General features: G+C 45.1%; 9 protein-coding genes and 1 pseudogene across 14 annotated transcripts in view; 4 read left to right on the top strand and 6 right to left on the bottom strand.

Annotated features, from left to right (window-relative positions):
- Nucleotides 1-2,281: 2,281 nt before the first annotated feature.
- On the bottom strand, nucleotides 2,282-6,871 carry LOC100825757. Its single transcript, XM_003558341.4, has 5 exons — nucleotides 6,572-6,871; nucleotides 6,390-6,472; nucleotides 3,820-3,875; nucleotides 3,635-3,730; nucleotides 2,282-2,555 (listed from the first exon to the last, which is right to left on the bottom strand). Exons 1-4 carry the CDS (start codon nucleotides 6,741-6,743, stop codon nucleotides 3,652-3,654), a joined length of 390 nt encoding a protein of 129 aa, XP_003558389.1. The 5' UTR covers nucleotides 6,744-6,871; the 3' UTR covers nucleotides 2,282-2,555; nucleotides 3,635-3,651.
- Nucleotides 6,872-6,955: 84 nt separating this feature from the next.
- LOC100825448 lies at nucleotides 6,956-10,700 on the top strand (annotated as a pseudogene).
- Nucleotides 10,701-12,051: 1,351 nt separating this feature from the next.
- On the top strand, nucleotides 12,052-17,563 carry LOC100825142 (TSL-kinase interacting protein 1). The gene is made up of 14 exons (XM_010230591.3): nucleotides 12,052-12,213; nucleotides 12,308-12,439; nucleotides 12,522-12,604; nucleotides 12,710-12,757; nucleotides 13,575-13,684; nucleotides 14,312-14,396; nucleotides 14,503-14,773; nucleotides 14,932-15,105; nucleotides 15,229-15,332; nucleotides 15,670-15,908; nucleotides 15,999-16,311; nucleotides 16,399-16,800; nucleotides 16,881-17,015; nucleotides 17,105-17,563. Exons 2-14 carry the CDS (start codon nucleotides 12,340-12,342, stop codon nucleotides 17,282-17,284), a joined length of 2,244 nt encoding a protein of 747 aa, XP_010228893.1. The 5' UTR covers nucleotides 12,052-12,213; nucleotides 12,308-12,339; the 3' UTR covers nucleotides 17,285-17,563.
- Nucleotides 17,564-19,216: 1,653 nt separating this feature from the next.
- On the top strand, nucleotides 19,217-21,237 carry LOC100824839 (NHP2-like protein 1). The gene is made up of 5 exons (XM_003558338.4): nucleotides 19,217-19,378; nucleotides 19,508-19,628; nucleotides 19,715-19,818; nucleotides 20,671-20,802; nucleotides 20,919-21,237. The coding sequence occupies exons 1-5, from the start codon at nucleotides 19,376-19,378 to the stop codon at nucleotides 20,943-20,945; spliced, it is 387 nt and encodes a 128-aa protein (XP_003558386.1). The 5' UTR covers nucleotides 19,217-19,375; the 3' UTR covers nucleotides 20,946-21,237.
- Nucleotides 21,238-22,369: 1,132 nt separating this feature from the next.
- Nucleotides 22,370-25,860, top strand: LOC100824226. The gene is made up of 3 exons (XM_003558336.4): nucleotides 22,370-22,693; nucleotides 24,166-24,487; nucleotides 24,568-25,860. The coding sequence occupies exons 1-3, from the start codon at nucleotides 22,601-22,603 to the stop codon at nucleotides 25,521-25,523; spliced, it is 1,371 nt and encodes a 456-aa protein (XP_003558384.1). The 5' UTR covers nucleotides 22,370-22,600; the 3' UTR covers nucleotides 25,524-25,860.
- Nucleotides 25,861-25,888: 28 nt separating this feature from the next.
- Nucleotides 25,889-30,150, bottom strand: LOC100823917 (receptor-like cytosolic serine/threonine-protein kinase RBK1). Of its 2 annotated transcripts, none has more exons than XM_010230590.3 (11): nucleotides 29,016-30,150; nucleotides 28,819-28,907; nucleotides 28,563-28,681; nucleotides 28,329-28,444; nucleotides 27,770-28,222; nucleotides 27,425-27,673; nucleotides 27,187-27,347; nucleotides 26,997-27,076; nucleotides 26,703-26,850; nucleotides 26,452-26,601; nucleotides 25,889-26,353 (listed from the first exon to the last, which is right to left on the bottom strand). In XM_010230590.3, the coding sequence occupies exons 1-11, from the start codon at nucleotides 29,164-29,166 to the stop codon at nucleotides 26,117-26,119; spliced, it is 1,953 nt and encodes a 650-aa protein (XP_010228892.1). In that variant the 5' UTR covers nucleotides 29,167-30,150; the 3' UTR covers nucleotides 25,889-26,116. The 2 variants fall into 2 exon arrangements, with proteins under 2 accessions (XP_010228892.1, XP_003558383.1); XM_003558335.4 differs by having other exon boundaries at nucleotides 27,770-28,228; nucleotides 29,016-30,148.
- Nucleotides 30,151-38,634: 8,484 nt separating this feature from the next.
- Nucleotides 38,635-41,294, bottom strand: LOC104582383 (putative pentatricopeptide repeat-containing protein At3g49142). Its single transcript, XM_014896492.2, has one exon. It carries the CDS (start codon nucleotides 41,256-41,258, stop codon nucleotides 39,258-39,260), a length of 2,001 nt encoding a protein of 666 aa, XP_014751978.1. The 5' UTR covers nucleotides 41,259-41,294; the 3' UTR covers nucleotides 38,635-39,257.
- A 5,297-nt stretch (nucleotides 41,295-46,591) lies between these two features.
- LOC100824768 lies at nucleotides 46,592-52,153 on the bottom strand. The gene is made up of 9 exons (XM_014896334.2): nucleotides 52,121-52,153; nucleotides 51,907-52,035; nucleotides 51,587-51,796; nucleotides 50,747-50,876; nucleotides 50,547-50,638; nucleotides 50,248-50,474; nucleotides 49,341-50,160; nucleotides 49,093-49,248; nucleotides 46,592-46,883 (listed from the first exon to the last, which is right to left on the bottom strand). Exons 1-8 carry the CDS (start codon nucleotides 52,151-52,153, stop codon nucleotides 49,195-49,197), a joined length of 1,695 nt encoding a protein of 564 aa, XP_014751820.1. The 3' UTR covers nucleotides 46,592-46,883; nucleotides 49,093-49,194.
- Nucleotides 51,920-54,659, bottom strand: LOC104581828. Of its 5 annotated transcripts, none has more exons than XM_010230588.3 (3): nucleotides 53,156-54,657; nucleotides 52,476-52,667; nucleotides 51,920-52,035 (listed from the first exon to the last, which is right to left on the bottom strand). In XM_010230588.3, exons 1-2 carry the CDS (start codon nucleotides 54,407-54,409, stop codon nucleotides 52,479-52,481), a joined length of 1,443 nt encoding a protein of 480 aa, XP_010228890.1. In that variant the 5' UTR covers nucleotides 54,410-54,657; the 3' UTR covers nucleotides 51,920-52,035; nucleotides 52,476-52,478. The 5 variants fall into 5 exon arrangements, 2 of the variants coding, with proteins under 2 accessions (XP_010228890.1, XP_010228891.1); XM_010230589.3 differs by lacking the exon at nucleotides 51,920-52,035 and adding an exon at nucleotides 52,977-53,035 and having other exon boundaries at nucleotides 52,509-52,667; nucleotides 53,156-54,659; XR_001405257.2 differs by lacking the exon at nucleotides 51,920-52,035 and adding an exon at nucleotides 52,922-53,035 and having other exon boundaries at nucleotides 52,526-52,667; nucleotides 53,156-54,658.
- A 3,351-nt stretch (nucleotides 54,660-58,010) lies between these two features.
- The window catches only part of LOC112272047, a 4,187-nt gene continuing 1,249 nt past the window's right edge, over nucleotides 58,011-60,948 (bottom strand). The window contains exons 2-3 of the mRNA XM_024462593.1: nucleotides 59,443-59,486; nucleotides 58,011-58,632 (exon numbers count right to left, since the gene is read on the bottom strand). Coding sequence (XP_024318361.1) covers nucleotides 58,552-58,632; nucleotides 59,443-59,486 — 125 coding nt within the window. The 3' untranslated portion in view covers nucleotides 58,011-58,551. The remainder of the gene's footprint in view (nucleotides 58,633-59,442; nucleotides 59,487-60,948) is intronic.

Genomic DNA, 60,948 nt, shown 5'->3' with positions numbered 1-60,948 from the left:
TTATGTTCAAAGTATTATTTGAGATTTACACTATATAAATTTAACCTCACTTAAATTTCATACATTTTTGCAATTTATTTACACAATTGCCCCAACAATTTTGTTTTACCCACTAGTAATTGACAAAATTCATGATTTATTTTTTGAAGCGAACTACGGCGGGCAACAGCCAGCCTGCACAACATTTTCATTAAATAAAAGAATTGGATACAACGAGTACAACGGCAACATTGCCAACAGAAACACAGAAAACAAAAACCTAGGGTCTCAAAACATGCCAACGGCGATAGGCATGCACAACAAAGCACATCGATGATGAAGTCGAAAGGCGTCGAGCTGTCGAGGCCCCCCAAACACTGCGTCGTCGATGAAGTCGAAGGGTAGCGTGCAGCCGAGGACGCCACGACCCCTACGTAGCCAGCATATTCGAAGGGCCGTGCGCCACCGAGACCCACCGCGACGAAGAATGCCAACCGATGAAATCGAAGGATGACCCACCACCGAGAACATACCACTACCTCCTCGAGTTGCCAACAGGCCGAAAGGACACACACCACCGAGAAATACAACACGACACCTATGTGCCAATGGTGCGAAAGGCAACACACGCCGAAACCACACCAAAGGAAAACAAACGCACACCCTCGCCGGACATAAACCAAGAACCTAGGCGACACAAGGAACCACCCAACCTTCAACAAACCTTAGGCGAAGCACTCGGAGTGACTAAGCACTGATTGGAAGCAACGAAGAGTCGGGGTCTCCAAGGCAGCGCCTCCAAGGAGGGAAACGACATTTGCACGTCGTCGTTGCCCGATCCGACAACTACCAGATCTTAGGTTTTCACCCGGAGAGCACCAAACAACAATGCACGAAAAATTAGCTCGTCGATGAAGCCTCCAACGAGGGGAACGACACCGAAAGTCGCCGTCATCATCGGCAGAGACCGAGGGCCCTGCAAGTTTTCACCCGAAGCAACATCTTTGCGCACAACTAAGGCAATAGACAAAGCACGCAGCAGCAACAACGAAAGCACAGAATGCAGAAGAAGTTGCAGATGCCCGATTCCGGACCTGCGCGGCCGCATGCCAAAGTCGCCAAGAAGCGCCGGATCCGGTTGTCTCCACGCAGCGAAGCACCAAATCCAAGCGCCCTGCTCCCAATCCCAGCACCCAGCCCCACACTGACCCCTGTGACGCGTACCTTGCGGCAAATCTGAGCCGTCGTTTGCCAAAGCCGCAGATCGGGCCTGCCCCGCCACAGACCGGCCGGTCAAGCCGAGCAGCCAAACCGAGGGCCGTCTGGCTGGGACAGAGAAGCCATGCCCCACCAAGAAGCAGCCGCGCCGCCCACAACGCCGCTGCCACGCGCTGGATCCCGCGGAGGCCGTGGCAGATCCAGGCGGCCCAAGCGGCCGCGCGCTGCCCGCCAAACGCCGGAGACGCAAACGAGGGCGCCTTTCATCACCGGGAAGCACCGCCTAAACCACCTCCGACCACCGTCCCTACAGAAAGCAAGAGCGCCCACGAGGTCGCAACCTGGCGATGAAGCCTCGCCGCCGCCGTCGGCCACGCGGTCCTTGTCCGGTGGCGTCCTCCGGTGGCGACGAGGGAGGGAGGGGAATGGAGATCTGCTGTGGCGGCTAGGGTTTGAGTCGCCGCCCGTGTCGCCCAGGAGCGAGCAACGCAGGGGGCCCTTCACGCCTTCTGCTCCCCCAAGATTCATGATTTACAACTTCATGTAGGACAAAATGACCGAGAAAGAATTTGAGGAACTTGCCCTCGACGGTCGTAACTATCCAACCTAGTCCTTGCGACCCACGGTCTTTTGGCCATCCAATCGGAGGAGCGCCCATACAAACAACTTACATAAGTATGTAATCCTCCCAAAGTTTCTACAAACAGACTGTCTACCAACCAACCAGGTCCACTGAGTTGTTCTGCGGCGACGAGGGTAACCGAAGGTTTATTAAAAGTCAGATACGGGATTACGTCAGAGTGCAGGACTATCGATGATCGAGACTCAAGACGAACCTTGAAAAAAAAAAGATGGTCGAGACAAAGATGTTAGCCAAGGTCAAACAATTAGAATGGGCGTTCACCGAGTCGAAGGCCATCAAATACCAGCAGCTGATCGTTGCCCCGTACGACACGGGCACCCCAACTTTTCAGTTCTAACACAACACTACTTATTAATGACCGGGTCTTCTATTTGAACCGCTGGCAACTTCGACATGGAACCAACAAACCTACGAGCGCATGCATTTTACGATTCTTCGGAGTAACAAATACCAGACTATTTCAGCAAGACCACGGAAAGGCCAGTCCAGACAACATCCTAGCAAATGTTCAAACGATTCAAGGATGACCAACATGTCCATATCGATGTCTTCGTAGTGACCATCGTCAGCAGATCAACAACAGGCTCTTAAAAAAAGAAGATGTACAAACAAGTTGATATTTTCTTTGCTCCGAGGAGAACAGTAATATACATTGCAAGTCCTAAGTAACTGTCTGGATACATCTGCAGCAGGCCAGGAATACCACAACGTCCACCTGCGGCAGCAGAAGACAAGTTAAATATGTAACTCAAACCTCACTGCAGACAAGTTAAATATGTAACTCAAAACCTCTCTCTCTCTCTCTGATTAGCAAATTACTAACTGAGTAAATGTAAATAAAGTAGAATGAACGAGTAAGGGCACATCAACCTCAATTGTAAAATAACCAAACTATTAGAATAACATCTCCAACGTCAGCCAAAGGCAGGCCAGGATAGCAACATTTCCTTCTTGCATCGTAACCAATAACTAGCTATAAACAATCCACTCTTTTCCCCTCGAAACATCACTTGATATGGGCAGGGGCGGACCCAGCCGGGTGTTCGGGTGGGGCTTCGGGTGGGGCCCGCCCCACCCAATAATTTTTGAATCCTTTTTACTAGTAGAAATAATTGGGAAAAATAGAGAAAAAATAGAGCTGCAGTGTATTAGCCCCACCCAATATTAAAAATAGAGTATTTACCCCACCCAATATTACAAAGTTGGGTCCACCACTGGATATGGAAGCTCACTAGATTACCAAAAATAATGAAACTAGAAAGGCATATATTAATATGACATGTCAGACGTATGCTGTGCTCAAGCTGTTTTACTACAACAAATCTTTAAGCAGTATAAAGTATCCATACAAGAAACAACAAAGAACATACACTTGTTGGTAAATGAATCATTTGAGGAAAGAAGCTTGCCAGTGAACAATGGTTTGCATATTAGCATGTTTAGACATCCAACAATGAAGTCTTGTTCAATTTTGATAACCCATACCAGAATCAATGAACTTCATTGTTTCGATAAATGAATCTACTGAACATCATCTAAGTCACAATTTAGGAAGAGCTAAAGATTCGTTACGATTTAAGAACATCATTCAGCAATAATTTACTCCTTTAAGCATGTCAACGCAAATTACAAAAAAAATGATACTCAGATTTGAGCAATGATTCAAGATCATAGGTAAAGCTCTCCTTAGTTGGTTAAAATATTGAACTCATCAAAATATCATTTGCTAGCAAATGCACTGTCTAAGTTAAATGGACAAATCTATAGTGCTTATAGTCATGTTCAATCACTCACATGAAACTAAGATGAATTTACTCTTCCTTGATACGCTTTTCAATCTCCTCCAGTGCCTTAATATCCTTGTTGATCTTGCAAATACGATAAATGGACCTATCCCAAGCAAAATAACAAATGAAGGATAAGAAACAAAATCTGAATCGGGATTATGTTCATCAGACTATGTAGGGGTGTTTCTTTACCAATAGAGGAGGAATACTGAAACGCAAAGAATGACATTCCTCTGGGCTTTGAAAATCTGCACAAGGAAACATTTAAACTTTGAGAACAGAGATAAATAAAGAAACTAGAGGATACAATGTCCTTTTGTACACAGTTTAAAATGACCAAACAGTTAGTTGGTGCATAAGCTTATTGATGATCGGTTGATCCTTGCTTTTTTCTGACAGAAAAGGAATATCCAGTTAAGAACTACAATTGGCTCTTTTAACTCTTCCTGAATAGGATGACAAACGTATATGCCGAACAGAAACCGCTAACTATGAAGGTAAACTGATTACGAACATGCTATGCATAAAGCCATACAAGCAACACGCCACACATCAAGCATCCTACTGCTCTCTAATACAAATTAAGCAGTCATTACAAACAAAATTACGTCTTCTGCGAGATAAATGGGCCACTGCTTGCATCCCTAAATGCATATAACAGATTTTATGTAATGCTGATAAAGTGATAAGTCCACATTACCCCCTAAACTTGTAGCAAAGTTTAGATTACAAACCTGAACTCCACAATGGTTTAAGTTACCCCCACCCCCTAAAACTATGAAAACCGTTTAGATTACACCCTTAATCCAGATTAAAGCCCCAGCACCATGCAGGACGCAAGTTTAAAGACAGTTATATTTTGATTAGAACATTGAACGGATATTTCCTTTTTTACTTTTCAGCATACAAGAAGTGGATTGAATACTACTCCCTCCGACCGGTATTACTTGTCTCAAATTTGCCCAAATATGGATGTATCTATGTGTAAAAAATGTCTAGATACATGTAATATTTCGACAAGTAATTCCGGCCGGAGGGAGTATAAATGTTCAAAGAGATAAAAAATTCAACTGCAGTTATTGTAGCAAGATCAAAGCCTTATACCAGCCTAGAACAGACTGTTGCTGTTTGGCCCTCCCCAAATAGCCCAAGCCCTATACATGCCCTTGACTGAGGAACTACCATGCTCAATCTCGATATCAACCCAACTCGAGAAGTGTTCAAGATGGTATTATGCTATTATCTGTAACAGATAGATGGATATCACCTAGTAATCAATTGTTTGTCATTTCTCTGATGACATGGCCCAAGGCAGAACATAGGTTTGCATTCAATTTTAGGTAAGGGGTGCTTGGCATGGCAGCACCATGTGATTCGCTGCAACGGTCATACTCAACAAGGTCTTTTTGCTCATCATTTCTACATGGTGAACAAGATCGTGCATCTACAATTCCTGCAAAAAGAAGCACAAGAGTTCTTTTCCAGTACCAAGTTCCCTGGGTCTAGGCTATTCCAGATTCACAGAAATGTATCTCAAAACAATCCCCCTGCCAACAGTAATTTCATGCAACCCAGCTGCAAATTATGCAGGCAGAGGAATTCTATATATATTTTAACTTGGAACACCAGGATTCCTCCAACCTCAAGAGAACATAGTTGGGAGTAATGTTAATTTCGACGAGTAAATTCTTTACTCTTATATAGATGTGAATCGGTGGCTGGGGTCCGTCACTTTGTTGCCACAACACATTGGATTTGACATAAATGTTTGAGATGAGAGCGACTTAAAGGTGATTTAATTTGACACAAACGGTGGTATAACTATATCCAAAACTTGCAGTCATCTTTTAATTAGTTACAGCGTATGGGAATTGTTCAAGTATTTCTACCAAGATGGTTGCAGCAATAGACAGAACCAGTAGGTCCAGAGCCCTCTTTGACAAATAATGGCTGAAGCTTCTGCTAATCTAGAAAGTCGGACAATCACACTATCATTTTCTCCTTGACCTAGTCACTAACATGGACGCAAAGACATGATGCATTGAGCACAAATATGTTTACTCCTTATACTCCAATTCCAAATTGTGCTATTATATGTCTTCTGAGTCTCAAGCCCTTGTTTATATCAACAGTGAAAATTTCAGCTTCTGCTAAAGCCTTCACAATATGAAGGAAGGAATAATCTAACTGAAGGGGTGGCGACACAGTCACACAGCTTATCAAAATGAAGGTCAGATTACCAATAAATTCCATGGAAACATGTGAAACAACTATGATCTGGCCTTCAAACTACATCATTTGCCCAATTTAGTCATCTTCACACTTGCAACTAAAAGACAAGGTAGATTCTCGCAAAAAAAAGAGAGCCAAAAGAATTAGGCAGAAAGCAAATACTCCCTCTGTTAGTAAATACTCCGTATAAAATATTCTAGCATTGTCCCAAGTCAAAGAAGTTTGACTAAGTTTATAGAAAAATCTCTCAACATTTACAACTCTAAATTAGTTTTAATCCATCATCATACATAATTTCATAGTATACTTATTTGATATCGTAGATGTTAGTACACTGATACTATAAACTTGGTCAAAATTTAAGAAGTTTGACTTAGGAGTTAGGACAAAGCTAGAACATCTTATATTTAGGAACTATGCTAGTAGCGTTTAGTCCCCTATGAATCTGTACTCAACTGAACGGCAACAAACCCTAGAAATACACTACCAAATTCGAACAGGGGCAGGGTATAAAGTCTCGATGCACTTACGGCTTTCTCGAAGTGGACACGCTCCTCAGCGGTGCAAACCTCTGTTGTGCACATCAGCCTGTGTTCCTTCTTCCAGTATATATCTGCAAATCAGAAAAGGCAAAACCTATCATCAGAGCCTGAAACAAGGCGAGCTTTGCGCGCGTCGGTTTCAGCAGCAAGGCCGCGGCCCCGGCACGAACCGAGCAGCTGGAAGCCGGCGAAAGGTAGCACGCCCGCGAAGGGCTGCAGAAACATCGACGTGAGCCCCACGATCTGTCCCCGCACGGCCCGCGGCGCCGGGAGCGTGAGCAGCGCGGCCACCGCCGCCTCCGCCGCCACCACGCACGCGAGGATCATCCACTGCAGCGCCATCTCAACCTCTGTCTCTAGAACTTTCTCGCGCGACTTGGGAGTTGGGTCCTCGGTTCCTCCGATCTGTGTAGGCGTGTGAAATGAATGCGCGTCTAGTCGCTGCGAGGTGGGTGAACAGGTGGATAAAAGTGTCGTCGGTTTCCTTCCGCCTCCGCTATTTTGCTTCGTCGCAAAGTGATTCGATGCGGTCGTTTTCTGGGCTTTGCGGCAGCTCCTTCTGCCGGCCCGAAAGCCCGCTGAACAACTGGGCTGCAATTTAGTAAAAGCCCACATAGTCCCAACAGCATTGTTTTTTCTTCAGTCTTTGCTTCGTGTCCAGCCGCCTCCCGGTGCGAACCTGGGGTTTTAGCGGCGAGGGAGAGGAGAGGAGAGAGAGGAGGGGGAAGATGAGCCGGAGCCTGGGGATCCCCGTGAAGCTGCTGCACGAGGCGGCGGGGCACGTGGTGACGGTGGAGCTCAAGACCGGCGAGGTGTACCGCGCTCCATGCTCGAGTGCGAGGACAACTGGAACTGCCAGCTCGAGAATATCTCCTTCACCGCCAAGGTATGCCCGCCCTACGCCTGCCTGCCTTCAGATCGGGGGCCATATCCCCGCTGATTTCGTGAGCAAGAGTGTCCTGCCTGTGCCTGTGCTGGCTCGGTAATTTGTCACTTGGTTTTTTGTTAATTTGTAGGATGGAAAGGTATCTCAGCTCGAGCACGTCTTCATCAGAGGGAGCAGAGTGAGGTAATTCAAGAATCCAGTAGGCGTGGGGGTTGCTGTTGAGTTGTGGCGGCCTCATTTTTCTTCATACTACCTGATGGCGGGTGTGTAATTTCAGGTTTATGATTATACCAGATATGCTCAAGAACGCTCCAATGTTCAAGCGCTTGGAAGCAAGGATTAGGGTTGGTGCTTCCTTTATCCGTTTATTGTTTTTTCATGATGATTTTTTTGTAAAGGCTTTTTCATGATGCAAAGATGGTGGCCGGACGGTGCATGATTGTGGTGATATTTTGTTTTTCTTGTTTAGGGCAAAGGATCAGCTATTGGAGTTGGTCGTGGGCATGCGGTTGCAATGCATGCTCGGGTAATTGCCTCTTCCTATGAACCTTATTGTTTATTTCATTAAGATAGCTTTGCCTCTTTTTCTTGCATTTATTACATGATGACCATATCGGGTGTGTGCCAAAAGGTGTAAAAGAAAATGCAATTACTATATTCTCTTGAACAAATGGAAATTATGTAGTGAGCACTGTGCGTTCATCTTTCCGAAGGCAACATGGCAAATACTTTTTAAACGAGGTATTGCTTATAATTTTCTATATAATCAGTGTGAATTTGCTTGCATGATTTTGACGATGCACTATTGAATGTGTCAAAGATGAATAAAATAGGACAAACCTGTCTTGCTGGTGAACAGCTAGAGTGCCGGTACTATTTTGGTTAGTCACATTTAATGTTTCTGGAGTTTACTTTTTGGTGATGGCTTCGAGCATAACTAGATTTAACTAAAATCTATGGATTGATCAGTATTGTCTTGTGTTGTCCTTAGACAATTCAATATTGTTTTCGATGTGAAGAGTAAGGGAGATCTCTGATGAGTACTTAGAATATTGTTGCATGGCTATCATGGTTGTGTGGCCATAATGCTTTGTGTTTATGTTATGATTGTCAAACATCTTATGTTCTGTATTTTGTTGTGGCCTGCTATGAACCATTAGAAGCTCTCCTCATGGATATATTTTCATGGGATAAAATGCATCCTTTCTCCTATAGTTCTATATGAAGATGCTTTACGAAAGCATCTTTATTATGATCTGAGCATGCAGCTGCATTAGAGTGAACATGCTGTTGCGTACTGTCATGTGATAGTGGGTTGGATGGAATGCAATAGAGTTTTGCCGATGGAAGGTTAATCTGGGAGTATGCCATGTTCAGATGGTGTTTACTCTAGAATTTCAGGATTTAGGGGGTAAACATTCTGTAGATTGTTGTTTCTTGGCCTTGATCCTCTGAGGCTGCACTACAGAACTCTGTCAGCTGATCAAGTATTTCAGTCGACATCAGTTTGGTGATACAGACTTCTCATGTTAGGAAGTGAGTTAAATTGATAATGCATGTGTTCAACCTTACTAGAATTATTCGGTTACTGAATCATGGTTTAAGGTTTTTAGTCTATTGGTATTGTGACATATTAATATACTATATAAATGTCTTGGGATTGGTAGAAGAGCAAAGCTTGATATCTGTAACAAAAAAAAGAGAGAGGAGGGTTTGCGGTGAGGATGAGATGCAATCTTCTGGCCGAAATCCGAACCCTCGTAACAAACAAAGTTAGGAGATAATATATTTGAGAACATAGGCTATCTTCTATTTTTTTTAAATTCCTTCCCATATTTACCACAAGGAGAACGGTGATTATTGGCCATTTTGTTTCATTATTTTTTTTAATAAGGAGAATTTGTACAAATAGGACATGCTCTCAAATATACAGAACTTGTGGAGCCCTTAATACCATATGAACAAACATGCATCCCTTACATGAATTTGGGACTGAGTTGTTCCCAGCAGGGGCTTATGTCAGTAAGGTAGTTGAACCTTTCCTGGATACCTTTGTACTCTCTGTTCTGTCACTGCGGCAATTCTTTGGCTTTTTATCTCGAGCACGCCTGGGAACTTGCCACTTCCATTAAGAAGAAAGCTCTAAGATAGCGCAAACGAGCATATGCAAAGATTTACAATATGAGCTCTGCAACCACCAGTGGTTGTGCAAGGAAAAGAAAAGGAATGACTGACCTCACCGAACGACCTATGACTGAGCCCTAGCTAACCTGGACCTAGAACAGCATGGGAAACAATGGATCCAAGCCTCCAAGGCCTGAAGCACCACGAGTGCCCATGGGCAGCCACACCAAAAAAAGGGAGCTCACGACCAAGCAACAGCTGCAGGAGGAACACTGGGACCAGGACCTCTAGGAACTAGGAAGAACGCACCGCTTGAGCAAGCAATTCTTTAGCTTGACCTTTTGGTTTACTTCCAGGTCATTCATTCATATTGATAAAACAGTATTCTCTTGTTGTTGTCGGCTTAGTGTGAACAAGTTCTAAGGTTCTCTTGTCCCATTTCTGGAGCAGTTATTAACCCGGCGTTCTGGATTTAAAATGCTAGGCCATTTATTCACAGTGATAACGTAGATTTCCTTCTAGGAATGGAGGGAGGTGTGTTTATTTAATCTGAATATTACTGTACTATTGTTCCTTTGCCCTCCCTTTGTTTGGTCAAATCTCCCTTTGAGAGTTGAAGCTTGCTTGCTGTGTAATAATAAAATTTGAAGATCCCGACCTGAATAGAATTATCATCCTAAATTCGTAGATCCCTAATTACCAAATTCTTGCAGTGGTGGAACTTATACTAATCACTAATTGAGCAGAGGACTAAAACACATGGAGTTAAGATGATACTGAAAACCAAAGTAACTTTTTAGAGAAATTAAAGAATATTCCAAGAATTTGTGTATATGTGTTTATTTAGGACCTTGATGGCTCAGGTGCTTGCTCATTCTGATCTAAACTCTGTTTAGCGCTGTAGTTCATTCATCACATATCACTTGCAGTTCCTAACGCTTTACCTACCAATTCATGTAGGCTGCTGGCGGTCGTGGCGGCGGTCCAGTCGGACGGGGCGGTGCACCTCCGGTCAGGAGGTAGATTTATTCCGGCATTCTGGGCGCTACTTTCTGACGGGGCATTTTGCTGTCTTCATTGTCACGACAATGTTTGGTAGTTCAGTACCAATCTGCTTTGTGTTCCGTTAGTCTGGCACGAGGAATGAATTGTGCATCCATGTAATGTTGGATATGGTAGCTTGAGTTTTAGATCTCCAAGGTGTAATACTTTCTTCATGAATCTGATTTGAATGATTAGAAGTTTGTATTTCTTCTTCTCATGTCAATTTTATTTCCCATAGTTGTTTATCAAACGAGTAGAAAATCCAAAGTCCCATTCGCGCAGCAACGGCGATCACGATGCTGGCTATGAACTCGTCAAAGCATATGACGTGACGTAAATCGTTTTTGAAGAAGCAAGTATGGGAGAGACCGTTGAGGAGAATCATGAAGCTTAATACTGATGTTGGGTTCAACGAGCACGACGTGACCAGCTCCACGGGCGTGGTTCTGAGAGATACGCGAGGACAATTCGTTGCAGCATCCAGCCACGCTTTACTCTATGCTCCAGATGTGCTATGTGCCGAGTCATATGATCTCCTGCAAGAACTGCAGTTGGCAGTCGAGATGGGCCGTACCCGTCTGGTGGTAAAAACCTGTAGTACGGAACTGACGGAGATCATGAATACGGGAGGTGTTTCTTACAGACCAGCGGCAGCTGTGGTTGGTGAGTGTCGCAATATGGCTAAGAGCTCTTTTGAGTTTTCTCCAAGGGAAACAAACGTTGTGGCAAATGAAATAGCTCATAGGGCTAGATTGTCTCCATCAGATGTATGGAAAGAAGACACCCTGATTTCATTCGACACCCCATTGTCGATGTAACTATCTTTACCATTAAAAAAGATGTCATCTAAATTGTCGATAAAACAACATTGCCTTGTTCTGTTTCCTCCTCTTTCTTCCACCTCATGAAAAAAAATATTATGTGTCTCTTACCATTTAACTCTTGTCACACTATTGGGGTGCTTTAATGCGATCTTCTTTTCTCAGCTTCTATAAAACTTTTGAGTTTATTCTCTCCTTAGAATCGCAGTGTTACTACACAAATTGTCCTCGGTAGTTTATGGTTTATATCAGGCTGGTAAGAATACACAGAAAAAGGTGACAATATCATTTGTCAAAGAGTAATGCGGTTATGAGCCAGATACTTAGATTAAATCATCATTATTTTGTTTAATGGGATGCACCGCACTTGCCCGAGGTTCGAACATGTATATGTGACATGTGATTGTCACGCTACGACCATCGTGACGGCATCCTTCCTCATTTCCAATTTACGGTTCCTTTTACAATATTTTGCTCGGTAGGGACTAAACTCCCACATAGGGGCTCATTCAGGTGTCAACTGATTTGAATAAAACTTCCCTAGATCAATTTCAACCATTGCATAATGCATATTCGTGGAAGACAATCCATTACAGGAGTCTCCAAAGACCTTTTTGTCTCGAAGCTGCTAGGGACTCGATGCCGCTCTCTCTGTCTCCTGACGCTAATCTGAGTAATCTCTGTTCCGCCTTGCTAATACCACGTCATGACGTAGGTTTGTTTGGATAGTGTGCACGGAAGAAGAATAGCCGTGCGATCAAAAAGAAGGGACAGGTGGCGACCGATCCCTCTTTCACCGACTGCACTCATCATTTCATTGCCTAATTTTCCCCAATTCCTCCAAATCCCTAACTCCCCAATCTCAAATTTCCTCAAACTGTAGAATATTTTCTGCCAAATCGAAATCCACTGACGGCTCTCTCCGATCGGCACCACGGTTAGTCTCTTCCTCTTCCTCAGCCCATTTAATTCTTCGATTCGTTCTTCTGTTTCCTAAATATTCGATTTTTTTCCGCGTCAAATCAAATCAGAGAATTACGAGATATTTGTGGCTGCGAATGCCATGGAGAAGGAGGCGTCCGAAGAGATGAGTCCGCCCCCTCAGCCTGTTGATTTTCCATTAGCCACTCTGCTACGGGCATCCGATCCCGATCAGAAGCCTGGTTCGTCTCTTCCCCAAAACTATTTTGGAGATTTTCTCTTAAACTCCTCGTTTATCTTTTTGTGCGATGTCCGTTCTCATAGCGAAAAAGCCAACTCGCCAATGGGCCGCATGGACACACCAGGAGGAAGAGAGTTTCTTCAATGCTCTTCGCCAAGTAGGAAAAGTAAGAAGCATAAGTTCTGGATGCAATGTTACGCTGTGTTCTGCAAACTACTTAGTGCGCGTGCTAAATGATAGATGGATAACACAGTGTCCTTGTTTTTGGTAGAATTTTGAGAAGATTACACTCCGTGTCCAGAGCAAAAATAAGGATCAGGTACACCACCTTCCACCAAGATATTCCTGTGATTTTTAACAGGCTGTATTGAACTGAATTAGGATTTTCTAAGGAGATTAACATACATGTGATACTGTAAATTTAATTGTGTATGAGCCTCTCATTTTGGTGACCAAATAGAATTGAGTAATGGCACTTTATGTTGAAAATCTGGATGCAACTGGCATCTTGGAAATCTTATTTATTACCAACGGCTTTGTTGTTTGATGACATAGCACCAGTATCCCCATAGTTTGAAGCCATTATTCATTATGTAGTTATGTTTCTCCTGCGGTAGCTGGGGAAGGGTTGCAGCGAGCGAGGATCACAATCTTCATCTTAATCCAATGAGGATGAGCATTTCACTTGTAGCTGATCTCCCTCTTTACTTGCAGCCATTCACCCTCCCCGCCTGTGGCTGATTTCGCTTTGTTTTATTACTTCCTTTCAAGTTTTGTGGTGATGGACAACTCAAACCCAGATCATGAGATGCAGAAACACACCACCATGTCTCGAAATCTTATTCAGTCTTTTGTTTCTATTTTGCTGGAACCATGTTTGTCTGCAAGGCACATGCCTCAATATCTTAGCACCCTATGTGGTCAGCAGCTTGAGGCATTTTGCCATGATGCATGTTGTCCTGGCAATTGCCAAGAATACAAATTTGGTTTTCTAACTTTGTGTGGTAACATGTACTTTATTGTCTCATTGATTTACACCATCACATGGCCAGCATAATTGTGAAAGATGTATGAACTAGAAAATGTGTGGTACTTTGCCATTAGCCTCAAGGTTCCACACTTCTGCTGCAATACAGGTCAGACATTATTACTATCGCCTTGTTAGACGCATGAAGAAAATTCTGGGTCCTGAATTCTCACTTGATGCAAGAAACTCCAAGGACACCATTGCTGCTATGCTCCGCTGGTAACTGAATGAGCCCTTATGATATGCAATTGATGTGATAAGATGTTGTTTAAGCTACTGTTAGTTTAATTTATATAGCATGGTACAAGAAAACTGGTAGTTGGTCTCACAGTGTTTCCGAGCTACATTTCTGTCATATTATTTTCCCCAGACTCTTGGACTTTAGGTTGTCTTTTTAACTTACAAATCATGTGATATATTTTGCCCCACCTTTTCATATTTATTTTAATGTTAGGAGCTGTAACTGTGAGGCCTCTATAGTGCTGTTGTGAACACCTATTCATATTTACTTATGTTGTTTTATGTTCCGCTGTATGTGTTTATGTTATTACTGAATCATGATTAATTTGATGAGATTTTTATAGGTTTCTCTTAGTCATGCATTACATAATACATCTGCTTGAACAAAGAAAGAATTCTTATTGAGAACAATATTTAGCCACCAAGTATGGGCTTGTTTTATAGATAGGGTAATTGCTTATTCACAGGCAAAATTCCCTCTTGTCTATGTGTAAGAAGGGAGAGGCATTATCTGTTGCTAATAAGCATTCCTTTTCATTTGACGCCGTGTTGTTTCTTTTACATTGCATGGAAATAATGAGATATTAATAAGTGGGTTTTATGCAGGTGGTCTCTGCTCGAAAAATTTAGCTGCAGTGCTTCAAAGCTGCATCTGAGGCCTCGGAGAATGAAAACATTTGTAGAAACATTGGTCAGTTAGACAGCTATTCTGCTTGTTCCTCTTCATATTTTTACCACAATATAAAGTTGGTTATTATATAGTTCTTCTATTCTCATGCAATATATCCACTTTATAGGGAAATCAACTGCTAAAGGACAGAAAGAGAACCAGAAGAAAGTGTCCACAAGGGGATATGTACCTAGCTTCATCTCCGATTCTCAGCAAGACTCCAGGAAATCAATCTTCCTCAGTAGAACTGTTGCCCATGGATGCACAAGATGGTAGCATTGTAGCCTATTCTAAAGGAGCATTTTCCAAACGGGTTGTAGAAACAAATTCTAACAGGTCAGGAGCAATCAAAGGGGACCTCTCTGCCACAAGAACTGTGAAACAGAAAAGGAGAGCAGGTGATCACTTCTTTCATCTGTTTTGATATGATGTAGCCTCAGTTGCCTTTAATCATATGTAATCTGCACGCGTGATGGTCTAATTTATCATATGAGGAACTCTATAGTGTCGAACATCCTTTACGTTAGCGTTTGATAGCAGATGACTTGTGTTGTAGGTGGCGTTGGTGCAACTGCTGCATACAAAAAATGGGAGAGAGCTGCCATGGCTGGTGTTTCTTTGGTTGCTGATGCAGCTGAAGAGATCGAACGCAGCATAGTGACCCAAAACTTGTGTAATGTTGATGCAAGACCACTAGCTTCATCATCAAACAATGTAGCTACTGTTGAAGGTAATGTTCTAGTGTTTTATTTGTAGTTAATGTAATTACCGGACTATGTTTCATATGCTCTCTGGACTTAGCTTGGCTAGCGCAGGTTCCTACTGTCCTGATGTTTTTATTCTCCATTGGCAGCTATTGGCACAAATCAGATCAAGGAAGCAGATCCGCAAGCACCTTCAAAGCTGAAACTACAGTTATTTCCAATAAATGAAGCTACACGGAAGGCATTGGAGAAGGTAAATTTCCTTTTGCAAACTAGCTAAAAATTAATCTCGTGTTTTCAGCAAACAATGCATTTGATGCAGCAATTATTACTGGTTATTTGGTTAACTGTTGGCCCGAATTCATAGATCCTGGTAGTCAACAAAATGTTCATGATATATGGAACATGAAGCACAAATAACTTTATTATCCCTTTTTTTGCTTTATGGATAAACTTTTTCCGTTCTGTGGTGGTTGTGGAACTGATTGTTACCTAATACTATGGCTGTGCACAAGCTGAGATATTCTGTTCTTTTCTCAAATTAGCGAACACCTTGAGCATGGTTTGACAGCCCTATCTCTTCTTAACAGGATGAACATAATCCACATCTGGAGCTCACATTAAGTGCTAGGAAAAAAATGTCGTCTGTTTTAGAACATCTGAACCGCAAGTGGGGCAACTCAAATATTGCATGTGGAGAGCTTGTGCTTTTTCCATATTGTGCTCATCAAGAGGATTTAGCTACATATCAGAGGTGGACAACAAGAGATACTGTTGCAGTAGCTGACGTTTTTCTTTCAGTGAATAGTCCCTCTGTATTCCGATTAAGGTATGTAGCTTCTAAATGAAATAGTAATCATCTGGATCTATAGTTACAACTACGTGATCATAAATGTTGCATGAACTTTTTGTTCATAAGGTATGGGTGGTTTTCCCTTGCTGAGCTTGAAGCAGGAGTAAGTGAAATATCTTTGACCCACTTTGAGAATTGCATGATACCTGAAGACGTCCAGGTGAAATCTTCCTCAGAGGCTTGCGCACAAAAGGATTCTACTTCTCTCGGTGGCTTTACTTCAGAGCATCCATCTTGTAATTCAAATGACCAATCATCATTGTTGCTTGGTACACCATCTAGTACAGACAAGAATGCTGAAGAAGAGCAGTCCACCAATGTATCCCCCTCACAGTCTGGCAGTCAACATCAAGAACAAGTTCCTGACCAAGCCACTGAGGTCCTACTTTCTGTTTCCTGCATACTTTTGTTAAATGAACATTGCTGTGGTTGATCCTTTAGCTCTAACTGTTATATTATACTTTAGGTTTATCAGGGAATGAAGTGTGTTGCAATGTCTGAAGTTGAGTGGGCAGATACACTTACTGATATCAGTGTTGGATACTTACTGACAGAAGCATCCAAGGGTGCTAAATTGGATTGTCCAGGGACCTCTAGTGTCAAAAATGCTCTTCTTGATAATTCTTGCAGCTACGACTCGTTCGATGCTGCTGTTGCCCTTCATACTTCTCGTTACCAAGTCGCAGAGCAGTCTGCCCATACATCCCATTCCAATATCTGGGGTGCAGAAGAAACATGCGACGAGTTCAGTTTTAAATCGGCAGCAGGTAGGAAGCAAGAAGGTTCAAACACTCTAGCTGGCAGCCCTCCCGATAGTGACAATGAAGTTCACTCTCCAAATTCAGAAGGGTTTCGAGGTTTTCTTGAGGTTGGTTGTCGTTCAATTTTGGATTCTCAACAAGTTTTTACACATTGGCATGTCAATTTATAAGTTATTTCATGTTGTAGGACTTGGCTGGAGGAGAGGTTGCTGATAATCCTTGCATCTATGATGTTAAAGATATAGAACTTTGTGCCATATCACTACCTCAAAATGACAAAGATTCTGGATTGAAAGATCAGTCTCTAGCTGACATATACTGGGTATTAGACATATGTCCTAGTAGCCAGTACTTGTTTTCTCTTTGCTGTATTTAGCCACAACTAAGCTTACATTTCCTCCTTTTTGACAGCCTGATTCACTTGGACCACTGGACTTGGAGATACCATCAACGAGATACCAACCTGAAGACTTCTTCTTGGGAGATAGTCAAAATAGTTGGGGTCGCATGATGGCTAGTAGCCTGGATGCATTTCGAAACTTGTCATTCTTCACGTCGGACAAGAATGACTCGATTCCACCCATCATGTAAAGTTGGATGCTGGAGTTCATCTTGCTACGTTGGCTAGAAATGATACTGCCAATGACGCATCGAGCCGAGGAGGAGGCTTTATATTGTCCAAGCGAACTGCTTGTTGCTAATCCAACATATGCGGACTTGCTGTGCGTTGCAGTCAAGAGGGATGCATGTTGTTGTAAAACAGTTGCATAAACGGTGCACTAACATGTATGTCATGTAAACGTATTCCTGTAAAAAAGAAAACATACAAGGCTTGGTTACAATAAAGCTTCTTCTTCCGTGTACAAGTTACGAGATAAGTTGAGCAATGGTTAACAAGATCGATCAATGTTTGGAGCTTATATGCTTAGTTTGCCCATCATGACCTTGAGCATAGCCAATCCGAAAGAAACTAGTGATATATAGCTACTCCGGTAGGGATGTAAGTGGGGTTCCACTTATCCTGCTTAATTGACCTACTAGGTCAAAAGAATAGAAGATTTGGTGGTTGGCCTAGAAGCGGGCATATGTGGGATCCACCAGCGAAAAGAGTAGACCCCGGCAACCATGACATAGTGGCTAAGGCAACAGGGTAGAGCTCTTGATGACGCTGGCGAAAATCTTGCAGGGTAGGGTAACAGGTGTAAGAGGGAAAAAAGTCATGCCTGCCTGGTCTGGAGGAATGGGCGGTGCCTATGGTGGTGATTGGGGCCATACAATGTGGCGTGGTGGCTAATCGAGTTGGCGAGCCAATAGAGGTTAGGGTGGTTCGGTGGGTGGACGAGCTAGCGGGTACAGATCTCGGGCGAGACATTGAACACATGAGATGACCATGGGTTAGGGATCGGAAAAGAGAGATAGAGGAGGAATCCTTGATGCGTTTCCAACACTCTTTTTCTATATACACTATTTATTTTTACTGGCCACGCACCTTGGGTACATGCAGAGGACAAGTGGGCTTTTCCTCGTATGAGTTGTTGGAGGCAAAGGCTAATATCCAAGGTTCCTCTAGCGAATTTCTCTCGTAGTTCAACGATTTACGGAGTAATAAAGCTTTTGGTTTTCTCCTGGACAAAATGTTTAGTTGTATGTAGAGATGTTGTTAGGGGTGTTCAAAGTTTACTATGCTCCTAGGCATAGATAGATGAACTAGGAGACATATCTAAACAATGGATGAAAATTATTGACGGTAGCGTGTGACAGACCAGAATTGCCATGGGAGGTGGAGGAGAGCCGTTCCAAAGGTCAAGACGATAATGGACAATGAAACACGATATAATAATTGTATTTTACAGGCAGCTTCTAAGGTCACTGCGAGTGCACCACGTATTAATGTCGTTTCTCTGTTCATCTTATCACCCGTTATATGTCAGTATCGAGATTGGACTTCTTGAACTGAAATGCCGAATTTTGTTGCTTGAATGCACACTTGAAATCGAATTGAACTTGATAGTCCAATTCCACAAAAATAGAACACAACTAAAAGGAGTGTTCTCTGTTACCGAGCTTTCATACCTTTGTAATGGGGAGAATGGTGTTTCTTATCTACTTGACTCAATCATCTGGCCTCTCGTGTTCTTCCTGTCCAAGGAGACGTTGTCCATTACTTCGGTCGGTGGTTACTCCGGCAATATCTCATCCACGGTGCACCTTTTCTCACCGACATACTTTGACGCCAATCATCGTGCACCAACCACCACGATCATCGGTGACAACTTCTTCTCCCTTTTTCTCCAGCGTATTTTGTGATCGTTGAATTTACATTGAACTTTTATTTGTGACGAATTCAAACCTTATTTATTGTGATTGAAAGACCAGTTTGTTAGTTAAACTGTCCAAACACCTCAAAAAAGTTTTGCAAGGAACTCTTGTCGATGCTACTTGAGAGCCAAGGAAATAAAAAAGAGACAACTGACAAATAGGAGCCGAAGAATCGCGAAGACAATCCTAGCCGTCGAAACCGTCCGCCCGACGCGCTATATGTTGCCACCACGGGCCTCGCGATAAACCCTAGCTCCATTCGCCCCGACCCCGAAAGCCCTAGCCCCGAGCTCCGCAGCCGCGGCCGCCGCCTCTCCTCCTCCCTCGAGAGCAGCCTCATTCCGACCAACCCACCAAGGGAAAATGGTAACGAGCCCCCTCCCCCTCGTCCTCCCGATTTCCCCTCCTTGTTTCCACCCGGTACGCCGTCGCGGATCGAATCGAGGCCCGTCGGGCGTGAGCTCATCGCTGGGTTGTTTTTTTGGTTGTTTACAGAGCCAGGAGACGGTGAACCCCAAGGCGTACCCGCTGGCGGACGCGCAGCTGACGATGACCATCCTCGACCTCATCCAGCAGGCTGCCAATTACAAGCAGCTCAAGAAGGGAGCCAACGAAGGTGACCAATCCTAGCAGCGCACTTCTTTTGTTCCTTTTTGTAAATTCCGTTTCATCTGATTTGAATTTGTATGTCTCTGTGCTCAGCGACCAAGACCCTTAACAGGGGAATATCGGAGTTTGTGGTGATGGCAGCTGATACGGAGCCGCTGGAGATCCTCCTCCACCTCCCCTTGCTTGCTGAGGACAAGGTATAATAAATTGTGTATACGCTGCATAGGTGGCGAATTATTGCTGCCGTTCGTATGACTTGTATTATGTAACTTACGTGGTTCAGTTGATAAGATATTACTTTTTATACTAAATATATCACCACTTATGAACTGTTGAAGCTCATAGCTATATATGATGTGTTTCTGAATATGTGATTTGTCGTGTGTGGTCACTCCCAATATATGTATTGGAAGTGGGAATTAGGTGTATATTGTGATGTTTGGTATTGTCAACGGGTGCAGTGCTCTATTGTTGAAGTGCTGGCATGAGCACCTAGCTACTTCAGGAACTCTGAAAATTTTGCTCTTGAATTTGAAAAGGCTAGGTCATAAATCTTTCAAAATTTTGTTTTAGTGAAATTTTGCATCCTATGTCCTTAAAACATTGAGGCACTGAAAGACCAAGGCATGATGCGTTTACAGTTGAGATAAGTACAGCTGATTTTATATTCACATCTGCCATTCAGTGCTGTACCTATAGATAGTTAGATACTCACCTCTGTAAATCATATGATGGTGAAGCTAGTGAGCTATTGAGTTGAATTGACATTTGTTCAGCTGTGGGTGGTGATAAGTTTGGCTGATTTGATATTCAAATTGGTCATTCAGTGCTGTACTTCACCCTTGAAGTCACATGACAGTGGATCTAGTGAGCTCCTGAGTAGTTGAATAGGCATTTAATCAGTGGTGCATACTTCTGCTAGGGCTACTTGCATTATTGCTCAAATTTTATCCTTTGCTTCAATGTCTGGTTACTTAACCGTCTGAAGCTTTTGTTGTTGTTGACCGTGCACCAATAAAATACCGAGCTATTTTTGTTCTGTGATGCAGAATGTGCCATATGTTTTTGTTCCTTCAAAGCAAGCCCTTGGTCGTGCTTGTGGAGTGACCAGGCCTGTCATTGCTTGTTCAGTGACCAGCAACGAGGGCAGCCAGCTGAAACAGCCGATACAGAATCTCAAGGTGATCCAATCCCTGCCACATTTTTTGATACCCTACTGTTTTGCTTTAGAACTATTGGTGTTCACTACCAAGTTTCTACATCTCCTAGTGGACTAATTCGACGCAATGAATTGCAGGATGCTATCGAGAAGCTGCTCATATGATCTATCAAGACCTTTCAGTGTGATGGGCCTCAGTGCGACACGGTTTTTCAGAGGCTTGGACTGGTGATAGTGTCTTGTCGACTAGGTCTTTGTGCTTTTCCAGCTATGTTTGCAAGACTGTTATGGTAATCATACTGCCATTTTGTGGTCATCTTATATTTGTGACTTGTGTAATTCATAAGACACATGTATCGTGGCGGTTCAATTTTCTCCCAAACTCCAACAATGTTGTAATGGCTAATGATTTATGGGTTTGGAATTGGGAGTTTGCTGCGTGTGTGCAATTGTTATCCTTTTGCTCGTTTCGGTATCTACTGCTAGTCGTTTGTGTGAAATGTAGTGCAGACTTGTAGAGGCAGGAAACGGTTTCACTTTTGTTTTGGCGCTTCTATAGACATGCTCATTTTCCCTGGAAAGGTAAAACAATGTTTCGGGCAGAAAATTCGGATCTCATATGAGCAGTTTTTTCTTAGATAAAGTATAAGCAGTTGATGGAGAAAAATTCGGACCTCATATGGACTTCTGTATGACTTTCATTGAGTTTTATCAGAATTCTGAGCTGCAAAAGAAATTCGTGATCCAACTTTTGGCTGTTGCAACTTGCAACCAGAAACAAGAAGCCCCATTCTGATCGGCTAAAACGAGCAAACTAGATTCAATTTTTTCTTATAAACTAAATCCGGTACAACATGAATTGGACATTTGAATATTTGATACAAGAGCATGTTGGATCCAACCCTGAAATAATTCTTTTCTCCAGTCATCAGTACTAAGTACTCTGTACGCTACTGGAGAATCTTGGCTGTCTCTTCAGGCGCGAGATTAGCAAATTATAGCGGGCTCTCTCTGCATCCAAATTTTGAAATTTCCAGTCGAAATCTATCACCAGCGGATTCCTTCCGCGCCGCCGCGCGCCTGTGGCCTGGGGTTCACGTTGGTTTGCACACGGGCGGAGCCCAGCCGGGCCGCCGGGGGAGCAGAGTACTCCCACCACACAAAAATCCTCAGACGTGTGGGCTGGCAGCGCCACGCGGACGCCTCGCACCACGTGCCGTCCCGCGTCTGCCGCCTTCTAGGTCGGTTCCGCCCCGTGGGCCCAGCGCTCACCGCAAACACGTTTCGTGTACCGCTCGATCACTCAACCCGGCTCCCCGGCACGGGGGCCCCACGCGCCGGGGCCAATCAGAGGGCGCCGCACGCCGTGCCCCACCCACCCCGTCGCGCAGGCTCCGCGCACACCCTCGACACACCCGCAGAACTCGTCTGCCTCTGGCATTGGAGCCCCCCACGACTTGGGTCCCACATGTCATCGAAGGTGTCTAGAACAAGAATGGGTAGGCGAGGAGATTCCGCGAGTCCCCCCCACGACTCGGGCCTTCTTGCCTCCGGCTATAAATACGCCCTTACCCCCGGACCCTCGTAGAGGTTACCATTTTCTTTCGTCCTCTCCTCGCGTAGCCCGGAAATTCCCCTCCCCTCTCCCGTGAAACCCTAGCCGCCACACGAAACCAAATCCCGCCCCGCCGAAATCGTTCGGCCGGATCTAAATCCCGCGAATCGAAATTTTCCCGTTCGATTCGTGGTCGATTAGAGCGAGCCTTGCCGCTCCTCTCGTGAATCCGAGAGGTTGAGCGAGGTTGTTCCCATCGGCCACCATGTCGAGGTGCATCCCCTACCCGCCGCCGGGGTACGTGCGGAACCCAGTGGCCGTTGCCGTGGCCGTGGCCGAGGTGGAGACGACCGATAAGGTTTGTTCAGCCATCGGATTTACACACGCACGTGCCGGATCATTTGTGCTTGCCTGTTGGATCTGATCAGATCTGTTGGTTGTGCGTGTGAATTTGGGGGTTGCATCTGACGGGAAGCTAACCCTTACCTTTGAGCAGAAAATGAATCTTGCGTTAATTGGCTGCTCCATGTCGGCTAGATCGGTCGGAAATTGTTACTGACTTAACCTCGTGGTGATGCATCTCCCGGTTGCTTATATGAGAAATAAAGATCAAGGAATTAAGTAAATTTTGTCCTGGCCTCGCGCGCTCTTATTTGGGAGGATTAATTCAAGTTTATCGTTGCCAGATTGTCAGCCGTGATGTTTGATTTGTTAATTACGTTTAGTTTGGTGCTTGCTATGTCCGGAAATAAGTGAATCTTGTACAAAACGAAGTCACTTATTTCTGGACGGACCGAGGGAATACTAAATTAGCTGTTCAGAGATAGAGGTGGTTAATTCTGGTCATCTTGTGCCGGCAGATATACCTTGTTAATGGAAATGTCACGGTATGAGATATCGGGACTCAATAAAATTTCTAACTTCTCACTGTATGGTAACCGGTTGGATAGATCGATCAGTGGGCTAGGTATGTGTCCTCGCTATGCTGTTGGAAGTGTCTGGGATGTGTATTGTTAATAACTTGCTTAAGATGCTATTCTGGAGCCCAGTCTCTGCTTCATTTAGTACCAAATTGGCACCTTAAATCAGAAGTTATCATTTGGAAACCGTAATTAAGTGGTATTGCTGGTTGCAACATTGCTGTTCTTCTGCAGTTGTGGCTTAATCTTCGACAGATTCTATTTTTACGATAACTTCGTTGGGATGATATGTTAAACGTATGGAAGTAAATAAACCGTCCCTTTCATCTTTGCTCTCCTATATGGTTGTGTCTGTGTGTCTATTGTGGTTCATTTTATTAATGCAACCTTTTTACATGTGATTATTATACTGTTACTTATCATATATAAAATCTACTGTATCAGTTTTGAGTTTCTTAGTGAACTGTGTGTAATTTGTTAATTGACATGGCAGAGCAATTTCTAGTTTCTATTGTTGGGATAGTTTTATTCAGGCTAATATTTTCTGACTAATGCATTTTTGACGTTGTACAATGGGCTAATTGTGATTTTTGTATCATGTGTTGTATATCTGATGTGCTATAATCTGTGATGTACACACATGGTTAAACTTTGTACGCACATAAAGCACATTGTGTAGAAATGGCATTTGTTTGTAATGAATATATCTCGATGATATTCAATTATTCTATGTGAAGTGTCCATGCCTTAATTTTAACTGTAACTTGTAGCACTAAAGGTGCTAATGATACATTACTTTCTTGTGTGTTTGCTTAAATTTGAAACTTCATTACCACATTGTGAAAATGTTGCATTCGCATTCCCATCGTCCGTTCTAAATCAGAACTGACGATTAATCTGGTGGCTGAAGCTCCAGAAAGAAAGGGAAAAGGCCGATAGGAAGAAAGAGAAAAAGAATGGCAAGAAATCTTTCCATCAGGGTGGTGGTGAGACATCGAAACATTCCAAGCGTACCCATAAGAAGAGAAGGCATGAAGATATTAGCCTGGCTGATCTGGAGTCCAGACGAGCCTCCAAAGAATCAGCTGAGCAGTTGGAAAATAGTGGACTCTCAGAAGAGCATGGAGCTCCCTGTTTCATTCAGACAGCAGCACATGGCTCACCAGAGAGTTCTCAGGATAGCAGTAAGAGAAGGAAAGTTATACTCCCCAGCCCTAGCCAAAATAAGAATGGTGAGGCTTTTTGTTTGTTTCTTGTTTATTTTGTTTTAGCATTCTGTGAGATTGACTGACCCTGGTGTTTGATGCTGCAGGAAACATTCTTCGCATCAAGATAAAAAGAGACCAGGAGTTTCCTGCAGCCACATTGAATAATTCAAGGGTCCAACAAATGGTACGAGGTCCATCCCCATTGAGTAAGCAGATTGCTGTCCGACCTCACCATAGGGAAGTGATTGTGAAATCAGAAGCCACTGCAGCTGTGCTAAAACAAGTGGATGTACAACCTCCTCCTGTGAAGATTTTGCAGAGAGTGGAATCATCTACCACTTCAAATGTTGTGCCGAAGGTAGATCCTGTGATTGCACCAAAGATCATGAAGCAGATAGATCCCTGGTTATCTTTGGAAGCAGCTACAGTGAGACTTGAACCTACACCTTCCAAGGTTATTGGAAGTGCAGGTACATTGCCTACCAAACTGAGTCCTGCTGCCCAGGTGTTTCAGAGAGTTGATCCTCCAGTGCCGTCCATTGGGCTCCAAAGGGATGCCCCTTCATCTAGTGCCATGGTGTTGCAGAAGGAAACAAGCCCGGTTGCTTTTCGCCAGCCAGACGTGCAACTGCCGTTCCTTCCGCAACAATCAGATGTGCCTATTGAGACTCTCATCAAGCAGCAGCAGCCAAACACTTCCTTGCCCATAGAAGAGCCTTCTTTCTCTGGTAGGAAGACAGATAAGGGTGCAGTGCCAGAGATTAAACAGTCCAAGTCAGATCGGAAGAAGAACCGGAAGGCGGAGAAGAAAGAGAGGAAGTTTGGAGATCTATTTGTTACCTGGAATCCACCATCGTTTGAGATGGAGGATACAGGAGATGGCGACCAGGACTGGCTGCTTGGCAGTGCCAGGAAACCTGATGCCAGTGTCAGCTGCTGCACGGCAAGTGATGGTTCAGTGCCGTTTCAATCAGTTTCGCAGCAGTTCTCTTTGCAACCCAGGGCTATTCATTTGCCTGATCTTCATGTCTATCAGATGCCATATGTGGTTCCATTTTAGTTGCGTCTGCTGGGTAGATGAGAAGTAGAGGAGATATTGGGAGAGAGCTGTGCCGGTGTGGGAGAGGTGTTTCCCTGCCGCAGTTTTCCAGCTTTGTTCCAGAGTTTTCTTTTTTCTTTTTCGATGAGTCTTCCAAGCTTCCTGTATTGTTAATGTACTTGTCCTATTCTGCTCCCCTGCTGCCGTGCAGTTCAACTCGAAGTTGATTCTTTTTTTTTTCTTGTTTAAGGAATTCTGATGTTGTATTCCATAAAATCAGAAGGTGCTTAATAAATATAGCTCCGAACTGTAATGTTATACGCCAATTCAATGAACAGAATTGAAACTTGTGTCCGGATATCTGCAATGCAGCAATGGGCAATATATTTTTTCTGAACTTTCATAAAATTTATCAACTGTCATGTTGAGGACAATTGGAAGCTTTTCTGTAGTGGAAGCTTCTAGGTGGCACAGTGCGGCACCGGTGTGATGTAATTTGTTTTATGTACATGAGTTTGTAACCAACCACAATGACATCTCCACTCATCAGTAAAAAGAAAAGAATAAAAAGAAAATCAAAACAAAACCGAGGGAGCCGTAGAAGAGCGAAGCTGTCAATCGAAGCTGGATGACCGGCTGCAGCGCTCTCGCAGGTACTCCTCGAGTGGGCTGAGATTGCTGTGCTCTGTACTGGAGATGGACTCTGCGTCCTCCACGTCGAGCAGCGCCAGCCCCAGGTGCGACCTCACGTTCGCCGCCGGGTACGTCTCGTCGTCCACCAGGCAGTCCGGCTCGGCGGCGGCCTGCTGCAGCCCGGTCGCGTCCTCCTCGCCTCGTAGTATGCCCAGTATCTGTAACGACAAAAACGCAAATGTTAACACGATTGTTTTCTTCTTCTGTTCCTGAAGACGAAGAGAAAGCGAGCAGCAGGGACGGCTGGGAGACGGACCTGCGATATCCGGGGCCTGAGGCGAGCCGACCTCCCGAGGCAGAGCGACGCCGCGAGGGACATCCGCCTCACCTCCACCTCGTCGTGCTTCACGTCCAGGCTCGGGTCCAGCAGGTCGGAGATGTCGCCGGATTTCAGCATCGGGGTCGCCTGTCACGTCGCGAAAGAACGGACCCTTGAGGTTTCTTTCTCCGGTGATAATTCAACGTCAGGTGAAGAAGAACGGTGAGTCGGAGACTGGGAGGCCTTACCCACATGACGAGACTTTCGTGTCCCTTGGGTGAGCCGTCGCTGATGGGCTTCCTCCCGGTGAGGAGCTCCAGCAGCACCACCCCGAACGCGTACACGTCCACCTTGTCGGTCACCTTCCCGTACATGAAGTACTCCGGTGCTAGGTACCTGCAGCAACGGGGACAGAGAGAAAGAAAAAGGAAACACCGGTTCCTTTTAAAACACTCACGGTGTACTTGAACGATGCAAATACAAGTTCAGTTTGGTCGTGCCATGGTACAAGAATAAGAATGTACTACAGTATAGTACCATACCCGAACGTGCCGACGACGTCGCTGTGCGTTAGGGAGGACGGGTTGGACGGCGCCCAGATCGCAAGCCCGAAATCAGACAACTGCCAAGATACAGAATTCAGAGTTCGTGTCCGTATGTACAGAAAAAACCCAACTTACAAAGAAGCATAGTACACAATGAAATACATTTTGCGTGTCACTGTTGCATTACCTGAGGCTCGAAGTCGTCAGTGAGGAGGATGTTGGAGGACTTGACGTCTCTGTGGATCACCGGCCGCGAGCAGCCGGAGTGTGTGTAGCTGAGCGCTTCAGCGACTCCAACCGCCGCCCTGTACCTCTTCTCCCACGGCAGCGCTGGTTTCGATCTTTTCCCTGCGAATTGGAACCAAACATCAGAAACTCAAATGCAGATGGACGCAGTAGAAAAAGTGCACAAAAATAATATGTACCGTGCAGGTTGTCCTCGAGGCTGCCCCTGGGGAGGTAGCGGTAGACGGAGATGAGTTTGGGGCCTTGGACGCAGACGCCCATGAGCGGCACGATCCTCTCGTGCTGCAGCTTGCTGATGATGTCCACCTCCCGGAGGAAGTCCTTGGACGCCACCGCCGACGCCTTGCACACCTTGATCGCCACCTGCTGCCCGCTCGCCAGGCTGCCCCTGTACACCCTGCTGTGCCCTCCGTTCCCCACCAGATTCTCTGCAAATCCGAGAAGGGTTTGACTTGATTTGTTTTTCTGGGCCTGCGTCTGCTTGTGATGGGGAATTAATTGGAAGAGAACCTCTTTCTTCTTACCTGGGGAGAAGTGGTTGGTGGAGTCGTAGAGCTCCTCGTAGCGGAACCACCGGCACCGGGAGGGGACGCCGCCGAGCAATCGCTTCAGGTCGGCGGCGAGCCCTTCCTGCGGCGGCGAGAGATCGGGGGACGCCGACGGCGAGGGCCGCCTCGGCAGGCTCATCACCCAGTGGACCACCGACTGCTTGCGCGTCTCCTCTCCCTTGGGCTGCGCGGGGGCAGGCGCGCGCCGCAGCAGCGGCCAGCCGAGCCTGTTCTCGGGCGCCGTGCCGGCCTCGGCGTCGGCTTCGGCGTCGTAGGACTTCACCAGCGGCGGCGGTGGCCCGGCGCACTGGCCGCAGCTCTCGGCGTCGAAGTCCATGGACCGCGCGCTCCGGTTCGGGTTGGGGATGATCACCTTGGGCTCAAGCCCCACGCTCGGGTGCAGCAGCGTGCGGAGCACCGGCTTCGGCTCTGCTCCTGCGCAACCGAACCCATTAATCCCTTGCTAACCAACTGTTTGATGAAATCACACCATACTGATTGCTCGGATTAAGAGTTAATCAATACTCTAACTAACCGAGCGGCGGCTTGGGCGCGTCCCTCACGAAGATGGCCTTGCCGTTCTGGATGGCGACGACGCTGGTCGTCGGCGGCAGCTTCTTGGCGCAGTACTTGGCCAGGCAAGTCGAGCCTCTGCGCAGACGCGAAAAAAAATAAGCGATTTTGTTGTTGCTGTTGTTGTTGCAGGTGTTAACACGTAACAAACAGTTAGATCATGCCAAGATTGCTGGTACCGAGTAGGAATACTGACCCGAAGGAGTACTTCTTGTTGGCCCCAATCACAACCACCATTGCGGCGCAGAGCTTGGCCTCCTTCACCAGCACCTTCTGGATCGAGCTCCCCGGCGTCACCCGCCCGACGAGAACGATCTGCCAAAAAACCCCGATAAAACCGAGCATGTCAATACACACTTACAATCGCCAGCAACAACATGGTGGCGCAAGAAGGTCTACTAGATAGCAATCATCAACCCCTGCGCGCTGCAGTCCATATTGCTGTTGCTTACGTCTTTCTTGCTGCAGATTGCCTCGTACTCCGCCAGGTAGCCGTCCAGCGTCCTGATCAGCGTCAGCGTGTTCGTCTTGCACAGGTCACCTTCAAGGAGTAGCCAAGAGCGACGATTAACGCTAGTTGGGGGATGAATTTGCAATCGAGCTTGGAGGAGCTGCCAGATTCCTAGGAATGATAGAGGGGGTTACCTACCGGATTTGCGGTAAATGTGCACGGCGATGACGCGGTCGCCGCTCCTGGCCGCCTGGTTGAGCGCCCACTGGAGGAGGTCCTTGCCGGCGGCGTCCATGTGCAGCCCCACCAGTATGCACCGGCCGACGCGCTCCCCGTGCTCGCCCGCCATGCCTCCTTCCCCCTTCCCAATCGACCACCGGCAGCTCAAATATCACCAGGGATCTCCACCATGACGATCGATAGGATAACTCATCACTGCACGCCCACGCAGTTAGCTCAACCACTAACCGCCGTGGGCTTGCCCTGTTCGCGGATCCTCTCCCCTGCTTACCGCAGCAGCCAATGCAGTACGACCCGGAACTGCTCTCTGGCTCCGCTCGAATAGAAAATGTCGATCGAGGCGGTCGGTCGCCGCCCGGAAAGCGAATTCCGTTAGCCTGAACCAGAAGAACTCGCGCCGAAGCCGCCCCGGCCCCTCCGCGCGCTTTACAGGCAGCTAGCTGATCTAACTCAATCCAAAAGGAGACGGGGGGATAAGCTGGGGGAAGATGAGATACGGTACAAGTGCAACAAAACAGAGCAGCAAATACTTATATATCCTAGTTAAGCAAGCGGAAGATATGTGCCAAGGCGAAGCCGGGGATATGGGCAGCAAACGACAGAGGTAACTACCTAAAATCTGGTTGGGTTGTCAGGCCTCAGCTCTACTAGGGGAGCCGTATAAAATTAATTTTTTTCATGGCGTCGCCACGGCCCGGGGGTCGTCACAATCGGCGGCCGCGCGGGGGCTCGGCTCAACCACTCCAACTACAAATGCCGCAGAAAAGACACGGGGTTGAAGGATGGATCTGAGCCGGTCGTCGTCGCGGTCCGCGGCGGCGAGCGGGGCTGCTGTCTTTGCGCTGCCGGTAAGCCGAGTCTAGCTAGCCGGCGAACAGAGACGACGACCGAAGAAGAGGGAAGTGGACGGGGACGGGTGATGTAATGCTATGATGGGCTATGCATGGGAGGAACGAATGGGTGCGACCGTGCGACAGGATTTGTGATGATGAGGTTGAGAAAGGCGAGCTGCGGAGAAGAACCTCTGGCTCTCTCGGTGGAGGAGACCGGAGCCTTTGAAGGGTAAAGGAAAAAAGTGAGAAAAATTGGATAGGGGATGATGACCGAGTTTCGATCTGTGGTCAGAACATAGACTTGGAAAAGAAGGAGAGAAAAGGAGAAGGATAATAGTCTCCCACATGGGTCAGTAGATGAAAAAGAAGGAAAAAGGAATTGGAGTGCTCTTTCGGAAAGAAAAAGTTTGTACTACTAACTATTTTGTGGGATTATAGACTGAACCGATGTTAGATTTGGCACATGATTTCACCTTTCTGCAACCAGGATGCCCAAATCTGCAAAAAAAAAAAAAGGAGACAAGACAACTTCAGTAAGACTGTACTCCTTAAGCACCAGAGGACTGGTTTTGTTGCAAAAATGCTACTCCTTCCGTAATTTGCACTAAAACCACGATAATTATTTAGAAACGGAGAGAGCAGAATCTAGCACAACACCAGCATACTCGCATACTGCCGTACTGCACACTGCAACATAGCTCATGCGATGCAAATTCAGCCGTGTGCGCAGTGCCGATGGTGTCATGCTTGATAGGGGTCGTTTTCAATTTTAGTAATTTTCGTGCCTTCGTTTCAACTCTTTGTTAGTAGTGGTTTTTCTTAATGTCATGTAATAAGCCGATGTGGACCGCTGGTGGTTTAGTATTGTGATTATTTGGACCATGCACGAGGGCCTGCAGCCGTTCAAGTTACGCCTACCCAACTGTATTGCCATGCCACGTCAGGATACATGCAGATACGGAGCGCTGTAGCTGGAGTATTCTGAACTATCGGGATCTGTGCTGCACTGATCACGCTGTCTAGTTGTGGTCCGATGAACGTCATTTTCGTGTCGTACGTACTTACAGTACCACCCAAGCCACAAACATCTTCAGATAAAAACGAAAAACACGAGGGGAAATCGGGCACGAAAGTCCGAACTGATGATTCTGAAGATCAAGCTTGTTACTTATGATCTTTTCTTCCGAAATAAGTTAAGCAACCGTAACTATCCTAGTCATCACTGTGTAAATAAAGCTAAAAAAGAAAAATCATACTTCCTCCGTTTCATAATTCTTGTCAGAATATTACATATATCTAGACAACTTTTAGGAATACATACATCCATTTTTGATCAAATTTGAGACAAGAATTATGAAACGGAGAAAGTAATACATGTAACCAAAGAAAATCATACACTGGACTGGCTAACCGGCTGACTGGCGTGCCGTGTCATACAAATTCCCAGGAGGGGCGGTGTGCGGATCTAAATCATAACAACGGTCGTCGTCGCACTCGACGTTTGATGTGCATAAGAAACACTTGGATCGCAGTCACACAAACACCACATATGTTTGACCCAATACATGCATGTACGCTAGCTTGCGTTGCGCACGTCATGATTGCATTGTTTATTGTAACTTGGCGGCTCCGGTACTATTAGGAGTACGCTACAGATAAGGTCAAGGAATTTCCAATTATCTGCTGGTTCCAAAAGTCCACAGCAGCCGCCGCCGCCGTGCGCACGGCGTATTCGCATGCGTACGTGTACAGCCGTCCGGTCGATCACGTGCGTCTCGTCACTCGTTCGAAACCGAGACGGTTTGCGCAGCCAAGCGAGCCGGGGCCTAGCTGCCGCACGTGGTAGCTGCTTGACTTTGGAGTTTACTCGATCGAGCGGCAGCGGCGGGTCGCGGTCGGCCACCCGTCGGCCGTGGCAACCGCATTGACTCGACGGGCGCGAGAGAGATTCCTTCTTCGTCGTCCCGAAGAAGGGACTTTTTGATTCTCCAAAACGGAAGAACAGGAAAAATATCAAAGTGACATGTCATATTCAACACTACAAGAATTAAATGATGTTTGATTGTGCACAGGTTCAACACTACAAGAATTAAATGATGTTTGATTGTGCACAGGAAAAACATAAAATTCTTGCAATGAGATTGGATTGGACGAAATTTTTTCTACAAAACCTAATATAAATGAATCCTAAGAAAAAAAATCTATGGTTTATAATCCTTTGAATCAAACGAACCACGTAGAAAAAATTCCCGAAATTCTCTAATTTTTTTTTGAATTTTTTTGAATCAAAGAGGGCCTAAAATCTCTACGAATTGAGAGGGAGGTGGCGATTAAACCAGGTGGGGGCGGCGAGGAGGAGAACTGGAGAAGGCGGCGTGGCTGTGGCCGGCCGATCGCTGGATCGATTGATCGAACAGCCGAACCGACTCGACCCGACGTGCAGTAAATGCGAGACCTGTACGACGGACTGACGGACTGACTGACGGGGCGGGCGATGCCAACTCGGGAAGTGCGAGGGGCACCTAACTCGTACCCGCGCCTTAATTACCATTCCTCGGGATGGGACATCGACACGATCTGACTCGCTCAGCTAGTTGCTTCCAGGAAAGCCAGTTCTTGTTTCGGAGAGCATCCAGACAGGCTTCCACATGTACGGGCAGGTAAAAACACGTCTTCTTTGGCTTTGTTTGTTCTTTGTTACTCACTGGCCATTTGGCCAGATCGGGGTTCGCGTGCGTCGTGCTGAGTAAAGTACGCCCTCGATCAGTTCCGGGGATAGAAATTATAGAATCATCATCGCTCGAGGCGGAACGGGGTCCCAAATTCGGGCTCGGTATAGATGCTGCAGTAACGTACGCACGCTAGGCAAAGTGCATGGCGTTCTATGTTTAATGTAGCAGTGTGTCATTTTGCATGTGTAAAGCTCTCTGAAGTACTACAGTACCCCTACAACCAGTGGACCTCCTAGCTGTCATTCTCCGATCCTAGCTACTCTAAAAAACCGAAGATTCTTAAGCTCCGACCACGCACCTGATCGAGCACGTGGAAACCCCCCCCCCTCTCTCTAGCTCCCTCTCCACGGCCACCGACACATCCTCTACCGACCGGCGACCAATCATTCGCAGGCGGCACGGGCACACACCCCATGGACTGATCAAATTAAACACCACACACGGCACGGGCTCCATCGTCGATCTGAACCAGAAACACGAACAGCACGTACCACACCATGGATATATCCAGGGGCCACGGCTCGCTGGCCCAAGTCGGGTCAGGTCGCGTGCTCAAATGCGTGCAAGGATACCCGATCGATCGCGTGGCACGTACGTGTCGCGCTGCATGCCCGCTCAATCATTTGAGATCTATACTGGACGCGTTGTGGGTCGCAAGGAAAGGATCGGATGGATGGGAGCTGCATGGCATCCGGCATCCGGCCTCCTCCCCTCTCGCCTTGGTCGCTGTCGCCGTAGGCCCGTAGTTATTAAGCCGCGCCGGCCTGCCCAGCCCCAGCCCTCAAGAACATGGCGTACTGTATTGGTCTGTACGTATACGTACGTACCGGCATGGCGATTGGCGAGCGAGGCGACGCGGTATATACGTACGTACGGCGCGGCGGGCCGTGCGTCGCTGTTTGCATATGCCGATATGCGCATGCATGGCCTGTGCGGCCGCGGATGTTTGGGTTTGGATGGTTTGTTGCCGATCGAGGAGGGACGTCTGTTGCGAGGAGAGGACGAAGAGAGGAAATCACGGTTGGTGTGGCCGGTTGCAGGGCGCAACCGACGATTCTAACAAGCTAATAAGGCTAGTCAGAAAGTACATGTGCCATTATGTATTGGCATGGAAGATGGAACGCTAGTTTGTTTCGATCCGTCGTCCATCGTCGGTGGCACTCGTGGCATGCAGGAGCGCAGTTGAACAGCGCTACGTACGTACTTCTACACGAATGCACGTTCTCTTTTTGCTCGAATACATACATGGCCCTTGTCGCCGCAAGGGCGATAAACGTGTGTATTTTAAATCATCCGCATATGATAATCTGTGGTACTGTATATGTGCGCGCGCTATTTTATATTGGAAATCATCAAGCCCACGAGGCTAGGGAAGTACGTACGTGCGCATCCGTGCGATCCGCCTGGTGGCACCACGCGCGCGCATGATGACAAGGAACACGAAGTTGTCCCGCTAGCACTGTTCGCGCCCTTGGCACGACCTTTTTATATCTGTCATTTTTTGCAAAAACCTTTTTATATCTGTCTAGCTTAAGCGTTGTCGAACAAAAGTTATACTCCGTATATACTTCAGCTTCTCACAAGATAGTAATATGTCCGAAATAGAAATAAAATGAAACTAGCAGATGAATGATAAATTTCAGATAAAAGATGAATTATAGGTAGTGGTTCAAATATTTTAAATCGGCAAATACTAAATAACAAGTTTGATTTCCGGTCACACCGTGCAATAATCTTGTTCTTCTTTTGTGCATGGCTGCGTCTTTTATGCTACTATCTTCTTGTCATTGATTTAGTACAACTTTGTATAAATCTAGAATCAAGTATAATATGGATCGGAGGGAGTAGCGTTTTTCTCTCTCTTTCCTTCTCGAAAGAATTGCCATGTGTAGATCGGTTAGAAATACGAAAAAGCATGCTCTGATGACACTCTCGACTAGAAAGTACGGAGTAGTAAGCGAGAGTGGTCATGGTCGACGATGTCAAGTCGCTCGCGGAATACGTACGGATGCGCATTATTGATTTGTTCTAGGTTAAGTACCACAATCCCCTTTTCTTCTTCAAGGGATGGGCTACCCGTCGCTGTTGCGCGCGGCCTGAGCGGCCGTCGATGTTTGATTTCGGTTTGCATGGTTTTTCCACGACGCCACGAAGGAGGGAGGATCGATAACCCGCGTGGCCGGCCGCCCGGTGGCTGTGCTCTGCCAGAGGTGCAAACAACCGGCGATCTCCATAAGCTAGGCAAAGTGATCAGAAACTAGATGCGTCATCAAGCATGGAAAGAGGCAAAGAGCGTTTGCTCCATCGATCGAACTTCGGTGGCATGGAGCACATTGGAGGTGCCATGCCTGCATGGGGTGACGATTTCTTTTTTTTTTTGAGAGAACGGGACCATGATTAAGTTATTGTGAATCAGCATGGTCCGCATGATGATTTGTGGCACACTATATATATACATGAGGGTTTCCTTCCCTTTTTATATACTCCCTCCGTTCCTTAAACACTTGTCGTGGTTTTAGTGCAAATTTGCACTAAACCACGACAAGTATTTAGAAACGGGGGAGTACTCCGTACGTGTCTAGCTTAAGTAAGTCCATAAGATCAAACAAAAGTAGTATACCAGTGGAAGTATCCCTTAACGGAATCAAGAAAAAGCAAAGTTCAGCAGCGGCAACAGGCAGATGATAAATGCAAGTTGTCATCCTGGGCCACGCCGTACAATAATCTTTAAATCTTGTCCTTCGTATATAGGTGCAGTAGTGCGTCTTCTATGCTAGTAGTAGCTTTTTCTTCTTCTTCTTGAACATAATTGCACTGTGTCGGTCAGAAAGATCAAAAGGCATAAACGAGTGGCTCAGTCGGGTACTGTCGAGTCGCTACCGGCCGGGTGCGCATTATTGTTTGGCGTTTATAGGTTAAGTACAGTACCTTTTCTTCAAGGAAAGATACACTAGTATCCGAAGGAAACAGAACGCACGTATGGTCGCCAACTTACTGCTTAATTAATTTATAGCTTCACCAGAAAGTTATTCCCGACATCGGCTGTGAGTAGGCGGTACATGATCCTACTGAAAGAAAGAAAGACTAATGAACTCGTGCATCTCGTTCTTTTTTTCCCGGGTTCCTGGGATTGATAATTGAACTACACACCAGCTTTGTTGTATTCTAGAAAGGAAAAAAAAAGATCGAGCTTTGCAGGAGGGAGGAGATATGTGCATTCTGCATGCGTGCTTCCTTGCACAAAATTAAGGTCCAGGGCATGCACATTTAACAATTCCCCCAGTTAGCTCTCAATCAAATCATCCAATCAGCATATCGGGGAAACCACGATCATTTTCATCAGGAACTCAGGTGAACACGGACGAAGAAATAGAATCAATGACGGGAGCAGGCTGGGACGAGAGGATGCAACAACAGTAGCAAGAGTCCGTCAGGCAAAGCCACCGATGAGCCGGTTCCAAGTAAAAGCGACGTGAAGTGGTAGTTGCAGCAGCTAGTGAGTAGCATCTCCCATAGGGAAGCTAGCTCCCCGTAACTACCTCCATACAGCGACATGACTGATCCATCAGGTTTAACGTAAGTGTCTAGTGCTAATTGATCCCCTCGAACCTAAGCAAACGCCACGTACAACAGCAGAGTGAAGTACTCGCCAAGACAAACACAATTCACACACCAGAATGGATTCTGTCTCTAGAATATATATATACAAGGAGGGGACACAAACACAAAGAGAACACAAAGTTGTTTCGGAGTCTCGCTTTCTTGCTTGCCTAGTGGCAACGGCATGCAACGTAAACGGAACACGCGTGCACACATGGGAACCATGCATATGCCTATTTCGATCGATCACGCGGCACTGTTTTTGGGGGTTTACTGGGACAACGGAAGCTGAAACGAATCCATCAAGAAAAAGACCGGAGAGGAAGAACGGCGTGCAGGGCTGCAGGCACACAAACTTAGACATCCGAGACCTAACGTTTAGGCGGGATCAGATCACCAATTATTGGGCCGATCGGGTGAGACATCGCACGCAGGAAGAGCGCTGCACCCTAACGAAAGGAAATCTGTCACCGGGACGCATTGAAGCCAGCAGTAGCAGCGGCTGCAGCGCCACCTAGATTGGTGGTTGCTGGATTAGAAAAGAAAAAATATATATTGCTTCTGATGTAATCTTGAAACCTTCATCCATGTAGTTTTCAGAGTACGATTCATCGACACACGAGGTATCGGCTTCGGTTCGCTGCTATGTCAAAAGTCAGATCAACTGAACCGCCGCAGCTGGAAGCCTGGATATATATATCATGGATTGGACCTTGTGATGAGAATGTAGGTGTTCTGTTTGAAGCTTTGAAATGAGCTACAGGTCGCAAGTGTACTGTATAATGGTTGTGATATAAATCCGGCCGCAAGCACTTCATCCAAGAAATAGTTACAATGACAGAAAAACACAACTATCTACGAATTGTTCAATGACAAGACCGTTTCTCTATGAATGAACTAAACATAAACAAAGAGCTAAAAAGAACTAATGGACAGAAATGCTAACAAAGGAATACTGTTTTATAGATCCACTGGGATTATGAACAAATTAGAAATTATTGTTAACACACTAATTTCTTCAACTGAAACAGAAGCGGACAGGAAGTGGCGTCTCAAATGACAGTGACAAATGCACAGGGCAACCTACTGATTTTTCTGGACAACAATAGTGTTGGGACTCAATTTGAGAGGCTGGGAATTAGAAGCTAGGTGCAGTATAGGGTTCACCTTCAAGGCTTACAACAAGAACCATTAATTTGATATGGACCTATTCAATACAAACTCTGATTTTTTTTTCCAAGTACGGAAGGTGTGTGTGGCCCAATTAGAAAGCATATCTTGCTGGTCCTCAATACCACTTTCATTTTGAAAGTTTATTAATGCCCGGACAACACTGAATGAGCACTGAATGATGGAAAGTATATATTGATTCAGAAGAGGGTCACAAATTATTTTGGAATGATGGAAAGGCTATGAAAGCACTGAATGAGCACATAATACCCAGACAACTCGCTGCAAGGCTTACAAGGTAGCCCTTGTTGCCATAACTAGTAGTATTCAGTTTTATCTTTAGTGCCTTAATCAAAGAACAAGGGCAGGTGGGTGCTCACAAGACAATGTCGTGCCTAATGCCTTCTGTCATATTTTAGATAACTGTTGATGTCCTTACCGAAAAGAGGGCCTGCTCGTGTCTTTTGCTGAAATCCTTCAAAATCTTTGCTTTAAAAAGCCTTCAAAATCCATAGGAATATTATACTGCTAGCATGATCAAATGCATTGTGTAGTTCCTTTGGAAAAGCAAACTTCTTATGTGGCTCCACATATTGTATCCTAGCAAGCTAATCTGGCTCAGCTGCGACTTAAATCTACCTGCATATTTCTTATCCATGAAAGAGATTAACCACACCATGGGGTGTGAACATTGTACAGAGAATTGGGATCTTATTCCATAGTTCCAAATCTGAATGCACCTAGACACACTTACCCTGATGCAATTAACCAAACTATAATAGCTCACAATATTTATGAACTGACTATCGCTGCTTCTGGTGCATCTTTGTCATAAATACTAACTTGGTGTAAAAAGGAGGGTATACAGAGAGCTATGATGATCAAAACTAATTCAGGACAAGAGAGAAGCATACCTTAAATTTCTTTAGGCGCAAAAGCAGTATTTACTCCTTAAAATATAGTCCAATGATTAGGGCAGGACATGTTTGTGTCTTTCGCTCAAAGCCTTCAAAATCCATAGGAATATCATAATAGTACTAGCATGATTAGTACTAACAAATTTCTTATGTGACCTTCTTTGGTCCACATATTGTATCCCAGCAAGCTGATCTTCTCAGCTGCGACTTAAATCTACCTCTATATTTTTCCATTTCCATGAAAGAAATTAACCACACCATGAGGCATGAGCATTATTGTACAGAGAATTGGAATCTGAATGCAGTTAGGCATACCTGTCCCTGATGAAATTCATGGCATAACCAAACTTGATTCACTAAACTGTCATAGCTCATAATATCTGTGAACTAAGTACGGTTGCTTTCTATGCATCATTGTCATACAAATACTATCTACGCTATGAAAACGATCAAAACTAACTAAAGAAAAGAGAGATGTGTGCCTCAAATTTGTCAGTGTTGAGAAAGTGTTTATTCTTTCACATCTAGTACTGGAATCCCTGATTTTATACTAAAGTGCACTATTAAGGACTGGAGTTATGTGTGTAGACGTCATGGTGCATGGTTAAGAAGGCTATTAGCTTTATGTGATTCTTACCCATGCAAAGAGTTTGCAGTTGATATTTTTGAACGGGACGGTAGGAACCATGAAAAGTAGCTTTGCAAAGAAATACATCTTGTATGAGATAATTTCTTGCAGCCATCCTGGTTAACCTTTTTTTTAGCTCAACCACCAAGTCCTAAATAATCTCCATTACTGTGGATCTTACTCAGCTTTGGAAGATGATATGCAAAGATGATCCAAAGAAGATAGTTTTTCTTCAATGTACGATGTCAGTGAACCCATAATCACACACAAGTTCACGGTCTTGAAGATAAGAATGCACTGTGTGATGATCATATATTTTGCTACCAATAGTCCCCACATGAACAAACTCCTTGTACTATATGGTGGAATTTATTGATATCTCTGAGGATAATCTCTCTATTGGCAATTGTTGAAATGAGCTTTGCGGCATGATGGCAATCACCACATGTTCTGAGATTCAATGTTATCCTAATAGGTGTCCCTGGACGAGTGTTTATAAGAACAAATGCAATAGCCAATTTTTCACTATGTACTGAAAGATGGCCCTCCTTGTCTTCCTCTTCAACATCATGAAGTGTAGCCTCAACTTCTGGGTTGTAACCCATTCCCTTGATCTTTCCTAACAACTCATCCAATTTCTCATAGATCATTTCATACTGTGGATGAGATCTATCGCCAACATGAAATGTGTGAACCTGATCGCCTATCTCAACACTGCTTCCACCAGGCAATTTCTTGATACCTTTGCTTGCCATGACACTTCTCACCGATGTAACATCCGCCCATCTCCCAGCCCTGGCATAAATATTTGACAATAGCACATAGTATCCTGTTTGATTGGGTACCAATCTGAACAAACTGTCTGCTGCCAACAACCCAATGTCCATATTGGAGTGAATCCGACAAGCTCCTAATAAGGCTCCCCAAACTCTTTCATTTGGCTCGATAGGCATGGCCATAATGAAATCATATGCCTCACTTATACACCCAGCACGCCCAAGAAGATCCACCATACAAGTATAGTGCTCTGCTTTCGGAGTTATCTGATATCTACTAGTCATACAATCAAAATAACGCTTTCCAACATCCAAAAGACCAGCGTGGCTACATGCTGCAAGAATAGCAACAAAGGCAATAGAATCGGGTTCCAGACCCTGTTCTCGCATGCTCTCAAACAGGTTGACAGCCTCTGTCCCATGACCACGCATGCCATATGCAGAAATGATCGAAGTCCATGATACTACATCCCGCACACTCATGCAATCAAATACCTCCCTAGCATCCTTCAAGCATCCACAGTTGGCATACATGTTGGTGAGAGCATTCTCAAGGGACATATTGGGGCACATTCTTTTCCTCTTGATAATCTCATGGATACGCTTTCCCAGGGAAAATGCCGAGACCTCCCCACAAGAAGGAAGAACAGTTGCTAATGTCACAGCATCTGGCTCAACCCCATCCTTCTCCATCCTCATGAACAGCTCAACAGCCTGGATATGCAGTCCATTGATAGCATATATAGACAGCATGGCATTCCAAGAAATAAGTCCTCTAAACCTCATCTCATCAAACACTCCCCTCACAAGTGAGATGTCCTCTGCCTTGGCATTACCCATAGCAGGCAGGATGCTTGCCATGGTCCCAGCATCAGGCCGTGGACACTGCAGCCTCACCAACTCCCTGAAAATCTCCACGGATCTGCCGAACAATCCTGCATGAGCGAACCCAGAAATCATGGCGTTCCATGAAACGACATCCCGGTGCTGCATTTCATCGAACATCTCGTAAGCGTCGTCCGGGCGACCACACCGTGCATACATGGTGATCGCCGAGTGCGCCACGAAGAGATTCGCGTCGAGACCGAGCCTGGCGATGGAGGAGTGTATCTGGAGGCCGAGAACGAGGCTGCTCGACGCCGCACAGGACTTGAGAGCGAGAGGGTAGGTGTAGTGGTCGGGGGAGCAGGATGGGCCCTGCGGTCGCATGGAGGCGAAGAGGAGGAGGGCCTCGCGGTGGAGAGAGGCGGAGGTGAGCGCTCGGAGGAGCACGTTGTAGAAGATGGTGGCGCGGTCGGGGGAGGACGCGAGCACGGCAAGGGCGGCGGGGAGCGCGGAGCAGGCGGCGTAGGCCTGGATGAGCTTGACGCGGGCGACGGCGGTGGAGGTGGGGGAATGGAGGTGCTGCAGCAGCAGGAGGCGCGCGTGGGCGGCGCGGAGAGCCGGGAGGTCAGCGGGCGCGCGGCAGGAGTCCACCAGGTGGAGGAGCGCGTGTTGGCCGCCGGCCGGGGGCAGGCGCCGGAGGAGTCCCCGCGACGGGTTCATCAAATTTTTTTGGCGCGGAAGCCGCGCGTATCGACGTTTGACTGGTCTGTTATGAGGTGACAATAGACGCATTGCCAATTGCAACTCCCGTAGAATGATCGCAAGTCCGCTGCCATGGATCCGTTACAACATCATTGTCGACAATAGCGACTACGGAGTAGGAGTATATTTTTCCAGGAACGCATAAATGCCAACGTTAATTAAAAAAAAGTTAAATTGCACATTAACACACACATCATTGTACATTTGTACGTACAGCATGACTATATCAACAGCCAAACACTCATCATCTCGTTTTGCGACGTAAGATTCACGTCTCAAAAGTGTTACACCAACTAAAACCGACTAACTGAAGAAACTTGACATCAACATTAGTACATTTCAGGGTATTACAAGGACCACCTAGCTCACACCTTCACACGACAAGTTCGATATCAACATAGTACAAAGGAGCTATCGACCACGTACGTTGCCTACTTTCTGCCGACCTATTGATTCTTTAGCTACAACATGCGCTGCTGCGCTCGCCATGGACGACTTATTCAAGTTCCCCTTTGGATCCAGTGCTCTCCGAATCTTGAACACGCGGCCCATGCAACTCCAAGGGCATTTCCAGTGGCATGAAGGTAGTCTTGTGTTATCTCACCTACTTGGTCACCGTACATTCACAAAACCAATATGTAAAAGTTCGTTAGCTCCGGGTTCTTCCTCCGGGCTAATACTCTCTAGACATGGATTATTCAAAAGAGGCACCCAATTTACCCAACAAAGAGATAGGACGAGGAAACCTCACTCTCGTTCTTGAAGGGCGGGTGGATTGTGCAGACAGGAGGGCAGCACAGCTACTAGGTGCATCATACGGTGGTTGACGATGGTGGCCTCGTCGAGCACCTTCTTGGCGACGGCAGCGCCCGTGTCGGAGGCGACCACGAACTTGATTGGCGAGCGCCTGGTCTGATGGTCTGCCCTACCAGCTTCTTCCTCGCCCGGCCCGCCAATCCTTCCCAGCTCCGGCCCAATGCCATGCCGCAGGCGCCCGAGGGGCATGTCAACCTTGGTGGCTCCCGGCATGGCTGGTTTTTGCGGCAAAAAACAACAACGACATGACGGGTCTGATCCGTGCGGTGCAACAGCGAATCGAGTGGAACGGCCGTGAATCGAGCCGAATCGGGATCTCACCTGAAGGAAGAGAGAAAGGCGCACATGGCGGCATGGCGTTGGGCAACAAATAAGATGGGCATGAACACACCGCCCCTAGCAAGGCAAAACGAAGAAACCTGGACGGCAGATCGAAGGGCGGTGAAAGGGTATTTTGATCCCTAAGTGTTTTAGTGTTAATGACAATATCACACGTGGACTAACCGTGTGCTCGAGTGTTTCAGATATGAGATAAAATAGCACCAGACGGTTCGTTGCCCTCAAAAAGGAAATGAGCATATCGGTGTTTAGCGGCTTTTTATTTATATTGAGTCGTAGTAACTCCGTACTATAAAGAAGAAGTCCACATGGGAAGTTAATGGGTGAATCAACTTCACGTACACAAATCTATCATATTTGCACCCACATAAAGACTACCCAAAAAGAGAGAGAAGAAACCAAACTCTAAAGATCAGTTTTTGGGCTGCCAGAATTTCAGGTGTGAAAGTTCCGGTCCAACTTCCGGTCGCTCTCTGTTAACCCCTCGAGAATATGCGGAAGTTCCGGTAATTTGCACCATGCTTGTTCTGCAAACAGCAACACGCCTCCAGCAAACCGACGCCACCGACAACCTAGCATACACAACATAACCTAGCGTATAGAAACTGACAAGCAGGGCCCAATCACCAGATAGCTCCACAAGCAGCCGGACAAGTAAAGAAACTAAAGAAAACAACAACAGTGCAAATTTGCACTAAACGGGTTTGGGGATTTTTAGGGCATCGATCGAGGTCGTCTGAGACTACAAGTATCCAGCAGAGACATCGCTTGAGAATACTTGTTTTAACCCATAATCATTTTATGGACTACAAGGAGCCTTGTCATCGTTGGCGTCGAGGTTGTTGAGACGGAGAAAGGTGCTCTCGCCGGCGGCCATGGATGCCATCGCCGCCGCCGCCGCTTTGAGGGTCGCCCCCACGCCGGTGAAGGCGGGGCCGTGCTGCTCCTTGCTGATTCCACGGCGACCACGCCGATGAGCGAACCATGCCAGCGGCGCTCGAACTCTTAGCGGCGGGGGTGGAGAGAGAAGGAAGGAGGGGGCACCAGCGTCTCCGTGTTGCGGTCAAAGAGAGGACCAGCCGGTGGCGCTCGAGCTTTCGGGAGGGCACGCCGATGAGCGGACCGGCCTCCCCCGCCGCTGACGCTAAAGATCTAGGCGCTCGTCTCAGCAGGGGCACAGGGTGAGCGGGAGCGGCAGGTGAGACTGTGAGAGGAAGTAGGGCGGAGTAGGGCGTTCGGGGAAAGGCCCGGAGAAAGGTAGTTTTCTTTTTTTTCGCCAGAGCTTCATACCGAGGTCCACGGGCTGGACTAGCCCAGTACGGCCCGATTAACATTTTTCTTAAAAAAAATCTAAAATTTGGAGGTGAGGAGAGTCGCCCCTCAATGTTACATATGTGTTGACCACCACACCACATTAGTCATTGTGTTAGGCTACACGGAAGTCAGGTTTTGACCCATTAGGTAAGACCCACAACATTTGCTATAACAAATAAGAGTTCCACAATGTTTAAGGCCAACTTAAGCCATAAGATGGAGCCCACATGTTTGAACTTCTTTTTCCCACCAACCTCGCCTCTTTCCTTCCCGCGAGCCCACATGTCGAGACAGAGTTGGCTACTTTATATTCCAAACTGCGACTTTAACCAAATTTGAATCCCCGTGATTTCAAGAATTTCAAACTTGTTCCAAATTTTTTGAAACTTTTTATGTAGGTGGGAAACACCATTTTAAACAAACCCTCTGAGTTCGTTTTGACCATCAAATAATTTGTACAAATATCAAAACGTGTTAGTGTAATAAGAAAGAATACCTACCCAATCTCCGCCGAAGACCCCAGACAGCATCGGCCTTTCTTTCCCCAACCTGCAACTGACGTGCGTCCCACCCGAGTCCCGCGCCCTGTCAAACCGCCTGAGCCACTCTCTGCCTTCGCAGAACCCGCATTGAACCTGGAAAACGAAGCACGAATCTCGGACGAGAAAATGAACGGTCAATTCTTTACAAGTAGGTCCCGGGCCCAGTAAATTAGAATTGTCGTGGATCCACCGCCCATTAAAAGGCAACAAATTTAGAATAATAGCAGTCCCAGTTCGACAGATATAACGGAAGCATGTATACAAGAACACAGTACAACGATTCCAATTTTTTCAGGCGGACATCAACAAGTTGAGAACAACGTCATCAGTACATATAAATTGTTAACGCAGAGAACTCAACACGATATAGGCTGTTAGTACTAGAAACGAAATTGATGATACAATACATGCTCCATTGCAAGGACAGATTATACACAGCCAAGTCTGAACATTTGAATCTTTGCAAGGACAAAATATACAAGCAAAAGCTCGACACTTTTGTAGGTCTGAACTCTGAACAATTGAATCATCAAGCACTTAACACTTAAATATGTTCTTACATAATCATTCAAGTAAACATATTTGGCCGGTTTACTTGTACACTTAGGCTACAAAAGACTATAGTTAGCCTCAAAAATCCAAAATAATATAGGCAACGCTGTCAAAAATACTAGTCAACACTGTCCGAACTACTATCTAGCAAGCTTGTCACCCTAGAACAGATCATCATAAATATCATCATCTCAAGGAGGGGCTGTTAGGAGCTGTGTGTTAACTGATCATGGCATTGCACTCCCGAAGTTTCTCCACTCCTGCTTGAGGCTCTACATCATCACGTTTCTTTTGTTGCTGCCAATAAAAGAATTGTCTGTTGCAAAAAAAGAAAAAAATACTAGTTGGTAGTTTAGGAATGAATGGAGAAGGTATATCATATTGTAACATACCTTTGCTCTTTTGTTTTCGGATGCAACAACTTTGTTGGGCTTGCGTTTCTCCTTGAGTAACTTGTCAAGCCAAGTTTTCTTTTTTTTTAATTGTTTTTATCAATCCTCTTTTTTCTTGAGTTTTGCCGCACAAAAAACTCATTTTTTGTTGAAGATTCGGATCAACATTTTCTTTGTCATCACATGGCTTATTTGTAGCGTTGGTAGCTGCGCCGAGTTTATCCTCTTGTGGACTAACGAAATCAAGTGCATTTTGTAACATCAAACCACACTCGAGAGAGAGTTGGCTACTTTATATGCCAAACTGTGAATTAACACCAGTATACCGGCCGACTCGGTTTGAATCGGGTACTCGTGACCCGAGGTGTTGTCTAATGCGGCCGGTCGCGTTGAAGGATTGTCCCGACCGCCCGCGCTCCAGGAAATATTTATATGGGGGGCCAGAAAAATTACACATACTACACTATAAAGAAAAGCAAGGACTTAATTTTCAAATCTTCTTTCCTGTAACGCCACTGTGCATTAGTCCTCATGACCTCTGAACGTCCACCCGGGGTATATGGAGATGCGGTCCCGATCCAGCCGGTCGCCTTTCCTGTAACGCTTCCGAAGCTCGGGACACCGAACGATATCCTGTCTTGCAGAACAGTGAGCCGTTGTTGTATGGAGTTGGCCAAGGCTACGGCATGTCTCAACCTTAAACCGTCGAAAAGCAGAGATCTCTCCCAACCACTCAGGGAGCACCACACGAGCATTAAAGCAACATATTTTCAATCTTGGACAGAGGTGAGGTGCTGTAGTGATGCAAGAAGGCCAGCCAATTTCGGCAAATCACAGATGTCAAGGCTCTGAAGAGATTGGATCTTCCACAGCCACACAGGCTGTCCGGCAGTTGTAAAGCATCGCAGTAGATATTGGAGGAAGTTGAGGTGCACCATTGACCGAGTGAGGCAGCTACAGTTCGGTACGGCAAGTGCCGAGTGTCCTTGGCTACGGGTTGCAGAGAGGTAGAGATCGAAGAAGCCGAGGCGGGGAAGACATACGCCTTACATGCAGGCCCAGCCTGTCAGTTTAGGAAAAATAGAGAGTACGCTAATCGAGGTAATTTGTGACGCAAGTTTGTTTATATGGGATAAATTTGTCAAAATTTTGTTAAATGAGACAGATTGTGTCACAAAAGTAAAAATAAGGAGAAAAAATGGTATTCACTCTTTGTTTACTCCTAAAGTGTGGCACGCTTTTCACCACCGCCGTCTCACCAACGAACACCACATGGTCTGAGCCTGAGCCAGAAAGTAGCGACTCCAGCAAACCATGGGAAACTCACAACACGCAATTGAACAAAACAAAACCTCGTATGGGGTCTTCACATCTTTACTAATAAGCAGATAACACAATAATAGCTTTTCAAATTAATGCAGTTAACTTAACGGCACAGCAAGACAGTTTGAGAAACATAAACCAACAGCAGCAACGCTCTTCTTCAGGTAAGCACATGTAAAGTGAGGTCTTAGTAAGGTTTCGGACAAACAGCAACCAGAACAACTCAAGCAGAAGATAAGTATTACTCCAGTATCACCTCAAATAAACACACCGAGTGGCTCTAGAGATTCATGGCCTGCGCAGATCTGTAGTCAGCAAGAGTGTGCATTAGCACTTTGGCATCAGTACGTTGCAACAACATTCGGTCAAATTTATTCAACAGCAGTCTGTGCAATCATGAACATTTTATACATCAGAAATACTCTAGAACCTTTTACTGTTTCAGAAACCACATCACAAGAGCACACATTCATACAATTTCACACGGAGTGACATTTCACAGCACCAAATGTCTCAACATATTCATAAAGGGCACAACAATAAGTATTACAAACTGAAAATGCAGCCTAGCGTCCTTCAAAAAGTTATAAATGCATGAGCTTGAAAGTACATTGGCCCACTTAGCTATAATGATGGATGTTCAATATATGAAGCAATAAACATCAACATCTACGGTGCCAAATGAAGACGATTACATCTATTGTGAAATATATTTTCATATGTTGACATTTTTTGCTGTAAGTTTGGTCAAGCTTTAGGAAATTTGACAGTCAGTAAAACTTATGCGCCCTGCATTTTGGAACAGGGGAGTAGTACATATAGTGTATCCTAAACCAAACTTCACACCAGACGTAGTCACTGAGCATACATAAACTTATACTCCAAGCGTTTCTCAATAGTAGTAGTTCCCTCCGTCCAACAAAGGATGTCTCAACTTTGACTAAATTTGAATGCATCTATACACTAAGTCATGTCTAGATACATCCAAATTTTGACAAACTTGAGACATCTTTTTTGGACGGAGGGAGTAGTACATTTAGCTTTATCCTAAGTCAAACTTAGTGAAGTTGAAGTTTGACTTGGTATATAAAAATATACAGATCTACGATATCAAATAAAGACAATATGAATATATATATTTCATTATGGATAAAATGAAACTAATTTGGTGTCGTAAGTCTTGGTATATTTGTCTAAAAGATTGGTCGAACTTAGAGAAGTTTGACTTAAGACAAACATAAATGTTGTACTCCCTCCGTCCCATACATGTATTAGACGCTTTTTGGGAATAGATACATCCATATTTGGGCAAATTTGAGTCACTTAAATATGGGACGGAGGGAGTACTATTTACAAACGGAGGGAGCAGTTGTGACTGCATGCATTAAAGATGGAAACTATGCTACTGAAAAGGTGCTCAAACAGGTTGATGCTCTTCAGAGCGCACTTAAGATAAAGATTTTCATTACTTTTCACTTGGGATCACGAATGAAAAGAAATCTTTATCAATTCATCCATACTGGACAAACAAGACCAAAATCTTTCAGCAAATTTAAACAAGTGATCAATAGGACATGTTGATGCCCCTCAGAGCGCATTTAAGATAAAAGATTTTCATTACTTTTCACTTAGGATCTCAAATGAGGAAAATCTTTATGAATTCAACCATACAGGACAAACAAGACCAAAATCTTTCAGCAAAATTTAAACAATTGATCAATAGATCTTACCTGTGGTCTTCTAAACCGTACAACTAACAACGTTCTTTCCCAGGCTGCAGATAGTACATACATACATATATATATATATATATAGGCGCTATTTGACTCCCTGGGTGCAGAATAATATTCTGCACCCGCGCCAGGTTTGCTGGAGCGACCGCCCCGCACCGCGCCACACGACCCCGCCGCACGGACCATGAATATTAATCTGCATGCGACGTAACAAATTTACGTCGAGGAGTAGTAGCACCGAGCGCACGTCTCGTCTCGGTATCTGCTTGCAACGTAACAAATTTACGCCGGAGTAGTAGTAGCGAGCGCACGTTTGAGGCAGCAGCAGCGAGCTCACGTCTCGTTCGGTATCTGCATGCACCGTAATAAGTTTACGTTGAGGCAGCAGGGGGCATAATTTGTGAGGAGTGTCCACTGTGTTTGGATGAGACATAAGAAAGTTACGTTGCAGCTTATAACAACGTAGGATGCTAGTCAGCTAGTACGACCTTAAATTACGGCAAGCGATCGAGTGGTTCAGAAGGCTCTGTTGCTTGGTCACGTTGATTCATAAATCACCGGATTGCTATTTTTTGAGTGGTTAAAAAAATTACGTCGCTGGGGCGCTCGCTCGGTCGGGTGGCCAGGTTGGTCCGGTCGTCCGGCTAGTCAGAATGACCAGGGTGAAGAATAGTTATTCTACACCCTGGGTATCTAATAGAGTTTCTATATATATATATATATATATATATATTAATTTCTTAATATAGAAAATGAAATAACACAATAGCTAACAACTTACATGTCTCTTAAACAAGTGGTAACATTCTTTATTCCTGCCGTACAGGGTTGTGTCTTGTTCTGCAGCTCGACGGCAATATCTCCCAGTAATCCACCCAAGAACTTATTGGATTCCATAGCCAGAGAAAATGCCGCCTCTTATCTCCTCCATTTTGAGCTATTCCAAATTAAATTATACAAATTAGTTTATCACCAAAATACAAAAGGAAATATTTTATGAAGAAATATCTAAATGTGATTAATACTAACATGTGGACCGGCATGTTTAAAGAAGTTATTGGAGAAATGTAGACACTGTGCCCGATTAGCACCGTACGGCGGAGGAGTCGGATTTCCCTTCTGATCAAATGTACAACCATAGGTGTAGACCGTATCCATTGCTCGAACATTCCTGACCAAATTGATCCACCCCCTTGGGCCACCAAGATTTCCAAGGAACATGTAGATAGTTTTATGATCAACATTACTGAGCCTGCTGAACAGGTTATCAAGCAACTGGCATACAGATATTCTCTGCATGTAAGATATAACCGCAGGGTGATTAGTCAAAAAAGCTACCACATCCTCACTGTCTGGGTTGGCGCCATCTGGTACAGCCCACAGAAAATCGAGCAAGTTCTGAACATGGAGTGGATAAGATTTACTGGAGTTATCACAGAAATCAGCGCTGAATATGGTGTGAAGTCGATCATAATCAAGTTTGGCAGAAGCCTGACTGTATTGCACTGGGACAATTGAACCGTCGAATTTTACTTGCCCCTCATGGAATAGGATTTGCGACGAAGTAAAATTACCTCCGAAACTAATGCCAGCACAATGTTTCTGACACATTCCTATCAATACCTTCCTAGTGTGATGTTGCAGATGCTCAGAAAGAAAGGTCGCTGTGGTTGCTGCTGCTGGTGCTGCTACGGCTGCTGGTGCTGCTACTGCTGCTGGTGCTGGTGCTGGTGCTGATTTTGATGCTGATGTAGATGTCAATCGATTGGTATTTAAAACTAAATCAGGCGGCAAATTCACACTGTGGTAACGAGGACCAGCACTGACAATATCATCCCACGTCTGGTACCTGCCAAAGCAACAGCATTAGTACTCCAAATAATAAATTAATCAATTGATATTCCATTGAATAAAAGGATTTTAATTTATAACGTACCTAACACCACCCCTTAGTTTAGGATGAACTATGATCGTACTATTGTGACGTATATGATAATAAGAAAGTGGTCTCTCCAGCTCTAAGACTTTTCCAGATAATGTTGCATAGAAATCATCTGACTCAACTCCTGCTCTGGCAGAAGCAGCCTTGATCAGCAGCTTTACACTCCATTCGGTCAGGTTCTCCTGAAATGGTAATCTAGATCCGCAGAGCTCTACAAACACCTGTCAGAACCAAAAGTCAAATGTTCAGCTCAAAACAAACCCTCTATAAAAGCAGTAAAAGTTCAGACAGACCTGAGTAACATCAGGATCAAACCCTCGGCATGAGCACAAAACAACTTCTGGATCAACAGAGCTGCTGCTTAGAGCAGATGTACAGACATGATCTATAGTTGGAGAAGTTTTAAAAAGAATAAATTGATCATCAAAGCAAGTTTAGGATCTGCATATGTCGAATAGCAAGATTTACAACGAAGCAAGAAAAAAAATCTCACCTGCGGAGTCAAGACTACCACCTTTGTAGATTTGTTCACCTCCAGTTGTATTCTGACTTATATTCTTAGTGAAAGGAATAGCTTCGAAATCATCACACAGTCGGGCACCACATGTCAGGCACGCTGTAAACTGCAACAGTACACACAAAAAATTAAGATTAGACAACTTCTTAGGTCTCTATAAGAAATTAGAAATAACCTACGAAAAGCATGACAAGCATGTATCCTAATCCAAGTGAATAAGGTGATAAGCTGGGCAAGTATGTGCCCCTCCCACACATAATGACAGACATCATGACACTAAGGTTCTTTGCTAGATAACGTGTGGCCGGAACCCGTATATACTATATAACCCTGTAAATATCCACTTCATTATATTAAGATATATGTTGCCACCCATCATGGTTGCCACGGCCTCCCCTGCTACTTTTCCCTAAAGAAGACTAAGGCGCATTGCATCATCCATGGGGTTACTGCCTGTTACTGCTGGTGGCAGAGGGATCAAGCTCTTGACCCCTACCCCCACACAGAGCCTGCTTGAAACACCCTAAGCGTATAACTGACTGCCATTGACACAATGTGGAAATAACAGAACAGAGATGAGCACTGCTGACATTAACTTTATAATCTCATCATAGGAAAAGTTTAAACACTAGGGAGATTGAGTGGACAAATTTGCAATAAGTTCCAAGGAATGGGGTGGCTCCTCCTTGACACCTAATGTTTTAATTTCATGTACCAACAGGAGGGCAATCGACCAAAGTATTCAAAGCAATGTTAAACTATATGACTAATCTTAATTTTCACAAGTTCAGACTGAAAATAGCAGAGACGACTTACAGGTTCTATCTTTGGTTTTTTTAGAGCTGCACCGTTGGAAGGTTGGGCATCATCATCCTCTAGTCTCCTCTTTTCATTGACCCTTGATGCAGGCGCATTGCGGAAAGCAAGTCCTTTTGGTGTTAATTTGGGAGGTTTGTTTTCTTGTGGTACACTTTCAAATTCTTCTTTCAGTTTTGGAGCAAGTACTGATGATGGCAACTTATCTTCCTGTTGGACGAAACAAGAGTAAACATGAAAAGAGGTGAACAAAACAGCTTGAGCTCGTACAACTCGTGAACTTAAGAACATATGAAAGTTTTAAGAGCGGTGGTCACTACATCAGTGTCTTCGTCTTCATCGTCATCAGATTCACTTTGTCCAGCTTTACAGTGGACCAGCGTTTTTACTTCCTTACCAGCCTTACTCAGGCCACCAGCTCCTTGTTCATTGCCATCATAATCATAAGCCTATGAATATTGCAATGGGAAAGTCAGATACAGTATTTCTCAACTATTTTGGTAAAGGCTGCATTTTTTGCATATTAATAGATACTGTGAGCACAGGCACGGGTATTTCTTTCAGCATGCTTAATTTCTGGTGACGTGGGAGCTTCAGTTAGGGTGATCACAGACACTAAATTTAGTGCGACCTAGATACTGTGAGCACAATTACGTGCATTGACAGGACATATAAAGTTTCAGTTTCCAGTACCAACAGTAAGAAAATCAAAGAAATAATTTGCCATAAGTTAAAAGGAAGAGGGTGGCTCGTCCTTGACGCCTAATGTTTTAATTTTCTGTACTTGGTAAAGTAGGACGATCAATCAAAGAATTCAAAGCAATGTTAAAATTATATGACTAAATCTTAATTTTCCATGTTCAGACTGAAAATAGAAGAAATGACTTACAGGTTATATCTTTGTTTTTCTAAGAGCTGCAGCATTACAAGTTTGGTCATCACCATCCCCTGGTCTCCTCTTTTCATTGAACCTGGATGCAGGTGGCATGCTGATAGCAAGTCCCATTGCTGTTAATTTAGCAGGGTTGTTTTCCTGTGGTTCACCTCCGAATTCAACTTTCACTTTTGGGGGATCACCTTCCTGTTGGATGAAACAATTGTAAGCATTTCCGTCAAAAAAAACAACAACTGTAGACATTAAAACTAGTCAACGCGACTGTTTGTGCTCGTGCAACTCATGAACTTCAAATCATACACAAGTTTTAAGAGGACTGGGTCTTCAGGTAAGCACATGTACAGTGAGGTCTTATTAAGGTTGCACACAAACAGCAAACCAGAAAAACTCGAGCAGAAGAAGATACTGACACCTAGCACCCACACACAGTCTAGCCTCACCCGATCGGCTGCAAGATAAGCATTATTCCAGTAACTGAACCACCAAAGACATCACCTCAAATAAACACAAGCAGGTTTCGCGAGTGGCTCTTGAGATTCATGACCTGCGCTGATCTGTCAGCGAGGTTCCGCATTAGCGCTTTGGCATCAGTACATTGCAACAATATTCGGTCAGATTTATTCAACGGCAGTCTACTAGCGTCCTTCAAAGCACGAACCAAATCCAGTTTGTACCTGTTGGTCTTCCAATAAGCCCTGTTGGTCTGCACCGATCTCACAGGTGAAGAGCTGTGACAGAATCCGGTATGTAGTTTGCCGATAGAACTTCACATCATCATTCTTCATATCGATACGGACTAAGTACTGCCCTTTGCACTCCAAATGACTGCCCACCACCCTCATATCATTAAAGACTACATAAACAACGTTGTCTTCATGCTTGCTAAGGAAAGGAAGAGAAGGCGCTAGCTTCCGCATGCCATGTAACAAATGAGTCCCATTCTCCCAGATCTTTCCAAGATTGTACATCTTGCCATCCTTCCACTCTGTAAGGTCAGAAGAAAGAGTCCATGTATTCATCTCTAATTTGTGCCCAGGCAGGTGCCCAACTTGATCATCCACGCTAACAAACTTGATCTGGCCGCCAACACACCCAATGGAACGAAATTCTTGCACCTGCAGCGTTTGATTCTCAGGGCTGAAGAGATCATAAGTGGGGCAATTATCAGGCAATGCAATATAACGGAACTTCAAATCGTTGTCTTCTTGCAAGTTACACAACTCACAGACCAGCATGCCTTTGGAGAGATCTACCCAGCAGAGAAAGCCCCCAAATGAGAAGCACTTGTCGGCGCAGAAATCAGTGGTGGGCGAACAAACCTCGGGCGGCAGCACAGCAATTTTACTAACCCAACCTGGACTAGACGACTGCCACAAGAAGAGTTCGGCTTCGGAGCCTTCCTTGAGCCTTTCTTTTTTCGTCAGTTCGGCAAGAACATAGCCGGCTCCCTCACCTGCGCCATCGCCATCGAAGGACACAACAACCGCCGTTTCGTACCCGATGGCGGACTGGGACATGTGGTATGGGATTTCTGGAATCGGCGAGAGAGAGTTCTTCCTGGCGTCGTAGATCAGATAACCTCCATTTCTAGCACAGATGTCACTGCCAGGCCGGTATTGACCGGCATACAGGGCAAACAGATGCTTGTCTATGCTCGAGATCCAGGCTGAGTCAACGACCCCGCACAGGGGTGGGACGGATTCCGTCGGCCGGAGTAGACGGATGTAGGATATCTCCGGTGGATCCGCGAAATGCGCATCGGGTTTCAAGCTTTCTAGGTATGCGGTGATCGCTCCTCGCGTCTCTTCAGGACGTGGTGGTCTTCCTTCGCTCATCCAGCCCTTTGACTGTTGGCTGGCCTCGCTGAATAGCCCCGCGTCGTGGGTGAACGGAAGTTCCGGGGGGAGCAAAACCCACGACGGGGCCATGGTTGGTTGAGGAAGGGGAAAGGCAGCACTGCGATTTGGGGGTCGAGGCCTCGCCCCTCGCCCGTCCGCCTCCGGCCTCGCCCTGGATCTGGCCGAGATGGGGTTCACGCGGTGGGGCAACGCGCGGATCTGGAGGTGCACGCCATGGCTTCGTGGGAGGGAGGGAGTTTCGGGAGAGGAGGTGAGGTGAGGAGGGGAGACGAGAAGGAGAGTCACGGGACTGCGCGAGCGAGAGGAGGAACGAATCGATACCTGCCGTTTCGACTTACCGAGCGGTTCCGCGTATACGGAGAATATTCCTTTTAGTGGGACCGGTTTGTTCCATCCCATTCTTGTTCGTTACTTTGACCAAACGCGAGAACGGTCTCCAAAAATAGCACGGTTTCATTACATTCCACCTGGTTCTTGCAACCAAACTAAACTGACCCTAAAACGGCGGCGCAAGAAGAGACGGCAACTTTTTTTTTAGTATCAGAAGAGACGGCAACTGACAAAACCTAACGATCCCGAACGTCTAAGGAAACGACGGGGCCCAAGTGAGATTGGGATTGGGAGGAGCCCGAGTGACGCGGTACAAATGGCCGGCCATCGGGCCGTTCTTTTTTGAAAATACCAAAAAGCCCAGCAGGCTTGGCCCGTTTGCACCTGGCCCGAAGAAAGGTAGTTTTCTTTTTTTTTCGCCGGAGCTTCATACCGAGGTCCACGGGCTGGACTAGCCCAGTACAGCCCGATCAACATTTTTCTTAAAAAAAATCTAAAATATGGAGGTGAGGAGAGTCGCCCCTCAATGTTACATATGTGTTGACCACCAAACCACATTAGTCATTGTGCTAGGCCACACGGAAGTCAGGTTTTGACCCATTAAGGTAGGATCCACAATATTTCTTTACTACTACTTAATTTCGAGTTTGGTACGTCGTTCGTACGTCATTTTCATCCAAATTACATCGATGCCACCGCCTCCGAGATGGCTCTCCCAGGTCCCGACTCCCTCCCCACGAGCCCACGAACGAAAAAACTGGAACAGAAACTCCTCTCCTTGTACACAAAAACTCCTCTCCCCGACCCATCTTCCCATGAAACCGCCGCCGCTTCATGGCCTCCTCGCCCTTCGCCTCGTAACGTCGAAGGCGCGACCAGCAGACGGTGCCGCCGCTCCATCACCGACTCCTCCTGCTCCGCGACTCTCTCCCGATGCCGTCAAGATCTGCCTCCCTCGCCACCACCGCGAACACCGCCACCCTTGGCCTCGTGGCGTCTCCGTCGGTCGTCTGCGCCGCATATCCTCCTAGCGCCGCTCACTAGCTTGCCCAGGGTTGAATCTAAGTGGTGTTTTTCTTTCCTGATTCGGGTCAGAATCCTGTGGTTCTTGTTTTTTTTCCTTTGCCAATTTTCTCTGCTCGCTTATATGCTTACGCAATCGCAAATTTGGTGCTGATTTTGGTTGAGGCTTTCTGATGCTTGATTTTCTGCAAAAATGAAATCTCTTCTTTTCCCACAAAGTTTGGATCTTTACAACTAAACAATCGCTTTCACCACTTGTAGGTCATTAATTTTGTGGCAGTGGTCTCACAAAACCACAGTTGTTGCTAACAGTCTCACAAAATCACAATTCTTGGTGCAGAGTCTAAAAAAACCCTAATCTCGATGATTAAGCGGCTTGATGGTGTTTCTGACGACCCGGGCCCACAACGTGGCATTATGAGACGGGTCGAGGAGGCTGACGCGGCAACTTACTTGTGGGCTGTGGCATTGAATACGGGTCGGGGAGAAGCTGACGTGGCAATTGACTTGTGCGCTCAGGTGGCATTGGAGACGGGTCGGGATGGCTGACGTGGCAACTGACTTGTGGACCCGAGTCGTCAGAAACACCATCAAACCGCTTAATCATTGAGATTAGGGTTTTCTGAGACTCCCTGTCCCAAGAGTTGTGGTTTTATGAGACTGTTAGCAACAACTGTGGTTTTGTGAGACCACTCCCACAAAAAGTGTGGTCCTGTGAAATTTACTCTTTTTTGTTTATCTTTATGTCAGAGAAAAAGTACATGTCAACTACAGTATCAAGTATCACCGGCGAAATAGGCAAGGCATCCCTTCACGCTGAACGATGCTGAAAGGAAAGACACTCCTAATCTAAAGTTTTGACAGGTCCATATACACTGATGTCCTTTCCTTGAAATGTTATAGAATTATATGATGTAGCTATTCAGTTGCCAGTACAAAGTCTCTTAAGCCATTGTTTGTCCATATTTTGGTTTCTCAAAATTCCTGCTTGACATTAGTTTACAGGCACGTAGTCCATAGCATATTACTTTGACACATTTTCTATAGATAACTCAACAACACTCCAGCTGAAAAATTGCAATCACCACTCTCTTCCTCATCTTCTGATTCATGCTGAGGATTATCTAAATTACAATCACCACTCTCTTCCTCATCTTCTGATTCAACCAGGCTAGCATTAATGAGTGGTTGAGTGACCTGGCAATAATTGGTTTTTGGAGGTGCCGATTTGGAACCTCCGTTAACAATTTTTGTGCCCTTAGGATCAGATTTCTCATGGTTCTTCATCAGAGTGTCTCTATTTTTCTCCAAGTCTTGTATTTCATCATCCATAATGTTGTCATCTTCATAATCATCATCTCCATTATAATCTTTATCTTTCAGACCCATCACTCTGTCAATGTCCACTCCTTCCCATTCTACAGTAAACTGTAACGGATAGAACTTCTTCTTCATTACAACCATTCTTGCAGGTGGAATTTTAGCAAGGTTTCTCACAGCCAATTTAACCCTAACTGTAGCATACATAGATTTGAAGATTTCATTCCAGTCTACATCCAGAAGCAAACCAAAACATTTAAACACTTGTGTAATAACTTTCCAGGTGCACCATTTAGGTGGGATTCCATTGATCTGTAGCCAGATTTCTGTTAGTTCACCCAGTTCTGGGAGATCTCCATCCCAAGGCAGAATTTTGATAGTAACTCTTTCATTCTCACCCCCCCCCCCTCCCTTAAGTTGATTGAGGGCAGTCCTACCAGGTCAGTCACCTTTTTGGTAGGAGGGAATCTTACCAGAAAACTTTTCTCCTCCAATTGTCTAACGTGCCAAGGCCAGGAGGCATCCCAAGTGATTGCCATACACTCCTCTAGGTCCTTGACAGATATGTTCCCATGAGTGACAGCTATTGACTCCATAGTTGCCCATATTTAGCCATTTTGTAGAAGCTTTATCATCTACATTGATGTGAAAAAAATCCTAACCCTCCATTAGAACTTTCAACAAAATGTGCCATAGGAATTTCTCTCCCCCAAGCCAGGCAATTGTCCATATGATGGCCAGGTATGCTACAAAGAAAGCAGAGCTTTGGTTTAACATAGTTTCCCACATAATGTCCTGGTCCTCCACAATTAAAGCAAATCAACTCTTTGTATTTAGGATCCATAGGTTGAGTAGGCTCCTCCTCATTGATCCTCTATTTATTGTGTCTGTTTCCTTGGTGCTGATTATTAGCTCCTGACTTCTGCCTCTGTTGCTGCTGCTGATTCTGCTCCTCAGCATCAGGTTATTGGCAGAAGATATATATGACAGGCAAACGAAACAAGTCTAAAGAAGCTGTGATCTAGGAATATGTTACATCATATTTACATCAAGGCATGGAGCAACCGACAGTACACAGACATTTCATCAAAAAGCAAATAATCTAAAGAAGTGGTGATTTCAGAGTATGTCACATAATATTTATGTGGCCACATACATCTTCTTGACAATGGCAACCAACTCCGAGGAGAGTTTCTCCAGGCCAGATGCAGGGACCTATGATCCTGTATACTGAATCGTAGCGGTTGGACTGTCAGGCAGAGAACTCTAACAGATAGAATATCTCCATGAGCGCGAGAAAGTGATACAAGATCTGCTTTGACTCAATCTTGCGATGCTACTTGCTTGTCTAGTGAGGTACGCAGTGAGTCACGGGACTGTTCCAGCATATCGCTCCAAAACTGACTTGCCTTCAGCTCTCTGCGTGTGTGCAGTAGGTCATTGAAACTGTCGTCGTGAATAACACGGCCATCATATTTCTTGAAATGGTCAATTGCCAATGAATACACAGAATCAATAGCGCTTTCAATCGTTTCCATCTAGTCTTCATGAAACACACGATCCTCTGAATCTGAATCCTCATCCCACACCCGCCATCGCAGCGGAAGAAGCAACCAGAGCTATCAACAGCACCGGCGAACAGAAACTCGATCAACAGTAGCGAGAGGCGGAGCAACCAACGAGAAACCAACCGGATGAGAACAAATGAGCGCAGAGAGAGGAAGAGATAGAACCAAAGCATTAAACAGCGGGACTGTCTATTGGGTAGGCGCCTGATTTGAGTACATATATCAGTCGCCTGTTTTGAGGAAGTAAACCAGGCGCCTGTTATGTGTTCTCAAAACAGTCACCTGTTGTTTCTGTGGGAATCAGGCGCCTGGTAATTACCCAAAAAACAGTCACATCTTGTATAAGCCATATAACACAAAACTAATGGAAGCCAAGAAATATCAGATTAACATCTAGGTGTAACATGTTTTTGTTATCACAAACAACAGCAACCCCCATAAAAAAATCGCCTGAAAATGCCCGAACATAGCTTCAAAAAGACTAAAAAGATTAAGAACAAAACAAAGACATTTGAATTTGAAATTGAAGTGATATAGAATATTTTCAACTGCATAGTCAGTACTGGTAGGTGAGGCTTCAAAAAGATTAAAGGTCAGGACTAATCAAAAACCATACAAAAACATATGACCAGAAAGCATACTTGCTACTTCAAACCAATAATGGGTAGTGAATTATGGGTGAAAAACATTCAAACATCTAATACGGATGCTATTGCATATTTCCAAAAAAAATGCAATTCAAACTGAAACCATCTGTATTTGGGTGCAGTTGGAATAGGAGTAGGTGAGCATACAAAATCTGTATGATTAAGGGCATTAACTCAAACACGTCACACAAGCCTTTTTAGCCAGAATACATACATGGTACTTTAACACCCTTACTTTAATCCAAGATAAAATGACCCCTAGCAAAAAAAAAACACACGTTAGGTTTGGAGCACATATAACACCTAGAAGCATAGAACAAAGAACAAAAAATCTCAGGTTGAGAGTACATGCAACAAAAACATGGCCCCTTACATTAGTCAGGAAGAGAAAATAATGTGCAGCCTGATAGTGCTCAGTTTCAGAATAAAAAAACTCCCGGAGCTGAAGACTCACTATAATTACTCTCCGTCTGACTACCACAGCATGTTACAAAGGGTAAAGACAAGAGCAGGCAAAAAAAAACTAAGGTAAGCTACAAACACTAAGTCAATCTATAAGAACCCCTACAAGCAACATAAGGTAAGCTATAAAACACCCAACATAAAACATAAAATATTTTCAAACTTGCACTACTGTTTGGGCATAACATGTTTCGTGGGAATGAATAGTGCAATTCTTAGCAAGTGTACAACTTGCACTACTGTTTTGGCATAGCACAAAAAATAAGAGGACAAAAATGTTCAAGTTAGAGCATTTAAACACCCCAGTTGCGTAAGAAAGAATTGCGATTATTAAAAGTAGGCAGTGCAGTTGCGCTTAGACAAAAGAAAACTTGCACTACTATTTTGGCATAGCATAAAAAATAAGAGGGCAAAAATGTTCAAATTAGCGCATTTAAACACCCTAGTTGCGTCAGAAAGAATTGCAATTACTCAATGTAGGCAGTGCAATTGCGCTTAGACAAAAGAAAACTTGCACTATTGTTTTGGCATAGCATCACAAATAAGAGGACAAAAATGTTCAAGTTAGCGTATTTAAACACCCTAAATGCGTCGGAAAGAATTGCGATTACTCAAAGTAGGCAGTGCAATTGCGCTTAGACAAAAGAAAACTTGCACTACTGTATGGCACTGCATCAATGAGATGACAAAAACTGTCCAAGTTAGGGCATATAGACAAACCCGGTAGCGTCAGAAAAAAAAATGCTATTACTCAAAGTAGGCAGTGCAATTGCACTTAGACAAAAGAAAACTTGCACTTCTGTATGGCACCGCATCAATGAGATGACAGAAAAGAATTGCAATTACTGTAGAAACACAGTGCAATTGCGCTTAATCAGAAATTAACAAATCATATAAAAAATTGATGGCATATAAACAGCACCCCCCCCACACACACACACCAGTTGTGACAGAAAGAATTGCGATTTCTGTAAAAACACAGTGCAATTGCGCTTAATCATAAATTAACAAATCATATAAAAAATCGATTGCAATGTATAAACAAAATGAAATGCACAGTACAAGTTGTGCAACTGCCAAAAAAACATGAACTGCGATTCCAATGAATTATCAGGCGCTGGCTGTCCTTGATATTGCTATATGAACTGTTTGTTCTAATGGACAAATGGATCTGGCAACAGATCTAAAAATAGGACTGCTTGAGGACAACTAATTGACATGATTTATACAGAAAATCGATTATTCACTCGGGAAGGCA

This window comes from Brachypodium distachyon, chromosome 1, assembly GCF_000005505.3.
Source record: "Brachypodium distachyon strain Bd21 chromosome 1, Brachypodium_distachyon_v3.0, whole genome shotgun sequence".
In the NCBI taxonomy this organism is placed as follows: Eukaryota; Viridiplantae; Streptophyta; class Magnoliopsida; order Poales; family Poaceae; genus Brachypodium; species Brachypodium distachyon.
Note: the sequence above shows the minus strand (reverse complement) of the source record. Positions and strands in the feature narration are given on the sequence as shown.

Excerpts from the sequence above, each read along its gene's own strand:
- LOC100825757 (XM_003558341.4), bottom strand. The coding sequence starts at position 6,743 with ATGGCGCTGCAGTGGATGATCCTCGCGTGCGTGGTGGCGGCGGAGGCG. Across the intron at positions 6,473-6,571 it reads CGCCGGCTTCCAGCTGCTCG|ATATATACTGGAAGAAGGAA; the intron begins GTTCGTGCCGGG and ends TCTGATTTGCAG. Across the intron at positions 3,731-3,819 it reads TCAGTATTCCTCCTCTATTG|GTCCATTTATCGTATTTGCA; the intron begins GTAAAGAAACAC and ends TGCTTGGGATAG.
- LOC100825142 (XM_010230591.3), top strand. The coding sequence starts at position 12,340 with ATGGAGAAGGAGGCGTCCGAAGAGATGAGTCCGCCCCCTCAGCCTGTT. Across the intron at positions 12,605-12,709 it reads CTCTTCGCCAAGTAGGAAAA|AATTTTGAGAAGATTACACT; the intron begins GTAAGAAGCATA and ends TGTTTTTGGTAG. Across the intron at positions 14,397-14,502 it reads AAACATTTGTAGAAACATTG|GGAAATCAACTGCTAAAGGA; the intron begins GTCAGTTAGACA and ends TCCACTTTATAG.
- LOC100824839 (XM_003558338.4), top strand. Across the intron at positions 19,629-19,714 it reads CAAGAAGGGAGCCAACGAAG|CGACCAAGACCCTTAACAGG; the intron begins GTGACCAATCCT and ends CTCTGTGCTCAG. Across the intron at positions 20,803-20,918 it reads AGCCGATACAGAATCTCAAG|GATGCTATCGAGAAGCTGCT; the intron begins GTGATCCAATCC and ends AATGAATTGCAG.
- LOC100824226 (XM_003558336.4), top strand. The coding sequence starts at position 22,601 with ATGTCGAGGTGCATCCCCTACCCGCCGCCGGGGTACGTGCGGAACCCA. Across the intron at positions 22,694-24,165 it reads AGGTGGAGACGACCGATAAG|CTCCAGAAAGAAAGGGAAAA; the intron begins GTTTGTTCAGCC and ends TGGTGGCTGAAG. Across the intron at positions 24,488-24,567 it reads CCCTAGCCAAAATAAGAATG|GAAACATTCTTCGCATCAAG; the intron begins GTGAGGCTTTTT and ends TTGATGCTGCAG.
- LOC100823917 (XM_003558335.4), bottom strand. The coding sequence starts at position 29,166 with ATGGCGGGCGAGCACGGGGAGCGCGTCGGCCGGTGCATACTGGTGGGG. Across the intron at positions 28,682-28,818 it reads CAATCTGCAGCAAGAAAGAC|ATCGTTCTCGTCGGGCGGGT; the intron begins GTAAGCAACAGC and ends GTTTTTTGGCAG. Across the intron at positions 26,354-26,451 it reads TCAGGCCCCGGATATCGCAG|ATACTGGGCATACTACGAGG; the intron begins GTCCGTCTCCCA and ends TTGTCGTTACAG.
- LOC104582383 (XM_014896492.2), bottom strand. The coding sequence starts at position 41,258 with ATGAACCCGTCGCGGGGACTCCTCCGGCGCCTGCCCCCGGCCGGCGGC.
- LOC100824768 (XM_014896334.2), bottom strand. The coding sequence starts at position 52,153 with ATGCTGAAAGAAATACCCGTGCCTGTGCTCACA. Across the intron at positions 50,877-51,586 it reads AAAAACCAAAGATAGAACCT|TTTACAGCGTGCCTGACATG; the intron begins GTAAGTCGTCTC and ends GTACTGTTGCAG. Across the intron at positions 50,161-50,247 it reads AAACTAAGGGGTGGTGTTAG|GTACCAGACGTGGGATGATA; the intron begins GTACGTTATAAA and ends TTGCTTTGGCAG.
- LOC104581828 (XM_010230588.3), bottom strand. The coding sequence starts at position 54,409 with ATGGCCCCGTCGTGGGTTTTGCTCCCCCCGGAACTTCCGTTCACCCAC. Across the intron at positions 52,668-53,155 it reads GCTTATTGGAAGACCAACAG|GAAGGTGATCCCCCAAAAGT; the intron begins GTACAAACTGGA and ends TTCATCCAACAG.